The sequence below is a fragment of the Dipteris shenzhenensis genome, chromosome 31, assembly GCF_047967505.1.
Source record: "Dipteris shenzhenensis isolate YYH24624 ecotype China chromosome 31, Dip_SZ_1.0, whole genome shotgun sequence".
Classification (NCBI taxonomy): domain Eukaryota; kingdom Viridiplantae; phylum Streptophyta; class Polypodiopsida; order Gleicheniales; family Dipteridaceae; genus Dipteris; species Dipteris shenzhenensis.
Window position 1 is genome coordinate 33,823,059 of NC_141626.1, and position 72,089 is coordinate 33,895,147.

General features: G+C 42.2%; 3 protein-coding genes across 3 annotated transcripts in view; 2 read left to right on the forward strand and 1 right to left on the reverse strand.

Annotated features, from left to right (window-relative positions):
• LOC147881368 (plant cysteine oxidase 3-like) overlaps positions 1 to 1,073 on the forward strand; it is a 1,964-nt gene extending 891 nt beyond the window's left edge. Inside the window, exons 2-4 of the mRNA XM_087402379.1 lie at positions 296 to 489; positions 646 to 802; positions 889 to 1,073. Coding sequence (XP_087258505.1) covers positions 296 to 489; positions 646 to 802; positions 889 to 1,073 — 536 coding nt within the window. The remainder of the gene's footprint in view (positions 1 to 295; positions 490 to 645; positions 803 to 888) is intronic.
• Positions 1,074 to 28,243: 27,170 nt separating this feature from the next.
• LOC147881369 (pentatricopeptide repeat-containing protein At2g13600-like) lies at positions 28,244 to 30,220 on the reverse strand. Its single transcript, XM_087369983.1, has one exon. It carries the CDS (start codon positions 30,075 to 30,077, stop codon positions 28,257 to 28,259), a length of 1,821 nt encoding a protein of 606 aa, XP_087226109.1. The 5' UTR covers positions 30,078 to 30,220; the 3' UTR covers positions 28,244 to 28,256.
• A 24,164-nt stretch (positions 30,221 to 54,384) lies between these two features.
• Positions 54,385 to 56,035, forward strand: LOC147881370 (Calcium-dependent lipid-binding (CaLB domain) family protein). The gene has a single exon (XM_087369924.1). The coding sequence runs from the start codon at positions 54,781 to 54,783 to the stop codon at positions 55,714 to 55,716; it is 936 nt and encodes a 311-aa protein (XP_087226050.1). The 5' UTR covers positions 54,385 to 54,780; the 3' UTR covers positions 55,717 to 56,035.
• The last annotated feature ends 16,054 nt before the right edge of the window (positions 56,036 to 72,089 follow it).

Genomic DNA, 72,089 nt, shown 5'->3' on the forward strand with positions numbered 1-72,089 from the left:
CCTGTAGCTTGGGAAGGAGAGGCTACGTTACATTCGGTTAGGGGCAAAGATCTTCCAACAACCACAATACGAATAAAAGAGGGAAATGCAGGTGGGTCTTAATCAATCACCTATGCATGCATACAATTCACACCTAATTGTCCGCATACCTCAAAGCACCATGATGTTGCTGGTTTTGTTTTGTTTCTGAAAACGTTCCCTTCTTTTCTACTTGATAGGCCAGCACTCTTGTAGACTTCTCATACATTTTTTATGATGTTTTGCCTGTTTCATGGCATCAATTATGTGAATGCAGATGTCATCACACCTTCAGATCTTGGGCTGAATGAGGATGTTTTTGGGCTGAATGAGGATGTTTATAAACATCAAGATCGTGGCATGGGGTCTTTTGGGATGCAAAACCGTGAGAAGGGTCAGAAGTCAGCAATGGTGGCTCAATGGGCACCACCTATTTATTATCTGCACATTCATGAGTGCAAGAATTTTTCAGTAAGCATGCAATCCGAAAATCGCAGATTATTAACATTGAACACATGAAAAAAGTGCCTTATTGAAATTGCTTACAGTTTTATTGAATCTTGGTAACATTAAGCACATCTGTGTATTTGTTTATGGTATTTTTACTTGTTCCTTGAATTATTGCAGATGGGGATTTTTTGTCTACCAAAGTCAGCAGTTATACCTCTTCATGATCATCCAAGAATGACTGTTTTGAGCAAAGTCCTTTATGGTTCTATGCATGTGAAGGCGTATGATTGGGTTCAACCTTTAATGGAAAGGCTTGAGACTGGCATGCTACGATGTTAGCTTCACTTTTTTTAATGCCTTATTCACTTTTCTGCAGTTTAGAGGTGAGATATGTGCTTACTACATATATCTACTTTGCAGCTAGACTGGCAAATTTGGTCCTGGATCAAGTAATGTCAGCACCTTGTGAAGTATCTATTGTGTACCCTGCAAGTGGAGGAAACATTCATGCCTTCACAGGCGTGACTTCTTGTGCAGTGCTAGATGTTATTGCCCCTCCCTACTCCACAATAGATGGCAGGAATATTACATATTACCGTGAGTAAATACTAATGCAAATCATTCCTATATGACCTCCTGCAGAACCGTTTTTTTTTTCTAGCTTTCTCTAACCTTTATAATATCTAATGACTTTTTTAAAAAGATACTTTCCAAACGAAAATTGCCAACACAAAATTTAGTTTTGAAGCTATCTTGGAAGCCATGGCCTTGGGTCTTCATAAGAAGGAACATGAAGCATGGGTCAAAAAATGATTACACCAGATTTTCAAAATTTTCTTGAGTAGTTGGTTGGTATTGGAAGTAAGGGTGGGCTTGTTCTTTTGAGTAGGTGCTCTTCCAGAAAACATGATGATAGATGGCAGCAGCGAAAAGCATCTTGCTTGGCTGGGGGAATTTCAAACACCAGATGATTTTGTATTGGTACCGTATGAAGCTCCTAGAATCATCCTATGACTACAATTATGAGTCATGTACTTAATTGCAGGCTTTATTTTGGAAGACGTTGTGAGAGCAGCAAGCTTCAACTCAAGAGACATTCTACATTGCTATATTTTGAGGGTGGTTCACATGAAATTGTTTATTCTCGATGTAATATTTTCTAGAGTTGGCATTGGTAGTGGGTTTATGTTGGTAGTGGATGTACCTTTGATGAAGTAGAGGGTAAGCATTTGGAAGATTAGCGGGGTTTCTTTCTTTTTTGAAATGTTTTGAATTCCTCAATCTCCATGATGGATTTTGTGTTATGGCTAAGGAGATTGAGTGTAGGGTGTTAGCAAAGTAGGATTTTCAAGGATTAATCATCTTCTTGTCCTTTTAGTAGGTCGACGTTCTTGAGTGTATTCACATTGATGACTGTCTTTTTAAAGTGAGAGGATATTTAATAATGGCAAGGAGCAACCTAGTAGTCACATTTTTTTAATTAACTGATGGAGATCCTTCATCCTCTCCCTTGCATATGGTATTAATGCTAGCTTAATCTTAGAGATGGCGAAGATGCCTCTACTAGAGCTCTACTAGTTGTTCTTTACTTAGATACATGCATGTAAGTTGCAAAACATGAATGGTCGTGCCATCTTGAGTTATTATTTTATAGTGTAGTTTGATTCTTTCTAATTTCTTCTAGCTCATTTCATTTTGTCCAAATTCTGGCGAGTGAGATTTTGATTATACAGCTAGTGTGGTTTCCAAGTCCAAGAGATCATGTCAACATTTATGATTTATAAACCTACCTACCTACCTCTCTCTCTCTCTCTCTCTCTCTCTCTCTCTCTCTCTCTCTCTCTCTCTCTCTCTCTCTCTCTCTCGAGAATACTTATGAATAAATGCAATTTAGACTATTCCTAAGATCTAGAGCACATCTCAATCCAGTTGCAAAACATCAATTATAAAGGCTTTGAAAACATTATTGAGAGTTTAAAGCTTGAAGTGCTCATTAACGCTTTATACAAGGGTAAATATGGTGACCTTTGCCTTATTATCTATGCTCTTTATTTGTCCTCTATTATAACTACAATTGTACATAAACTTCACCATAGGTCTCAGTTTAGTAGATCTAATAAAAGAAATAGAAAATCAATCATTTTTAGGGATGCCTCTTATTCTTGAAATTGCCCTCCATAGATTGTAATTATTCCTTAAGGCTCTTTGTTGCTTGAAAATTATTTAAAGTCTCCTAAACATGGTTCATCTTGCTGGAAAAATACTTTAAGGAGAGCCACGCAACTAACAATGTATAAATTGTTTCATAATACATACAAACCTATTTGCACTAAGTAGTCCACAAATTGGGTGACTTTGCCTTTTCTAATGAAAGGTTATTTAGAAAGAACTTAAGGAGCCCTCTTTCCCATGAGTCTACCAACAGAAGTGCCCTCATTACTTGAAACATGACATAGAGAGGTCACATTATCTTGGTATTCTTAATAGCGGTTGGGAGGTTTGTGCTTGGGAAGTTCTTTGAGAAGAACACAGATGGGAGGATTTCATGTGGAATACAAGTTGAAGCAAAACGGGTCTCTAGTGTACTCCTTTCTTAACAACATATGCTCCTGATGTACTCTTATTAGTATTGTATGCTCCAGTGCTCTAACCTTCGCTTAGGCGATTGACTAAAAGAGTTGTTATCTCATAACATCTATTACTTTGGGATAGACTCTATGTGGAAGCAACTAGTGTAGGAAATATGATTAGAGTAGGCATTGCATCATGACTATAGCTTGTACATGTCAAGAGCTAATAAGACTTTCTTGATGTAGACAAATCCATGCAGTTAAATGATTGTACCTGTAGATCATGCTACCCTTAGTTGACAATGCAACACTATGCACATGAGTAGACTCCATGTGTGAACAATTAGTATAGGAAATATGATTACAATAGGCATTACATCACGATTGTAGCTTGTATATGTCAATAGATAATAGGGCTTGCTTGTTTGAACTTGGAGCCAAACCCATGCAGTTGAATGATTATACAAACATATCACGCTACCCTCAGACATTATACACATGATCTAATTAACACGCATAACTCTAGAGAAATATGCAACCAAGTAGATAATAGTAGCCAAAATTATGTCTATATCATGCTTCAAAAGTATATTAATCATAGTACCAAAGCGATGCACCAAGCACTATAGTAGCTAGCTTGTTGGCCATGTATGGAAATCTTTTCCTCTTCTCATGTGGTAGGTACTGTGCACCAACCCTAGGTAGTTTGCAATTTTACTTCCCCTTGTCCACTTATGGGGGCTCACATGTGGAGAGTTGAAGCTCATTCTTTGACATCCCTTGTAAATGACCAAATGCTATCCTCCTCTAACCCATTGCATGAGACAATGTATTTGCTCCCTTGGGAAGAGAGCTTAGAAACACATCAAAGGTGTCCTCTAAATCTCGTCCATACACCTAAAGATCTTGTACCTCCAAGTCCTCTTTAATGATACTTTCTATACCCCAACCAAGACCTCTGGAGACTTCTTCCTAGTGTAATACACTATTCAAAATTTTTGGACTTGTGTAAAGTCCAATTTGAGAAATGGACTAAAAAACAGTCCAAAATTTTTGAATATACTAGTAATGTTGTTTTTTGAACTAGATTTGACAACTCAAAACAAAAGATTTGGTGATTAAGTGCTAAGAACATCAATGCATGACCGAATCTCTTACAAAGGTGGTCTACATAAAAATCTTCATAACTTCTTATGAATTGAGCTACTATCACCTAAGAACATCAATAGATGACCAATTCTCTTAAAAAGGTGGTGTAAATAAACACCCTTATGTATAAGTGGTGTGCACACACCTTTATGACCATTTCTTTTAGAAAGGTGGTGTACATAAATCCCTTAGAAAGGTAGTGTACATAAATCCTTTTATGTGTAAGTGGTGTACATATACACCTCACTTGGTATTAAAAAACACCCTTTTGACATAAAGTTTAAAATGCACCATTAAGTATAAAATGGACCTCATAAATAATCTTTATACACAATAATGAGAGTAAAGAAATCAAAAAAGTAGTTAACTTTTTATTAAATATTCGTTTTACATAGAAGTTCAAAACTTGTGAAAGTAATGAAGCTCGAGAGTCAAAGGAATTTTGATTAGATTGCCACCATCTAACCCTGGACTCCTTCTAAACCCTGAAACCTCCTTCTGAACCCTGGAACTCCTTCTAACCCTGGAACCTCCTTCTGAACTCTGGAACCTCCTTCTAGCCTTGGAACCTCCTTCTAACCCTTAAACTCCTCCTAAACCCTACAACCCCCAATGAAGGTGAAAGCCTTCATTACCTCAATCATGATGATACACGTTCCTTTTACACATGCATGCACTTTGTTTGCTTACCATACTTAAGCCTACGTCTCTCATCGGAACATGACTCGAGGTCCTAAGCAAGGCCCGTGCAAAGGCTCATGGAATCAAGCCCAATTTGCATAATGAGCCTTTGCACAAGCCTCAAACTAGGTGAGTTTGAGGGCAGTGGACTGCAAGGCCTTTTTCTTGATGTCCATATATTCTGTCTCAACAACCTTTGGCATTTTAGCTCTTAGATCCTTTGTTGGTGTGGCTTCTGCATCCATTGAAGCCAACCACTTTCTAGCCCATGTCTTATCAAGGAGTTCACCTAGGCTAAGTGCTTTCTTCTTATCCACATCAATTGAAAGCTAACTCATCATCAGATTTCAATAAAAGCAATAGTGCCGAGAGAGCAACCTCACTTTGAATCATTCGAGTGACCACTTCATCGAAGTTGCTATGCTTGCTCTTCTTTCCAAAGAAGCAGTCACCGCTTAGGATCTTCTTGCATACTTCTTCTGTTATTGCATCTAGAACAAACCTTAATGCTCTCCACCAAACAATAGACATCGGTTTCATTATTTCTTTCCTTTGAGTTGCAGTGTGCTCTGGTGCCTCAAAGGATATCTTTCCTATTTCATATGCTTGGCAAACATCCACGATGCTCTGAAACACTGAGTCCTCGCGGAAGACAATGCAAGTAACATCCATGTATCTTGCAACGGCAGTGTTCAGATCCTTTGCCTCAACCTTATTACTTGGTATGCCTTGTGTATTGCTTACAACACCTTTCAAGCATCTATAGAACTGAGTCCTCTTTGCCATGTACTCAGATGTGGGTCTCCTGCCCTTCACTATTTGTGGCTTTCCACAGCTCACCCATAATTGCCTTGCCTTTATCAGGATCTCAGAAAGAGAAGAGCTTTTTTTCAACCTAAATGGAGTAGAATTCGAATGTACTTCGAGTCATCGTTAAATATGCATACAAGACAATTGACCTGTTGAAACTTTTCCATCCACGCAATCTGTGGCAAGTTTCCTTTTCTTCCCTCATCAAGGACAATCCTGTAAGCTTCACAAAAGTGTTGCCCATCAATGGGCTCAAACCTGCATCTTTCCAAGAATCTATTATTTGCCAGCATGTATCTCTTCTCGATGTCAGCCCCATATCGGCTTTGGTATAAATCCTCTTCATGAAATGTAGGTGGGTCTTAATCAACCACCTAAGCATGCATACAATTCACACCTAATTGTCCGCATACCTCAAAGCACCATGATGTTTATGGTTTTGTTTTGTTTCTAAAAACGTTCCCTTCTTTTCTACTTGATAGGCCATCACTCTTGTAGACTTCTCATAGGCCTGCTTGAGGCTTACTTTATTTTCCTGCAATATTTTAAATGTCCACATTTTTTGTGATGTTTTGCCTGTTTGATGGCATTAATTATCTGAATGCAGATGTCATCACACCTTCAGATCTTGGGCTGAATGAGGATGTTTATAAACATCAAGATTGTGGCCTGGGGTCTTTTGGGATGCAAAACCGTGAGAAGGGTCAGAGGTCATCAATGGTGGCTCAATGGGCACCACCTATTTACTATCTGCACATTCATGAGTGCAAGAATTTTTCAGTAAGCATGCAATCCGAAAATGGTAGATTATTAACATTGAACGCATGAAAAAAGTGCCTTATTGAAATTGCTTATAGTTTTATTTAAATTGGTAACATTGAGCACATCTATGTATTTGTTTATGGTATTTTTACTTATTCCTTGAATTATTGCATATGGGGATTTTTTGTCTACCAAAGTCAGCTATTCTTCCTGCTATTAACTAGATATTAAATTTTTCCTGCTATTAACTAGATATTGAATTTTATTTTTAATAAAAATATACATTATTAACTTAAAAACTAATATAACTATGATGTAATTATTGTATAAATTTAAATATATATATATTATTATTATTATTATACATTAATAACATTTAAAATTATGTATATTATATAGTAATAACCTTTAAATTTTAAAAAGTAGTCAATCAAAGAATTGAATTAATTTAAAAAATAAGGAAATATTAAATTTTACACACGTGCTTTTAGCATGTATGCTTTTCTTCCATGTGTATAATACTTGTTAGTCAAAGAATGAAGAATTAGATAATGCATTTGTAAGGTAGGTATTTAGAACCATAGAATTTGAAAGAGGTTTAGCATACTTGCTTATCTTTGTTATAGTAAGTAATACTTTGCAAAAGCCTTAAACTTTGTTTAAGGCTTTGCACAAAACTACAATATCATTGAATCCATATCATTTTTCTACTTTAGCAACCACCAGATATCCATGGTATGAATCCATGATATGGAATACATATTTCTTCTGAATATTTCTTATCACATACTTCTTCATTTCTTCTGATACACCATGTAGCATGAATGTAAGAAAATATGAATCGGTGTGCTTTTAGCCTATGTGCTTGTCCCTAATCAGTAGGATACTTTGACTAGGTAGACTTATAATTACTTAAAGTAAAGCCTTTACAAAGGATCATACCTAGTATTAAATATAAACAAAACACTTTGGAAAGCATATAATATATAGTCTATATATATCTAAACTAAACACTTTGGAATGCATATTTTATATAGTATATACCTTAAATCTTACACCCTAAATCTTAAATCCTAAAGTTTCCTAAATCTTAGGTTATACAATCTAAGCTCTTAAACTTATATAACAATTCTAATCCCTAAACCCTAAACCTTAGACCCTAACCCCTATAGCTTAAATTCTTAAACCTAATTTCCAGATCCTAAACCCTAGATTTGAGACTCTAAGCTTATGACCTTATATACTAAACTCTAAATCCTAAACCTTAAAACAATAATCATAAACCCTAAACCCTAAATGCGAAATCCTAAATCCTTAACCCTAAACCTTAGATCTTAAATCCTAAACCCTTAGCCCTAAAACCGTAATCATAAACCCAAAACCCTACACTAAATCTTAAATCCTAAGCCCTAAATCCTTAACCCTAGATACTAAACCCTAACCCTAAAAGACAACCAAAATTTAATGATTTATTTTAATTTGTGCAATAGGTTTGATATATCCCCCAACCTGTTGCAAGTGAAACAGGTTAATGGTGCACCCAACCTGTTGCAAAAATCAAGGAATGTTCTTGATTTGTGCAACAGGTTGGATATATCCCCCAACCTATTGCTTTAGCAATAGGTTGGGGGAAATTTCTTGATTTGTGGAACAGGTTGGATATATCCCCCAACCTGTTGCTTGATTTCTTGATTTGTGCAACAGGCTGGATATATCCCAATTTCTTGACTTGTAGAACAGGTTGGATATATTCCCCCAAATAGGTTGGATATATCCCCCAACCTGTTGCTTCCAATCTGTTGCACAAATCAAAAAAATTCATTAAATTTTGGTTGTTTTTATGGTTTAGGGTTTAGGGTTTCTGGTTTAGGATTTATTCTCAATCAAACAATGGCTTCTTAAGGGGAAAATCTTTTTACTATTGATATGTGAGACTTTAGAGTCTTTACTTATCACAGTTGAGGTAGAATAACAAGATACGGAGGCTTAGGAGTCATAAAAATTCATAGATACAAATGTATTCAAATGACGGTCATGAATCTTTTGTCATGGGTATAAATGGTTGGCTTATACTCGTAGGTCGCTCAACCTCCAAAATGACTAGATTATGAAATTGGGCCAAGTTCAATTGGAAAACAACCCGTGGCCTATGTTGGAACCAGCAAGGTGTAGATTTGGATGATGCTTACACTACTAGAGCATGACTTACATCTTGTAGTGAAGAGCTACTCATAGGTTTATTAGTATTTAAGGCAACACTCATATCAATTAACAAAGCTTTCAGCCCAACCACCACATATGTTTCCCTACTAGTCACATTAACTCCATTAATTGAACCCTACTACTCACATTAACTCCATTTTAAAAAATTAGTTTATTTCTAGTCCGCTAGATGGCCAAGGAAAGTGGGGCCCTATATAGGGGCACATGTAAAAGGGAAGACATGATGATTCTTCAATAAGATAGATCTCCATTTGAAGCTATAGGAAAGGGTCGCCATTAGACCCAATTTTGTCACAGCACACTCTAGGAATCTTGAGATCCCACACACCATTGGAGCTATAGGAAATGTGGACATTAAATGTAACTTTGTCACAACATGCTCTAGGCACCCTTCACAGCATTGGGCAACCCAAGAGAAGGTGTCTCAAGCTTTTAGCCCACAAAACCACACATAAGACACGAGCGATTAACCTCAAACCACTTGACAAGGTGCCCTCTAAAGTGCCTTCCAAAGCCTGTACCTCGCCTTCCCCACTTGGCAATACTTCTAGATCCACAAGATCCTATTATTCCATTAAGTGGGACCCCTTCCCAAATTCCATTTATTGTTAAGGAAAAATCTAGTCATGGCCTTTATCGATCCCACCCTTTCTCCAACCAACCACTGAGTTTCCTTCCAATTTTCAAAGATGACCTAATTTTTCAGCAACCAACCTAGAATGCTACACATTAGAACTTCCTCTAGTAAATCAAACTCCCTCGCAAAGAGGCAAAGTTACACGCATAGTGAGTCAACTAACTTCCAATTTGTTGCACTACCATTCTAGATCTTCCCCCAAGAGTTGATCCCCTTCCTCTAGAGATCTATAGTGCTAGACATGTCAACCTTCGCCAAGGTCCTCCAGTCTTTTATTGTTGCTCTTCTCCACCAAATGTCCCTACGGAGGATGGCATCCCCTCTAATCCTAGCACTTCTATTCCACATCAAGATACTGCATACCTCTTTCTATGCTCTAACCATCCCTTAGAGAATCCTCGAACCGAATAGGAAAATGAGGCTAGGTTGAAACCTATTGAGATTTGACTAGTACCACAAAAGATTCATAGGAGTTGACCTTTGAAATATCAAAGTTGACCTTCTTAGAGCATTGATCTGGATCAACCATTACAAGAAAGGGGACCACATTGTCAAAAGGAATGATATTGTTTTTGGCCATAAAATTTGCCACATGTAATGGGTGTGGATCTCTAACCTCCAAGAGTATCCTTCCAATATCAGGGTTGACAAGGGGTCTGCCAAAGCTTCTTCACTTACAACTCCAAAGTTCTCATGTCCACAATCTTTTCCTATTTATTATACTCTCTTGCAGTATTATCTTGTGTACTCACAATCCTAGAAGTCAATAAAATTCTAGGAGCCTCTACATCTTGTTCTTCATGGTTATACGAAGACCGTGAATAGGCAACCTCCAATTCCTGGGGCATTAGCTTTTGTCTCTTCTTTGAGGCCTTAGTGCTTGCCTCAATTGTTCCCTTGTTTGAGCCTTCATTGCTTCCTGGTTGTGGCTTCTTTTTCTCCCCCTTTGGCTAGCTTTTTTCTCTCTGATTCCCTCATGTAGTATCTTGTGCAGTTGCATCCACCATAGCTAGTACATTCATCATTGTTGCACTAGGATTATACTTTCCTATCGACATCCGTACCACTCTTTCACAAAAGTATATGCAAATCAACCACAAATAGAAAGTAGATGCCATGGGAATATGTAAGGAATTAGCTTGGGCAAGAGATCGGCATTTGTTTTGATAGACTCCTTTAGAGCAAGGGATTGATTCTCTCCAAGTCACAACTCATCTCAATAACAAAAACGTTCTTATATCTGATCAATTCTGGTGGACACTTTGAAAATTATGGAAAAACTTTCATCTTCATTATGGTTGATCAACCTCAATATGCCACAACGCTTGTAGTTCTTCTCGTTTTACCTATAGAATGGATCCCCTAGTTAAAAGAAGAGCAAGATCTTGTCTAAAGATTCAAGGAACCATTTGTGATGAGGATATTAGTAGGTTATCTATAGAGTGGGGCCCCTAGATAAAATAAAGAGCAAGATCTTGTTTGAAAATTCAAGGAGCCATTTGTGATGAGTATAGTAGCTTGTTGTTTGTGGTTTGGGGTCTTCTTCTGGGAATCGCTCTACTACTACCAAGTTCCTCTATGAAGATGATTTAGGGTTAGTAAACTCTCTTTGCACAAGAAGCTTGGAATACACAACTGGGAAGATCTACTTAATCATTCTTTTCTTCACAATCATGATAGGGGAAGACACTAGGGTGCCACTCTTTGAAGCACTTCTCTTCTTGATTAATAGAAAATATGGTTTCTAAAGGAAATTAAATTTATTTTTGATTCAAAACTTTGTGAATATGGAAAATAAATCTAAAGATATAACAATGAGAAAATGGAATTGAAAAATACCCTAAAACATAGATTAAAACAATCGCAAGAATCAAGTTGATAGAAAGTTTTTATTTTAATAATCCTTGGGATCAACTTAGCAGAAGATGGGCTTAGCACAAGATGGACAATAGTTTGATCCCTAGGAACGGCAAGGTGAGCATGTGAATTAGAACTCCACATTGAGCACCATATTTGCATGCCATTTTGATCCTCAAGATTGGGTCTAGGTGGAGCTTTAGACAACTCATTAGGATGCAATCTAATCTATTCCTATTCACACAATTTTTCATGAAGTGTGGATTATCTAATTGCTTCGATCATATTTGTTAATCTTACATCTTAAGTTGATGTTGAGGATTGGATATGCTAATCCTCAATGCTAATATGATCTCAAGGATTGGTTTAGCATAAAGCCTTTGATGCAACTTCACACTAATCCAATACCTGGGCTCAAATTGACTTGCAAACTTGTTTCTTGAGTTTGGATGATCCTGCAGACTCAATAAATCCCATCCTTTGGATCAAATTTGCATGAGCCTACATGATAATCTAATCCTTGACATCAAACTAGTGTGTAGGCACATGCAAAATTGATGATAATCTAATCCTTGACATCAAATTAGTGTGTAGACACATGCAAAATTTGATCTCAAGGATTTGATTAGCATGAATCCTCCTTATAGGTTTCATACCAATTAAATCCTCTTGATAAAGTTACATGGCTAATCTGATCCTAGGGATTAGATGTCAATATAGCCTACTAAGATTGGCATGAAAATTGACCAAATCTAATAAAACAAATAAGAAAAATGTTCATTTTTGTTAAAAAGTTTTAAACTAATAAATCAAGAACTTAAAAAAGAATTTGCACGAATTCTTAAAAGCATTCAAATGGAGGCTTCTTATTTTATTAACTTCTTTAGATTGGAGGCTATTTTTTTTATAGGCAAGGTTTTGGAAAGTTGGTAACGGTGAGACCAGGAGATGTTTGATATAGGAATAGTAAATAATGAGGGATTAAGGCGATGAATTGGCATTTTATAGACTAAGATAATCAAAATTGTAACTAAAAATCCCTTTTTTTTCCTAGTTTAATGCTTTTTGGGTTAGGTTGGGTTAAGATGTGCATTTGTAATCCTTAGAATGCCTTGACTTTATATATCCCAGTACTTCTTTATGGGCATTTCATGATTGTAGGTGTAGCTAGTTTCTCTCTGTGTTTGGTCTAATATATAGGATCTCGGTCTTAGCCTCAACTTATGATCTTGCAAGTGCATCTTCCTCCATGTCATTTCATAATGTAAGCTTCATCAGGCCCCAAGAGCCTTCAGTCTCATCTTACAAGCCATAAAATAATTTGGGGATGCGTCTATCTCTTCATATGAACCTATTAGCATGCCAGGGGATCTTTCATTGGTCTCATATAAACTTGAGCCTTTCACAAGGCTTGAGCTAGAAGAGGTAGTGCATAAGTTCCAAGCTGTTGGGGTAGGTCCAAGGCAGGTCTAAGGTACATTCTACTTCCACTCAGGCTACGAATGGACCACTATCACCTATGATCACTTCAATCACACATGCTTCCACCTCTTAGAGATGCACATAGTGCATCTACCTCGTTAAAGAGCCCAGGAAAGAAAAGGTGCACATTGATAAAAGATTCACAAGTATAGGAGGAGGAGGAGGCAATTCTTGAGATTCAAGGCTCAACTAAGGGAAACATGAAATACCATGTGTTGTGGTCAAGATTTGTTCAGGGAGAGTAGGGATGAAATATGAGAGCTATGAGGACACTATATTTTAGATTGAATCATGAGGTACAAGATTTTTGGTTTGAATGTAGCAATCACGACCAGGCAGGGTATCATTTGGGAAGTGTAGATCGACCTTTAGAAACATATATATCTTGGGGAACTCAAGATTGACACATGTGTAAAAGAGGACAAGGTGTTTTAGGAATCCGCATCTTATAGGGCCTATTCGACATATGGTTGTATTATGGGTGGAAGGCTACTTTGTTATGAATGTAGAAGTGATGCCCACAAACAAAAAAATGATGTTGATGGATAATTACTCAAGATTTGAGGTTTACACAGTCTAAAAGGAGGAGATGTTAGAAGGCGATGAAAACATTGCTAGATATAGTCATTTTAGTAGATTATGAAAGAACTTCAAGTTTAATGATGTGAAGGCACCTCGGAAAAGTAAGAATGGGGGTATGTCGTATATGTGCAAAGAGACAAACATGAAGGGAACTAACCTCAAGGAAAAAAGGTACCAATCTTTTGACACGTACAAGTTGATTCTCTAAAGGATTTTGAGTATGTCTACTAATTTCCATGTGTTTTTTACATGCACAACTCACATCAATAGTATTGTTAAGCACCACATAGAGCAACAAGCTCAATAAACTCAGAGCTAAAAAAGCATAGAAGGAAGTGCTTGACTAATCTTGATGAATATCTTGGAACCCTTATGGATGGGATGGGTTCAAAAGAAGACCTATTTGCCACAATTCATGAGAGTTTCAAAAGATGTGAAGGAAAAGACATTTGTGTAAAATGCATCTTGATTTTTTATTTTCCAAATGTGCAACATGATCCAAACATATAAGCCACAATAACTTATCACATTATCACATCAAGGGAAGGCCCTCTTCCAAGAAGATTTTATATCCAACTCGATACTACAACAAGAGAAAATAAAAACTAGACATTTTTCACGTAGATGGGCATGCTTGCAGAGAAGGGAGTTGTTGATATGATCAAATTTGGATTCCTCTTCATTGGTCATACTCATGATCAAATAGATCAAATATTTAGTACATTCTCCAAGGTTATTCAAAGAGGTGACGTATTCAAGTTGGTAGAGATGATGAATCTTGTGAAACAATCTTATACTCCATGGACTGAGGTTTACCCCTTAAAAGAGGCTCATGATTTTAGGAGATATTAACAAGGAGAAGGCTTGGAATTTTGTACCAAGAAATGAATGACTTGATATTTTAGATCAATTTCTGATAAAGAAAAAGGAATATCGAAGGGCATATCTATATGGTAAACGATACATCTCCTCTCTGGATTAGGTTCCCATGGATGGCTTACAATTTTCATCCTTCATTCTAGTTGGTGAAATTCATGCTTTGGTGCAAGAAGCTTGACTAATTGATAGTAAGGTGAACTCGCTCAAAGTAGGGATGTTGACTATGAAAGTTGCATGTTTGAGAAGAGAAGTTTGATTGAGAAGCCAAAAACATACTCTAGTGTTTAGGGCAGAGGGATGGGTGACCCATGGGTGATGACTCAAATGGGGCATCCAATCTTTTCAGAGAAGTATCAAAGAGCTAGGTCCCTCAACTCTTGCTCCCAAGAGAAAGGTGCCAAAGGAAGCCTCAAATAATTCGTCATTTCTAAGAAATGGAGGCTGATCATATCACTAATGTCTCCTCCATGCAATGGATAATCTAAAAGCCTATTCCCAAAGGGTTGATCATGCATTCCGAGTGTGGGGGGAGGGAGACATTGTGCCTGTCTAGCCTACTTCAAGATTCGGGGACGATACCACTGTCTCTACCAAGATGGGAGTGGCCTCGACCCACTCCATCATCAGGTCTGCATTGGGCTATATCTTCTTGAGATGCGCCAACATAGGGAGACCCTACTACGACAAATCAAAGAGCAGTAGGATGCGATCACACCACAGGATACAGAGCAACCCTACTATGATAAATCAAAGAGTAATAGGATGCGATCACACCACAGGATATAGAGCAACCAGAGCACACTCAATTGAGGTTCGCCCTAGCACAGCTTTCCTCATAGGGGACCCCCCAAGACGAGGGGTCACTCTAAATACAGCTCTCAGCCACTAACCACTGACATGACCCCATCACTCCTGAAAGCTCTGACCTACAAGCAAACACAAGAACACACCCAACGTGAGGAATCTAAGCAAGCTGCTCATCACCACCCAACGATGACACCTATGGGATACGATCCCAAATCAGGAGATGTCCCCTCCGAGCCACAAGTTGAGCTACTGGCATGAACTCCCAACCAGATCCTGACCAGCCTAGTGTCCCATACCACCAAGTGGTGCCTAGAGGCCTTGAATCTGTTGCTGGGCCGCCTTAGGCTACGCTAAGATGTAGACGCGCATCCGCGGCTCAATCCAAAAAATCAGACCTAGCACTAGGGAACTAGACTGGCTCCCATCGGCTCTCTAAGAACTGAACCTCTGGGCCCCTTTTAGACACTCGGTCCCAATGCACCAAAAATAGTAGAGACTTCTATCTAGTTTGTATATAGGCTACTCACACACACACTAGCACCTAGTGCATATGGGATAAGTCCCATGATGACATGTGGCACTCACACAAGACTCACTCACATAGACTAGTACTAGATCACCTAGTACTTCACACCAACACATCACATCACCACACTCTTTGGCTATGATATCTCCAACAGTTTTATTTGCGAGGAGCGGGGCCACACTCGGAATGATTGCCCTAAACGCAAGAACCAGATGCAAGTGCCAGGTCATGCGGGACAAGGAACCAAAGCTAAGGGAGCTAACCAAGCATCGATGACAAGTATTTCTGTAAATGTCAGTACCTGCCCACTTTCTTGCAATTGCACTTTTATTTGGCCCCCATGACCTTTTCCGATCTTATGGAGAAGTAAGGGACCAAAGATTTCATGTTCTCTTTGACTCGGGCAGCTCTCACAATTTTGTGAACTACAAGCTTGTGCAAAGGATGGGGTTGTCCACGACACCTAGTGATCGCACCTACGAGGTGCAGCTTCCAGCTGGAAAGCAGTTTTGGGATCGTAAAGTCAACGAACTTTCTATCTGGATTCAAGACTACAAAGATGCCCTTACGTGCTATGTCATGCACTTGGAACATGTGGACTTGTCAATCAAAATAGAGTGCTTTAAAACCCACGATATTCATTGGATGGAAAAGATCATACACTCTCTTTTTTGGACAAGGACACCCAATTTTGTATACAATGTGATAATATTCCCTCTTCTCAGGGACGTATTGTATCTACGATGTAGCTTCGGAATATAATAAACACTTCTCATTATGATGTGTATCAGTGTGTTTTGATTCCACTTTCTTCATTTGTTGTCTTTGTTAATAACAAAAATGATTTAAGCATGTTTAAACGCCATGAATTGAGAACGTTGTTAGATGATTTCATGGATGCCATACACAGCTGCTAGAAGGTTTACCTCTAGAACGGGCAGTAGATCATCACATAGATTTAGTACCCGAGGCTCAATGTATTAGTATTCCACCTTATAGGATGATCCAACTCGAGGAGGATGAGTTAGCTTCACAGGTCACGATGCTCCTAGTGCTGGACATCCATAGCTCACAAGTTTGTGGACTTGTCAATTGTTTAAGCTATATGGTTTGCCTTCTAACATAGTCAGTGACAGGGACTCTAAGTTTACAAGAAACTTTTGGACACTTGTTTTTGAGAAGTTGGAAACTACTCTAAGTATGAGTTCCTCAGATCATGCACAATCCGATGGCAATACAGAGAAGGTTAACCAATTGGTTGAACATATGCTTCGAGCATATGTTTCTAAGAGACAGCCTTCATGGGAAGATTATCTCCTTATGATCAAACTTCCTTATAACAGTGCAAAGCATTTTTGGAGTTCATGCCAGTAGCTCAACTCGTGGCTTGGAGGGGACACCTCCTGATTTGGGATCGTATCCTGTAGGTGTCATGGTTGGGTGGTGAGTAGCCTGCTCGGATTCCTCATCATGGGGGCCAAATAACGAATTATTAAAAGTGCAATTGCAAGAAAGTGGGCACGTAATGACATTTACAGAAATACCTGTCATCGATGCTCCCTTAACTTTGTTTCCTTGGCCTGCATGGAGCTTTGGTCTTGGCGCTTGTATCTGGTTCTTAAGCTTAGGACAATCATTCCAAGTGTGGCTCCGCTCCTCGCAAATAAAACTGTTGGAGATATCATAGCCAAAGAGTGTGGTGATGTGATGTGTTAGTGTGAAGTACTAGGTGATCTAGTACTAGTCTACGTGAGTGAGTCTTGTGTGAGTGCCACGTGTCATCATGGGACTTCTCCCATATGCACTAAGTGCTAGTGTGTGTGTGAGTAGCCTATATAAAGGCTTGTACTTCACTTCTCTTGTTACACACTTGATGAATGAATGTGAGCCTTTGTCATGTCTTCACTGGAGCATCATTTCCTCACACCCTGACCTTCTCTCTCTCTCTCTCTCTCTCTCTCTCCCTCCCTTCACCATGTTTCTAACATGGTATCAGAGCTAGGTTCCATATGTTAGAAATCGAGAGGGAATGAATCACTCAAACCTCCACCCAAGATCTCTCCAACTCTTACACACACTCAACTCAGATAGATGATCACAGATGCAACAAACACTCTCTCATAAATAAATATGGACGGAGAGAGAAAGAGAGTATATTCATCCACCAGATGGTGGGTAGAAAAATAGCTACAAGGGAGCAGTACAAAACACAGCAAAGTACTGGAGAATATTGATGGACTCTCTCTCTCACCAACTGCTCCAGATCTGAGTGCTGAACACAGCCTTGGAGAGGGGCTTTCAGTCTTGCACTGGATGCTGGAATGAATGGAGGAGTAGGCCTTTTATAGGCACTGCCCATGCCCCTTTAGTTGACCGACCAGCAGGGTCAGTACTCTGTCTGGTGGCCGACCACATGGGCCCTAGAAAACCGACCAGGGTTGGCCCTGGTCAGTGGCCCTAGTTGGGCCGACTTGGCCTGCCACATGCCCCTATATAAGGGTGCCCTATGCAGCCAGTCTCTGCGCTGCTGCAGGAGCCTCCATGTGAGGCCTAAAGCCCCGCTTTACCTGCTGTTGCAGGTTGCAACCAGCCCGTGTGCTGGTTGCCTATGATGCCGACCTGAGTCTCTCTCTCTCCCCAGCCCTCCTACGTCTCACTACCCCTTGTCCCCTCAAATCGAGGGCTCACAGGTGGGCATAGTGAGTTTCTAACACCCCCCCTCAATGTCACAACTGTGGGCCAATCCCCATTCGTTTGATGAGGTGCTCCATCTGTTCTCGAGGGAGTGCCTTCGTGAAGAGGTCGGACAAGTTGTCGACGGTCGAGCAGTACATGAGCTCGATCACATCGTCGATGATGAGTTCTCGAATAAAGTGGTAATGAACTTCAATGTGCTTGGTTCGCGCATGGTACACTGGATTCTTGGCAATGGCTATGCAACTCTGATTGTTGCACATCAGCACTGTTGCGCTCTCCTGACACGTCCATGTCCTCCAGCATCCACCTCAACCACAGTGTCTCACAAGCTGCTGTACACGCGGCTCTGTACTCTGCCTCTGTAGATGAAAGGGCCACTGTGGGTTGCTTCTTACTCAGCCAAGAGATGGCACCAGATGCAAGTAAAAAACAATACCCTGTTGTTGATCTCCTGGTGTCAGCATCACCCACCCAATCACTGTCACAGAACCCACCTAGTTCGATGCCTTTGGTATAGGTGATCCCGTAGGTGCAAGTACCCTTTGGATACCTCAGCACCCGTAAACCTGCATCCCAATGACTCTTCCTGGGAGAAGCAGAGAACTAGCGTAATAGCCCAACTGCATAACAAATATCAGGTCGAGTATTGGTAAGGTAAAGCAAGCTTCCTACCAATCGTCGGTACAAAGGAGTATCGACCGGCTAAGATGTGTCGTGAACACTTAGCTTGAGCCCGACCTCCATGGGAGTTACTGCTGTCCTGCAATCCTCCATCTAAAATCTCTTCAGAAGTTCTCTGCAATATTTCTCCTGTGAAATGAAGATCCTATCTTTGGCCTGCTTTACTTCTATCCCAAGGAAGTAGTGTAATAACCCAAGGTCAATCATCTCAAACTCAAACATGAGTAGCTCCTTGACCTAAGAAATCTTCTTGACATGGTCACCTGTCAAGATAAGATCATCAACATAGAGGATGAGTACCAATCGCAACCCCTTCTCAATGAATAAGTAGAGGTTTGCCTCAGAAGAGCTCCGACTTAGCCCTATCTTCTGAAAGAATACATCAATCCTTTGGTACCAAGCTCTGGGGGCCTGTCTCAACCCGCGTACAGTGCCTTCTTCAACCCGCAGACCTTTAATGGGGACCCTGGATCTTGAAAGACCGGTGGCTGCTCTACGTATACCTCCTCCTCCAGGGTTCCATTAAGAAATGCGGACTTCATGTCCATTTGAAAAATAGGCCACTGGAATTGGGCAGCAAGGGCAATCACTGTCCGGATAGTAACCATGCGAGCTGTGGGAGCAAAAGTTTCATCAAAATCCATGCCTTCAGTTTGAGCAAAACCTTTGACCACTAACCTTGCTTTATACTTATCTAAGTTGCCGTCTGATTTGTATTTAAGTTTGTATACCCACTTAGTGTCGATGACTTTCCGTCGCGGGGGCATGGCCGCTAAGTCCCAGGTATTGTTCTTCAGGATAGCATCCATCTTTGCCTGCATGGCAGCCTGCCATTCTGGATTGTCCTTCGCCTCCTCGAAGGTCCTTGGCTCTTCAAACTGAGCCACCAATGCAAAATTCACGGATGGGGTCTTCTGAAGATGCTGGGACCTTCGCAATCTGGAACTGCTGCTCTCAGGTATTTCGGTGACCCGAGAGTCTTCCAATGTCCGTAGGTACCATTGGGGCAACCTCTTCTGCTTCTCAATGGGAGGAGGAACTGGAACTGCTTCTGCTCTTCCTCAGTACCTTGTGGAACATCAGCTTCCGATTTCGCCACCTCTTGGATGGTCAACCTGGGGCGGGGTGGGTTAGGGGGTTGAACAATCTCCTCCTCCTCAATCTGAGGCTCCTCCTAGGGTTCAGGTTCCTTTTCCTCGAAGACAACATCCCGACTGATAAGGATCTGCTTCTTTACTGGGTCGAAGAGTCGATAGGCCTTGGATTCTTCGCTATACCCAACAAAGATACATTTTCTGCTCCGGGAATCAAGCTTGGTCCTGTCTTCCTTGTGCACGTGCACCCATGCATTAGAACCAAAAATGCGAAGATGAGTGATAGAGGGCTTCTTACCATAAAATGCCTCATATGGAGTCTTGTCCTTGACGGCCTTTGTCTTGGTCCTGTTGAGAATGTGTACGGCTGTATTGATAGCTTCACTCCACTAGGCTTTAGAAAGGTTCCTACCTCGGAGCATAGCAAGCCCTGTCTCCATGGTGGTTCTATGCTTCCTCTCGGCTGCCCCGTTTTGCTGAGAAGTATGTGCTGTGGTGAGTTGTCGCTTGATCCCATGCTTGCGACAAAATGTGTTGAACTCATTTGAGGTGAATTCTTCCCCCCTGTCTGTACAGAGCGTCTTGACATCCTCCCCTGTCTCCTTTTCAACTCTGGCCTTCCACTCCTTGAACTTCTCAAAAGCCTGTGACTTTTTTGGCCAAGGAATACACCCAGGTTATTCTACTGAAATCACCACAAAGAGAAGTGAGTACCTGGATCCTGCCCATGATGCTGTAGACATTAGGCCACAAATGTCGGCATGAACTAACTCAAGAGGTTTGCTGGCCCGAAACGAGGCCTTTTGTGGGAACTTGACCCTGTGCTGCTTGCCTTCTAGACAAGCCCTACAGACACCATCCTTGCCTGTAATTAGTGGAAGTCCATCCACCATCTTCGACTTTGACATTTCAGCCAAGTTTCCATAGCTAACGTGACCGAAGCGCTCATGCCAAAGTTTGGACTTTCCGTTGTCTTCATGAACCAACATTGCACTGAGGCGGTACAGTCCATTCTCTTCAACTCCTTGAGCCACCATCTGTCCATTTGCTTTGGATGTCACGGTGACCTTGCCATCTTGAAAGAGAACTACCATGTTGTTTTTGTCCATCTGACTTCCAAATAGTAAGTTCTTGCAAAGGTTGCGTACATAAAGTACTCCAGAGATATCCTTCTCCTCACCCGCAGTTGTAATAATACGAATGCTACCGATGCCCTTCACAGGACACATCCAGCTATCCTCGACAGAAACTTTGGAATCCGGGTGTGTACTTTCCATGGTTTTGAACAAAGTCTTTCTATTAGACATGTGCTTTGAAGCACCGCTGCCAACATACCAACCCTCTTTTCCTTCACTGACTGCATACGCTGAACAATGTTCATTGATTAAAAACAAATGTCCAGTCGTCACATTGGCAGAATCATTCTTAGGCTCTTCTTTAATCCTGGCTTCTCTCTTCCGCTTCTGATACACCTTCTTCTTTCGGCATTCTTTGGCGGAGTGGCCAAGCTTTTCACAGTAATAGCACTTCGTTTTCTTCTTTCGGTCAGCGTCCTCTGACTTCTTGAACTCCTTTGGCTTGCCTTTTCCAGGCTTGTCTTTGGCCACTAATGCCTTCTCGTCGGTTTGCGTAAAGATTTTCTCTCGAGCCTCCTCCTGAAGCAGGAGTGGGCCAAGCTCCTCAAAGGTGATTATCTTAGTCCATTGACCCGCAGTGACCGTAGTCACAAAACTTTTAAAACTCCGTGGCAACTTGTGGAGTGTGAGCAACGCCAATTGACTCGAGTCCACCTTCTGACCAACCGCTGCGAGCTGGTCCCGCACGACTTTCACCTTTATCAGATGGTCATGCACACTATCACCCTCATTCATATCAAGATTATAAAGCTGATGCTAAAGAGTAATGATACGGGCTGTATTATCGGTTTCATATAGCTCCTTCAATATGGTCCACGCCTCTGAAGACATCTCTACCAACTCGATATGAGGAATCACAGCATCTGCTGTCGTGCCAATTAGCATTGCTAATGCTTGAGCATCCCTCTCCTCCCATGCACTGAGTTCATCTGCATCTGCTTCAAATAAAACTTCACCTCTTTTGTCCACAATGTCCTCCGGCTTCTCCTCGATCCCAATCACTATCTTCCACAGCTTCCGTGCCAACAGATGGCTTCAGATCTTGACTTTCTAGATTGGATAGTTCGTCCCATCGAGCTTTCCAGCTTCACCAAAATTGGGAATAAATGAAGAAGGAAGATGACTGGAGAAGGAGGAAGGACGAGCAGTGGGTGTAGAGGCTTCTGAACGCTAATCCATCTCAGTGAATAGCAAACTGAAAAACTGAAGCAAAAAAAAAAAAAAGTACTGACCTCCCGTGCTATCCTGAGCTGAAAACAGAATCGCCTTTCTGCCAAGGGACTCCTTCCTTCAGAGAGTGCTTTGATGAAGAAGAGTTGAGAGCCTATGGCTTTGATACCATGTTAGAAATCAAGAGGGAATGAATCACTCAAACCTCCACCCAAGATCTCTCCAACTCTTACACACACTCAACTCAGATAGATGATCACAGATGCAACAAACACTCTCTCATAAATAAATATGGACGGAGAGAGAGAGAGTATATTCATCCACCAGATGGTGGGCAGAAAAATAGCTGCAAGGGAGCAGTACAAAACACAGCAAAGTGCTGGAGAATATTGATGGACTCTCTCTCTCACCAACTGCTCCAGATCTGAGTGCTGAACACAGCCTTGGAGCGTGGCTTTCAGTCTTGCACTGGATGCTGGAATGAATGGAGGAGTAGCCCTTTTATAGGCACTGCCCAGGCCCCTTTAGTTGACCGACCAGCAGGGTCGGTACCCTGTCTAGTGGCCGACCACATGGGCCCTAGAAAACCGACCAGGCCCTGGTCGGTGGCCCTGGTTGGGCCGACTTGGCCTCCCATAGGCCCCTATATAAGGGTGCCCTGTGCAGCCAGTCTGCGCTGCTGCAGGAGCCTCCATGTGAGGCCTAAAGCCCCGTTTTACCTGCTGTTGCAGGCTGCAACCAGCCCGTGTGCTGGTTGCCTATGATGCCGACCTGAGTCTCTCTCTCTCCCCAGCCCTCCTACCTCTCACTGCCCCTTGTCCCCTCAAATCGGGGGCTCACAGGTGGGCACAGTGAGTTTCTAACACCATAGCTGCCATGTCACCCCCGCCCTAACCCTAATTAGTCACTCTAGCTCAATCTCCATTTTTCTCTTGCAGCCGCCCTAGTTTCTCCTCAGTTCCACCTCTCTCAGCCCACCTAGAACCTCCACAGCCAGCCGTACAGTCCGTACTGGCTGTACGGACTCTTCCGTACTGTTTCCCCCTGCTGCGCCATCTCAGTTCGACAGCTCCTGCAAGGTGCGCCTGTGCGTGAGGGTTTCCACGGTTATTTTGAGGCCATTTCAAAGCTTTTCGACGCTCAAAACAGCCTCAACTTGCTGCTATTGTGTATTCAATCACCTGTGACAGCTTTGTGCAGCACTTCGAGGCCTTCGGAGGCATTTCCAACGTGTTTTGAGCTTGTTGCTGCATTTTCGGGACTGATCCTAGCCTCCAACTCATCTACAACAGTTGGTTTGCATATTGGAGGCCTGGTACTTCATTTTGGCATACACGAGAGAGCCGCCTGATCAGATTCGGACCTGCTACAGCATTCAGAGCTGTTCCAGAGAGCCGCTTTTCACCTTGGAGCTGTCCTGTTTCATTTCAAAGTGTAACCTTGCTGCTTTTTCATTAGGGTTTACCTTTCGGAACACCCTCTTGCTGCGTTTTGATCAGGGTTTACATTTTGGAGCCTCCGAGGTCATTCACAAGTTGCTGGTCACGTTTATTTAAGCATTTCTCAAGCTGTTGCTCCATTTCAGAGCCCTAGACCACAGCCTGTTCATTTGCTGGTTATCAATTTCAGCTTGTTGGCTTTGATACTTGAGATTGATACTATGGAGCTTCATCCTCGTGGTGAAGATACATCAGCACCACTCTCAGCTTGGGATGAGAGGAATGACAAGGCACTAGCGCTTATTGGTGTTAGGTTGGCTAACAAACTACTTCATCATCTTGACCTCACCACTTCAGCCAAGGAGCATTGGACAAGCTCAAGAATATATACGCCACATCTACTAGACCTGAGGAGCAAGTTCTATCAGCTATATTACATGATCTATCCATCTCTGCGGTGATAGATGATGACTAGTGATGCTATGTGTGTTTGTGTTGAGTCACATAAAGGTTCTCAGCCTTGTCCCTCTAAATTGAATGTATTTGGAGTCAATAAGAGGTCCTCTGCCATGGGTTGTCCCCCAAAAATGATTGTATTGTGTTTTACTTTGGTTGATGGTATGGACCACCCAGTTCAGAGTAAGGGGGGATGACCAGTAATGGTTTTCCCTTGCCGGTCGCAAGCTGACTGACAAGTCACTATCACACGGGAGGTGTTGGATAATTGGACTCTATCAGTCCATCGTTGACTTTTCTAGCCGCGGAGAAGTCCTTCTAGTGGGGGACTTCAACGTGAGGACAAGGGCCCGTCAGGTACCACTTCTTGATTTCAGAGATGATTCCACTCTACTGGCAGATGTTGACCTTGAGGAGGCAGGTATGATACGGGTTTCGACTGACAGGCGAGGTCTCATTTTGTAAATCTCTGCCCTTTGAGGCCAATGAATAAAAGATATTTTTATGTTCTATTACGGAATAGGGATCTGGTGTTATATTCGGACCCAACACTGAAGCCAAAGCGTCTACATGCGTGAGCGCTTGAACAGTGCTGGTCCAAAGCATGATAGAAGCCTAAATCCCTTGGAGTTGCTGCGCCAACCCCGTTTGATTCGCATTAACCAGCTCAAACTTCGCGTCGAGAGCAATGTGGTGAATTCACTGAAGGCAGTTTTCGTAATCAAATCATCGTAGAGACCCTGATCGTCCCCTCCGTGGTAATCCATGTCGTGATCACCATCAGTGAGCCTGGGTTCTACTGAATCAGGCATGAAGAAATCGGGGCAAAGGAAGCGCTGAAGGCAAATTTGGAGGAAAGAGCAACTGTAGGAAAGAGGAGACAGCAATGGAGACGGAATCTAGGAGCAGGCAGCGAACGAGAAAACTGCCACCAGGTTGCGCCAAGAGGAAAAAACGGCAAGGCAAGGAGGTGACGAGCTAACGAACTGGAAGAAGAGGGGGGGGGGGGGGGGACTGTTCCGAACTAACGGATGCAGTAAACCAGCCTCTAGCTGACCGGATCCGACACAGATGGCGACTGAGGAGGTGGCTTCACGCACGCGGTACTTCGAGCGGGAGCATGAGAGGTGGCCACCAAGATAAAGGTGTCACGAGCCCTGGCTTTTAGAAAGCCCTCTAACTTTTGTAGGATTGATGCTTTTTTTAGCTTTCCAAGCCCCGAATACTGCCCAGCCCAGTCCCGAGCAGACTGGCATCAATTGCGCACATTTTCCTGTCTTCGCCCTTAGCGCCAACTCCCTTGCGCTCATGTAGAAGGATGCATGTGGCCTTCCATCCCGTCCTAGCCCATCGCTTCCCTCTGTCATCTCTTTCCTACTCCAATCCTTGTGCCATCCCCTCAACCTGCGATCCTCTCCAATCCACTTTCCTAGCAAGAGACCCTTCTCTCCCTAAACTTTCAGCCACCCTTCCAATCTACTCTGCTTCCCTCAAATTCACCAAGCTCTCTCTCGCCTCTCTTCTATCCCAATCCAGGCAACCAACAACCCTAACTGACGAACCAACAAGCACTTGCAGGGTATCACCAAGAATTTCAAATTTGAGACATACCTGGAGGAAATCACGTCCAATCTCTCTCACAACAGAGATTCATACCTGAGAAGCTGGCTTTGATACCAACTGACACAACCCCAACACTCCTGAAACCTCTGGCCTGGAAGCAAACACAAGAACACAAACAAACGTGAGGAATCTGAGCAAGCTGCTCACCACCCAACCATGACACCTACGGGATACGATCCCGAATCAAGAGGCGTCTCCTCCAAGCCACGAGTTGAGCTACTAGCGCGAACTCCCAACCAGATCCTGACCAGCCTGGTGTCCCATACCACCAGGTGGCACCTAGAGGCCTTGGATCTGCTGGATCTATTGGGCCTTGGGCTACGCTAAGATGCAGGCGCATGTCCGTGAGTCAATCCAAGATCAAACCTAGCACTAGGGAACTAGACTTGCTCTCATCAGCTCTCTGAGAACTGAACCTGTGGGCCTCTTATATAGACTCAAGCCCAATGCACCAAAAATAGCGGAGACCTCTATCTGGTTCGTACCCTTGCCACTCAACCCAAGAATCAAGCTTGCCTAGCCGTAAGCTTCCCCAGGGTACCTGAGCTAGTCTTGTGTACCCCGGTACACGTCAGATACCAATTGTGCACATGACAACCACAGTACCGGGTTTCGGTTTCTGAGTTTCCAGTTTCAGTTCTCAGCTTACTCCAGATAGCAGATAGCACATGATATGATATGATATGTTTTGTACTTGACTTTGCTTGAGCCACTGAGCTCTCTTTATTTCAGCACAGTACTCAGCAAGGGCCTTAGCGCGCCCTTTGCCTCAGCCTTTTGTGGCTTGTATGAGTTTTTCCCTTTGGTGTCACTTTGTCCCATAGGCCCGTGAGGCCTCCCATGGACGTTAATATATCTTTCTTTCTTTCTTTCTTTCTCGGATTAGGAATAGGCATGCAAGTTGCCATGGGAACTTCTGTAGATTCCCTGAAGCTTCTGTCTATCTTGTAATCATAGCAAACCTCCATTGATCAACACACACCTCCTGAACTAAAGTCACCTTTCTTTCCTAGAGCAAAGGACTCCACCTTCAGTTGTCTTTCGAAGCAGACCTTTGGAGTAAGCTACCTGGCTTTGCAACCAAGATGTTCACCACCTTGGCTCTGTGATACCATGTTGGAAAACACACCTACACTTGTCTGGAACATAGCATAGCTAAACACAACGTGTATATAGAATAATGTCCTTGCAATAACTAACTTTGAGAAATCAAGATATCTAATATGCAAGATTTGCCACGGTACAACACTCAGTTGATATCACTTCACAGACTTGTATAGATAGAAGACGAGATAGAAATCTGAGAGAGAGTACGCAGATGTACAGCCAAAATAGATCTCATCTATAGGAATATACAGGAAGCTCCCAATGTGTACCAACACCTGCAGAAAACACCAGCTGAGGTCTGCCACCGACACAAGCTCTGTTTGCTGAACCCTCTGCTTGCTCTATGGTGAGCACTGCCTGTTGCTCCCTCCTGCACTCCCATGCACTCTCCTACAGCCAGTAGATGTGCAGGATAGAGCCCACAATGAGCTAACAACTGCCCCCACAATGGGCGCTTTTATAGGGCTTGGTAGCCCTCTGACTGGATGACCCAGTAAGCCAAACAACTGATCCAGGTCAGGTCCACAGACTGCCAACTCAGTCCGTCCCACCTCTTGACTGCGGACTGGCAGTCTACAGAGGCAGTCTACAGAACTGCCAACCACAGACAGTCCTTGCCTATAACAGCCCTCTGCTGGCGCAACCTTCTGCCCCATCCTGGCCCTGCTCCAGCCCACAAACATGCCCTCTGCATGGGCCTGTACCAAGGGCTGCACAGCAGCCCACATGGCTGCAGCTCTGCACCAGATCCTAGAGGGCTGCCAATGTGGCAGCCTGTTTTCCTGTCCACCTAACAGCCTTCTTCAGTCCCTCTACCTGCACATATGTGGCACAGACTACACCCTCTAACCTGTAAGTGTCAAGTCCCATTGCTCTTCTCATTCGGGGGCTCACAGGTCAAGCATTGACCTTATGCTTCCAACATTTTCTGGTGGCCACCTGTCGCCCACAGGTACCACCCTCAGCAAGGAGTCAAAGACACCAGCAACAGATCTTGAATATGTTCCAGAGACACCAAGACTCCCTGTGTGTCCCCAATCATGCCCATGAGAGCTCAAGCTAGACAGTGGATACATAACACATGATATGGCAGGAACAACGCCTCACACTTGAAGATTTTTCCTGTTTTCCCAGGTTCATAAGTAGCTTATTAGGTGTGTGAGCTCTAGCTCCCCCCAATGCAAGCTGTATCTCATGATGTTTTCAGATTTTGGTCCGATACATATTTTTGGCCTTCCCCAAACATTCCTAAACCATTCTTTCTTTCTTCCTCTTTCTGTGCAGCCCTGACAAGAAACATACTCTGGATTTGTTTCCTTCATAACCTAAATAAAGTCATCACCATATGACCTTCCCCAACGATACCCTATTGACCTTCATGAAAGTTTACCTTCGTTCAACGCTTACCTTGTCAAGATCGTCACAGAAAACAGTTGGCATGTCCTCCTCCGACAGGCCTGTATCCTTCCTCCTCCATTTGCAAAATTAGTCTCTTAATTTTTGCATAAATATCATTACTTTGTGGATGTCGGGTCCATAAAACTAGAAAATCATGCACCTTCTGATCAATTTCAATAAAAGCCATTCCTGGCTTCTTCCATGCATTTGCAGATTTCCTCAGGTCTTCCACTCTATCTGCATCCCATTGTTTGCCAGCATATGAATAGACCTGTGACATGAGAACATAACCAGCAGCATCTTTGCAATCCATTGAAATAAGATGATCAAAACATCGTCTTCCTAACTCTACACATCCATGTATTCTGCAGTGACTTAGCAAAGATATCCAGCCCACAACATCAGAACCAGAAGGTGCAGTTTGAAGGAAATCTTCTGCCTCATTCAAGTGTCCAGCATGGCCCAGAAGGTCAACCATGCAATTATGATGATCAAGAGTTGGCGACATACCATAATCTAGCCACATGGAGTTAAACTGGTGACAGCCTTCATCCACTACCCCCAGTTTCTTGCATGCGCGCAGGATCGAGATAAATGTCACGTCATCAGGCTTCAAGCCTTCTCTTTGCAAGTTCTCAAAATACTGTAGGGCCAAATTATAGTTGCTATGGTGGGCACATCCTCCAATGATTGCATTCCAGGTCACCAAATCTTGTTTTGGCAACTTGGCAAACACTATGCATGCATCCTCAAGATTCCCACATTTTGCATACATATCAATGAGAGTGTTCCCAACAGCTACATCAGACTCAAAGCGGACTTCAAATAGATGGGCATGGATCTGCTTGCCTTGATGCAAGGCTACAAGGCTGGAACATGCTTTCAGGATACATACAAATATGGCACTGTCTGCAGCCATGCCCTCCTGTTGCATTTGCTGAAAAAGTTGAAGAGCTGTGTGACCTTGTCCATGCTGCACACATCCCACCATCATTGCACCCCATGTTATTACATCTCGATATGGCAATCTTTTGAACGCACTGAAAGCATCATCAAGGCTCCCACATTTGGCATACATGTCAATGATAGAGTTGCCAACAGATAAGTTGAGCTCACAACTACTATCAATTATGCGGGCATGAATCAGCCTCCCTTTATCTAAGCTTCTTATGGTTGAGCATGCCTGCAGCACAATCACAAACGTGACATTATCTGGCTCCAAGCTCCCCTGTAACATGTGCTGGAAGAGTTGAAGAGCTTCTTGAGCGAGGCCATGCTGCGCACATCCTAAAATCATCGCATTCCACGTAACCCCATCTTGCTGTGGTAATCTACTAAAAACTCTGCGTGCATCATCAAGGCTCCCACATTTGGCATACATGTCAAGAAGGGAGCTCCCAATATGTACATTCAGCTCATAGCCATTTTCTACTATATCGCTATGAATCAACTTCCCCTGTGCCAGGGCTGCTATCCTAGCAGATGCTTTGAGAACAGCAACAAATGCATGACCATCAGCTTTCACACTAGTCCCTTGCATTTGGTGAAACAATTTAATAGCGTGTGTGCCTTGTCCAAACTTGGCATGTGCCGATATAATTGTGCTCCATGTAAACACGCTTGGTTCAGGGAGCCTGATAAATACTTGGTTTGCCTCCAACAAGCTTCCACATGAAGCGAACATGCGGATCAGGTGGCTCCCCCAGAATGTCTTTGACTCCAATCCATTTGTCACAATTAGGCGATACACTTCCCTGCCTGTTTCTAAATCTTGCTTCTTCATACACTCCACCAGGATGCGATAAATGATCTTAGTGGAGAACGGCAGCCTATGCTGAGCCATGAGAAGCACAGTTCAAATTGTTCACCGAGCTGTCCCCCATTACAGAGCTTTTTAATTACTTTGAAGGAGGCCAAAAAACCATAGTACTGGAGACCGCGACACCCGTGATTGAGTTTTAACAGTGATTTTTGCACAATGAAACAATTATGGACGTATGGAAAACTACGAGATGGTAAAGCAATCAAGAAGCAGCTACAGCCTTTTACATTTTTCAACAAAATGTTCCCTAGTCGAGAAAATTGCTAGCATACATTTGTACATCTCCATGCCATTAGCCCTAATATCCAAGCTTGTGAGGCCAAACACCACCTTCACTCATTGCATTGGGCACTCGGCTAGATGTGGGCAGGCAATCTTGACCGTCCATGATCCTTGGGCGTTGCCCACAATCGACTAAGTCTGTAAACACCCATGACACATTCCTAGTTGTACGAGCTGCCACCTCCTCGCAAATTCCATTGTTGGGTGGGAATCATGGCCACTCCATGAATTTCCAAATATTTGATAAGCAATTGTTGGATGATAATCATGGCCACTATGGTAACTTAATGGGTGAATTTTGCTCCTCGTATTAGTAATGTGATGTGTCAACATTGTGTGCTTTTGGATCATTATTAGTCAAATAAGCAACATTCTATTGTATTGTAATTTTAGGGTGTTTTTTATTTTTGATTACAATAGATTGGTTTGCAAGTTTCTTACATTATTTGGCTTCGATTATATCCTCATGAGACCTTTGCCTTTAACATCATGGTAAAACAAAATGTCCAAACCACTCTAAACCTTGCTAAGTGAAAGAACAAAGGCACAAGAAAGCATATATGTGCATGATAAGATATACGATGTCATTGATTTTGCCTCCCTATGCCTTCCATGAAGTAATATTAAGAGACCAAATGGCCCATTCGATGTAGGGGAGTTAACGGGTTTCTAATTTTGAATCTATTTGCATGTGCAAGTGCATGGATCCATATGAATCTATGTGCATGTGCGAGTGCATGGATCCATACATACATATGTGTATGTACATTGTACATATTTATGTAGTGTGTGTGCATGCATGCATACGTACGTACACATGTGTACGTACGTGCGCATGCATGCATATATGTATGTATGTATGTATGCATACAAATATGTATGTATGAACATACGTATATGGACTTATCAGTGTACATCCTAAGTGCCTCGGTGCATAATCCCACATCCATCTACTAAGTGTGTTGGTCCAATTCAGGCGAAGTGCCTGAGATGGTCTGATCATTCTAGTTAAGGTTGTGTCACTAGGGGCACGTGCACACGTGCGCGCACACACACACACACACATACACATGATGGGAGAAAAGACTTCAGAGACAGGAGTTTCTTTTGAGTTTGCATTGGAGAACGTGACCTCTTGCGACAATGCCCTCCTAGCAAAGAAAAGAGAGAAACAAATAGAATCAAAGGCTCCTTCGTATGCAGACATTCTTGTTAAGCGAGTAGGGGGTGGGTTCTCAAGCTTAGATGATAAAACAGCCACTACGAAACTTTTACATGCAAAGCCGAGAGAAGAGAGAGAGAAGTCTCCAAGAAAACCTTGGTTCGAGTTAAGCAAAAAGCATTCTATCACTTGCAAAATCAAGCTCGAGGACATCAAGCCTAGGCTTACGAGATTGCTAAGGGTAGGCTTTATCTTTTCTTCATTGGGAGGGTATTTTCTCTAGCTGAACTCGAAGATTTTCTCTTCTTTGAGTGTGATATTCTTGCGATCGGCTTTTCTGCAAGATTCCTGGGGAAAGGTTTCTTTCTTTAGTGCATGGCATTGGGTAGCTCAAAGATGAACTCGTCGTTCATATTTTATGGTGCCACTATGTTGGCCATTCCCTGGAGTCCCTCTTTCAATATTAACAAGTTCCTCTTCTGTGAATGCCTAGTCTGAATCGGCTTGTCGAATCTCCCTACCATTTTGTCAAAGTTTGTTGATTGTATTGCTTCTTCCTTAGACTGGGTCTTGCTGATTCCTCCTCATGCAAAGTCTTTGTCCAACCTCAGGAGGGCGTGGATCCTTTGGGATAGATCACAAGAGGTTCCTGATTTCATAGAGGTCATCACATTAGATGGTGTCTCCATTGCTCAACAGGCCAGATTTGGCACGTTCCCAAATTCTTGTTTTATGTGCCGGGAGACTACTCACTTTGCTCAAAACTGCCCCAAGAAGCCATTGTTTGGCTATGGGAGGCAACAAGTCTCAGCCATCTCCGAATGCTGAGAATAATATGTCAAGGCACACTTCTTCGCATGCAGGTGACATGCATAAAGGTGTACCTCCTCATGATCCTCCTCATCTGGCACTCTTGGCCAAGGAGCCTCCTACTATGGTTGTGGCTAAAGCTGAGGAAAATGATTGAAAAGTGGTGAGTTGAAAGGGAAAGACTAACGAAGAGGCAGAGCAGCCATTTCAAAACCTACTCGATGGTCCTGCAATTTCTAGCCTTGATAAAACCGAATGCCCAAATCGGTGCATGCAAGGAAAAAGTGAGGGGAAACCATGCAAACAAAGCCTCTGATGTATTATAGGAAGAGCTCCTTGAAGTTAATCGCAACAAAAGGGTCTTTTAAGATAAGCAAATCGAGGGCCAAATCCTTGGTGAAATGAAACAAAGTGCTGGTTCTCCTCCTGGGTCATTTTCCAAGCGTCTCAGGGATACACGATCTATGGGTCAAGGCAAAGAGAACAGATCTCACTTCCTTAGAGATGCCTATCGAGTGTTGGCCAACCAATAACGGCATCAAGTTTGGTACAAGTGGAGGTCTGTGTTTTGTGGTCATGGTTTCTTAGAACGTACACTGCTGCTGCTGTAATCTAGTGAAACAATCTAGTTGTATTTCAATTCTTATCAAGATTAGGGCCAATATTTTCTTGTTGCCAAAGCATAAGTGTGGAGTTGATGACCCTTTTGGTTAGTAGCTAGGAGACTAGGGTTTGAGGTTGTATGCAATCGCCTAGCTAGAGGATGAGGTGGTTGCTCAATTTTCTTTAATCTTGTGATCTAAAAGAACTCTTTAGACATCCCGAAGACTACTTTCTGGCTGTAGTGGTATCAGTTGAAGGCTTTCAGTTTAATATTCTCAACTTATGCTCCTAATTTGTCTATGGATCACATTAGGTGTTAGGAGGACCCTAGGTCACTGCTCTCTAGGGGTCGCTAGCTATTAGACAGGGACTAGAATTTTACTAAGGGTCTGTCTGATTGTTCAGACCATTCAAGAGATCCGCTTGTCAGTGAGAGGGATTTATGGGAGGATCTCTGTTTGGATTATGGTTTTATTAATTGTTTGCACCCCAATCCATAGGGGCTTGATGATATTCATGGTCCAATAGGAGGAGGGGAGTCGAGTTTTGTGCTAGTAGGTTAGATAGGTTCTACACTTCTGATGAAGGGGAGGCCCTTTTGAGGGGTAGTTTTCCTGATTATTCCACTTTATCATATCATCTTTCTTTAAGGCGGAGGTATTCCTATCTCTCCAAGAAGATCCTTGGATATTCCCTACAAGTTCAAAAAAACAATTTGGATTCTATGTTCTTTTGCAAGAGTATCAGAAAGACTTGGATCTCTACAAGGTCTCTTTATGATGATCCTTGCTCTTAGTGGGAGGCTTCTATCAGAGCTGTGTTGCTAGTAGCTAAAGATTGGGATGGCCCAAGACTGAGTCAGTAAATGGAGGAGGGAAGATGTCATCGCTATTTAGGGCTCTTAAATAGTTGGAATCAATTGATAGGATCCTGAATTGTACAGGTAAATTTGAAATTGAATATTGTCACATCGTAGATGTCTATAAATCTCACCTTTCAAGTTTGGTTAGAGATCCACCGGTGCGAGATTCTGAATGGTGTGAAGCTATTTCCAATATGATGGATGACTTACAACCTCGAGTCTCAGAGTCCGAAAGAGGCAATTGGCATGCCCCTTTTCACTTAAAGAGTTAGAGTTTTCTCTAAAATCAATGAATAAGGATAAAGCCCCTGGTTATGATGGATTAATTGCAGAATTCTATGTGGAGTTTTGGGATGTGATGGTTGGGTAGTGATCCGATGCAGATGGCTACTGCCTCAGTTTGGAATGGCTCTTTGCTCCTGGATGTTAACACAGGCCTTATAAAAATTATCCCCAAAGGACAAAGTAGGATTCAATTTGGAGATTGGCACCCTATCACGATGTTGAATACATCATATAAGATTATTCCCAAAGCATGGCACTAAGAATTTAGGTGGTTGATTAAAAGCAAAGCGGGTTTGTGAAGGGGAGGGATATATTTGATAGTAAAATGGCCAAGTAACATGTGTCTTGCTATGGGGATGTGAATGAAGCATTGATTCTTAGGCAAAATGCCACTATCGAAGGCTTTGGCAAGATGCATTTATAGAAATTTGCATGTGTGCGGGACGAGCTCCCTAAAGTTGAATAAAAGATAGGGACTCGCCAATTTTCTATCTAGTGGAGATCCAGGTTCAAGGAAATATGGCATGAGTGCAAGGTGAGGAAAATTAGTTTGATTCTCTAGAAGATTGCACAGTAATGGATGCCCCTTAGGGTAAAGTTGGCAAAGCATCACCAAATAAATCCTAGTTGTGTGTTCTGTGGGAAATCCACAGAAGATATGCTGCATTTATTTTGGTTTTGTCCTGACTACTAGAGGGACTTGGTTCCAAATAGAGAAAACTATGAGCAAGTTAGGATTTATGGCGCGATTTGCAATTCGTGGGAATTCGACTTTACTGCTACTAGGGGACACATTTGGTCTCCCTTCTACGCTAAAGGCATGATGGCCTTACATCAAAGGGGAAGTATGTTTATCAATTTGGAATGTCAAGGACCAAATAGAGTTTAGAGATAGAAGTCTAGTTCCATACAATGAATCATTAATTTTGAGTTCAAGAAAGGGATCCCTAATAGATCTAACCAGAGTGGTTAGCAAAATTTGACCCTTTGGTGTGTGGACGTCTTTGAGAGTTGCCTCGTTTTTATATGAGTACTTATGTCTAGGTGTTTCTATTCTATCACATGTGCATAGGCCTTGAGGATTTTTTTCACCTGTTGGCCAATTTTTATACTAGGTTTCCATTGGGGATCTGAACCTCCCCAATTCTTAATAAAATTTGGTGCTTTATTTTTAAAAAAACTAAAGAAATAAGATACGTATACATATATATGAAGGAATTCATAATGGCTCAAGTTTACTCATATTTATTTTGGCCCATGGAGGCTAATCAACCTATATTTCTAAATAGGTTAATTTATTCTAAGTTATGTTTCTAACTAACCTATGTTTCTAAGCTTTTGTTTTGCAATTCACATTACATGTGGTGGTGGGGGAGGCTAGAAGGACACTCATCCTTTGCCCAATAGTTCAAGAAAAGAATCAAACCCCTGATCTATTTCTCATGCATGATCCCTACCACTAAGCTATAAAGTACTATAATATACTTATTGAGGACTATGATATTATAAATGGTCCTTCCCCCCTTCCCCAATCTCACTCCCTTGCCTCTTTAATGCCCCCTTTATTATGGACAAAATCCATGAGGATATGGATATTTAAAGGAATCCGAGGATGTTCTCCCACATCCAATTCTTCAATCCTTGTTGTTTCAGTGTCTCCATGCATGTCTCCTATTGTTCCTTGCCACGTCTTTCATTTACATTCAATGCTATAGCCAACACAATTATGCCCTAAGGAGTACACCTTGCTAGGAAGGAGGGAGAGGGCCTTCATGATCACAGATCAATGGAAAACCAAATATTCAAATTTTGAATTAGCATGGAAATAGTAACAAATCAAATGTAATACTCAAAAGACAGTGGAGGGGGATGATGTAGGTCAAATCCAAAAGGGTTGTCGATCCAAAACATCATGACACGTAGCTTTTTGGTTTGGTTCTACTTGTGATATTAGCTATTGGCAAAATTTTAAAGGAATATGTGATGTCTTCTAGCCCTACAACTCTGCAAGTGGAGTAAAAAACTAAGGGAAAAGTGAGGTTACAAGATCTACTAGTGTCTATGAAAGATGATCATGTAATGGATTTTGGGTGGAGATATATTTGGAGATCATGCAATGAATTTTGGCTAGAGATCGGCTACCAGCATTATATGATGTAATGGATTTTTCCAAAGATCCAGATATTTGGAGATCTCAAAGTACTAGTTGTAAGATGCTAGGAGATTGATCCATTCTAGTCCATCAGTGCTTGTAATCTTCACGGATGGTTAAAAACTATGAGCACACTTCCCTCTTGCATGTCCTCATCGTATATTCTATTTCCATCATTTTAACTTGGATATGAAGAGGATCTGATGTGCATTGTGGACAAAGGATGGGGACCATGCATTTTGTAGCATAGATCACAAGCAAAGTAGACCAAATGGGGACTCATGAGAAGATGGAGGGCATTGCCTTTACCATTGAAACATCGTGATTTTGAAGGTCTAGGTTCTAAGGATGTTTATCATTGCTCTGAATCCAATGTTCTCAAGAACAATTAATTTCTTGTTGACAATCTTCAATCTCAAATAGACAAATCATGATTCTGATGGGGATTTCTCTTTTGCATGATGTACATGAGATCTGCATTGTTGGGATTGTGATACCTAAACCAGTCTTTAGAATTACTTGAATCATGGCTCACGAGATGCTGGAATCTCAATCCTATATGCTGAGATGTTTTGACGTTCTAGAAGGGATTGAACGGTGCCTCATCAATTCCCACATGCCATTACAAGCATGTCATAATTAGATTGTGCAATACTATTAGACTCTAGAAAGACCAAATTATCGCTAAAGAATTGACCAAAAATCAAGTAAAATACTTGGATTGGCATTGTAGCACCCATCCAACCCCATCTTGCCTTTTCTAGAGCTAGAGTAGTGCAAAACCCACACATAAAATTGATGAGAGAAAAGTAGAGACTAGTAGATGGAGATAAATATTGATGAGAGAAAAAGAGAGACTAGCAGATAGAGAGAAACTCTCAGATGAGAAGAGATGGAGATTAGAGCGAGAGAGAGAGAGAGAGAGAGAGAGAGAGAGAGAGAGAGAGAGAGAGAGAGAGAGAGAGAGAGAGAGAGAGTTGAGGGGTGTTGTAATTGATTTTGACTAGAGGGTGCACAATGAATACATTGAATCCCATGTTCTTCCGAGTCATAACTAGCTAGCATCACTAATTTATAGATGCCCCTCCTCCCCCTTTTATTCCACCTCCACTTAGTTTTATCATACACTTCCCCTAATCCTAATCACCCCTCTTCCTTTCTCCAAACTAATAGTCTACCAACTAGTTGAATTTTGTTTTTAGTTTAAAGGTCAGACACATTGGTAACATTGAGTATTTCTCAATGTCATGGCATAGAAGGCTTATTTTCTTATTGGTTTTCTAAAATTGGGGAGGCTTTTTGTGGGGAGGAAACCAAGGGAAAAATGAATATTAGCAAATTGCCTCCAAATCTCAATAGTAAATGGAAACCACAACACACTCCTACATGTCAAATGCCTAGCTTGGGTGCTAACACATGGCATACAACATATGAGCACAAAATTATTGATTGCTTAAAGGTAGAAAGTGGCATGCAAGGACGAGGGGCAAGCATGAGAGGTAGCCTGCAACCTATAAGGCACAGAACAACATATAAGCACAAAATGTCAATTTATGGGTTGTTTAAAGGTACCACATGGCATGCAAGCATGAGCGCAAGCATGAGCAAGAGCTTGCAACCTACAAGGTAAGGAACAACATACAAGAAAAAAATGTCAAGTAGTTAAAGGTTGCTTAAAGGTACCATGTTGCATGCAAGGACAAGGGACAAGCATTGAGCATTAGCTTTTGCAACCTACAAAGCAAGGAAGGGGAATGGCTAGCTAGAATCCCTAAAATCCATATATTATAGGCAATGACTAATTGGATTTTTCTTTTAGAAATAATAATGAGTGTGGTTTTTCAAATCTTGTGTGGCAATTATTATTTATTGGTTCTTTTGATAGTGTGATGCGACAACATTGTGTGATTTTTGAATAATTATTAGTTGAATAAGTTTTAATTTTATGAAGTTTTCTATTTTGATTAGTATGCATTGGTTTGCATGTTACTTACATTATGCTATATATAGAAGTTACAGTATTTGTCGACTCCATTCATCTGACCCCAAGCATTTCGCTACTACTATTCCAATTACCTCTCTAGTTCCAGATGTTCCTTTGTTGGTTCCAATTGCTTCTTTGTCAAATTTGGGCCACATTTTGTGCTATGTCCAAATTGATCACCACTTGGTTTGCTTCTATTCCTAGAGTACAAGGTGCCTACTGTGCCAGATTCATTTGTGCATTCTGATTGTACCAATAGACTTCTATTGGGTGGTTCTTGTGACATATTTTTTTTCTTTGCAAAAAGAAATGAATATATATTATTAAAAAAATATATACATGATGTTCTTGTTACAAAGCATACTCACTCGGATTCCAAAGTAGATTCAAGCATTCCTTGGAAAGGGATTTCTTTGTTTATGGACCTCCAGTACTAGTCTTATTCATGTTCCTGAATATCAGTGCAAAGCATATCTTGGTCCCTATTGTCCATGTTTTGGGGTTCATGTAGAACCCACAAAAGTATTCTAGACTAATAGTTCTACTGCCCTCATCTCTAATAGAAAACTCAGAAACATTATATAGCATTACACTATATTTTGGATGTAGAACTAACATTGTGGATTGCATAGAGAATCACGATTACAACATAATTCAAAAACTCAGAACACTACTTGAATTGCAAAGAACAAATCAACAGATACAAAAAAGGAATAGTCATTCGGAACATGTAAAAGTGCTTATAGTGAGAGAAAAATCTTTCATTCCAACTCATAATCCCAAAACATATCATTCTCTCTCTCATACCTTTCCGAGCGTGGGATTGAAGAGGTGCACTCGACAAGTGGTGACCATTCATATCTATAAGTGCTAACTATGCATACATATTACTAAATTACTATTTGCCTATCACTAACACACCCATGGGATAGGAATTTAGTACAAATTCCTGGACCTGAACCCACCAAAATGTTTATATCAGAAAATCTTAATGCTTTCTAAATAAGCTTCCTTCATGAGGAAACATCTCCTCAATCCAAGACCATGACGGACATAGAGTGAAGAGCTTGGTGCAATACCAAGATTCAAACTACTCCCACACATAGCTGCTTACTTGGATTACAAAAAAAGTATCCTGAATATAGTATTATTCTATCTTATGGAAAAATTGAAACTATGTACAAAGTTTAATCATATCCTAGTTGTGTGCTTCTATGTTTCAAAACACAGTCAGTTGGTGTTTGGTGATAATAAGTTGTGTTTTTTGATGATTTATTTAAAGAAGAAAGATTTATTGATCTAAAAGGTCAGTTGGGTGAAATGTGGGTGCTCAACAAATATCTGCAGCCTTAGCTATGACATCTTAAATTCTATCTTCTGTGTCATCATCCATAACACTTATCAAAATTTGACTTAGTGTCTGAGTCATCATCCTTGGATCAACTTTTAAATAATCTGCACCATTGTTCTAGTCTTTTAGCTGCATCTACCAAGTTGTTGAAGCCATGCGTGCCTCGAATCTCCAATTCGCTACTATGTTGTGTTTTTTTTCTTAATCCCATATAGAAGTACTCCATTAATGTCTCGGTTGTGGGTCTCTCTGCAACATCTAGCCAGTCATTTAGGTTTCAAAATTCTTGTGCATAATCTTCCACCTTCAGTTTCTTCTAGCGAAGCTCTCACAACTTCCTACAGATGTCATTCCTTGTTTTTTGCTTGCATAGGTATGCCATATGGGCTCATAGCCCTACCATTCAAGGTACTTGCAAACTATTGTAACTTTTTTGGATCCCCAAACATGGTGTTGAAGACACTCGCTTGCCATCGGGTCTCCGAGTACACTACGTGGCTCTTTGGATCATCCTTTTTTGGATCCCTAAACTCCACAAACTTGCACTTTAAGCTTGTTGTGTGCAGATTCATTGGGTTGGCTGGTGGTGGAATTGGTGGTCCTGACACTCTCCTGACGGTACTGGCAATACTAGCACTCGTGGTGCTACTGGTACTTGTGGTCTAGGTAGCACTTATGGTGCTACTAGCTTCACTGCCCCTTTTGAGGTTGATTGCATTCCCAAATGTGACATTGGATTCATTTGTGTTTTGGGATTCAAATAAGCTTCTGTATTCCATGGGTTCTCTTGACTTACTGAGATTACTAGATCTATCAGATTTAGAAATTTGATGGATTGAGCTAGCTTACCGAATCTTTTTGCTTGTCTGAATAGAATAAGTTTGCAATGTTGATGCTCCAAAACTAAACTCTTGAAATGAATTTAGTTTATTACTTGGTCCTACTAAATCCTTAGGTACCGCATATGTTTGAATTTGTGTTAGCCTCTCCTTTTGCCTATGTTCGACCCGATCCAACACTTATCGAAGTGTAATGGTTTTGGCCTCTCAATACCATGGGCTATTGTGGGTACTGCTAACTGTTGATCATTGTCAGATTCTTTAGTTGCTTGTTTGGCTATGAGGAATTTTCCCTTGCATCATGCATGCATGTTTAAAAACATGGATTGGTGTGTTCCTACCCTATGTTCTTGTCTCTGGTGGGTATGATACTTTGCATAGGCCTTCATTTTACTTAGTTTAAGGTGCATGCAATGTATTGCACCCATTGGCACATCATTTTATTGCTGGGAATGCATATCGCCTTTTGTTTACCACACATCATGCATGCATGCTAAAAAATATGCATTAATATGCTACTACCCTATGTGCTATCTCTAATGGGTATCATACTTTTCTCATGCCATTATCTTACTTAGTTTAAGTCCTGTGAAAATATATTTTGCATGATCAAGAATGTATATTTCCTTGTTTTTAACCATAGATCATGCATGCATGTTAAAAAATATGCATCGGTGTGCTTCTATCCTATTTTCTTATCTTTGATGGATATGATACTTTGCACATGTCTTCATCTTACCTAGGTTAAGGCTTGTGCAAAATATTATATCCATTGGATATCATTCTCCTTGTTTTCTACGAAACATCATGCATGCATGTAAAAAAATATGCATTGATGTCCTAGTATGCTATGTGCTTGTCTCTGATGGGAATCATACTTTATGCAAAGCCTTCATCTTACTAGATTAGTGTAAAGTATCACACCCAACATATATCATTTGCGATCAGAAATGCATATCTCCATGTTTTTTCCTATGCATCATGCATGTGTATGAAAATATATGCCTCATTGTGGTTCTACCCTATGTGCTTGTCTCAGATGGGTATGATCATTTGGCTTACCCATTTTGAGGACTTTGCAAAGTATCACACCCATCGAATATCATTTTCATGGTTGGGAATGCATATCTCCTTGTTCTTATCCACATGTGGCCCAATGCACACCAATAGGATTCTTGGAAAAAATTGCATGTATAGACCTATTTATCAAACAAGATTTGTTACGATGCTTGGGCTTATATTGAGCTAAAGGCATAACAATTTTGGTTTGATTATGAGACAATGGATTTAACCTTACCATATCAAAAATTTATCAGCTCAAGCTACGATACAAAAAGACTCAAGAGTTACACACCCTAAAACAAGGCTAATACTCCTATAAATGCAATAACACCTATCATGAATCTTTATACCATAATTATTTAGAGACCTACCAATTTTAGTCTTATTCCAAACATGGGTATGAAAAACCAACATTGTAGAATGAGATGTGTTGTAGTGCATGCAACAAGGGCTTTTCAATAAAAGTGCATGCATAGACCTATTTATAGTACAATATTTGGTACATTTCTTGGGTCCATGTTTTTCTAGAGGCATACCAAGAGTTGTTCCATTACAAGAAAAAGATCCATGGATTTGACCTTACCCTAGCAAAACTTTATTAGCTCACGGTGTGGCATAAAAGAGTTATGCACTCTTAAACAACGCCGAATGCTCCTTCAAATGCAATAACACTTAGCATAAATCTTTATACCATCATTATGTAGAGTCTTATCAATTATGTTATTTTTTTACCTAATGATGCTCAACATGGGTATGAAAAACCAATGTCACAGTCCCATACATGTCCTAGTGAATGCACCTAGGGTTTTTTAAGTAAAAGTACATATATAAACCTACATATGGATCACAATTTTGTACAATTCTTGGGAACAAAGTGACCTAAAGACATATTGAGTCTTGTCCCATTATGGGACATAGAGCCTTGGATTGGACCTTACCCTATCAAAAATTTATTAGCTCAAGTGTTGTAAAAACAGGGTTATGCACCCTAAAACAAGGCCTCGTGCTCCTCCAAATGCAATAACACCTAGCATGAATCTGTATACCTTCATTATTTAGATTCCTATTGATTTTGGTCTTGTTATGACCATTTATGGCCAACATGGGTATGAAAAACTAACATTGCAAACCCACATGTGTCCTAGTGCATGCACCTAGAGTTTTTCATTATGAAGTGTATGTGTAGACCTATAAATTGGAAAAGATTTTTATGGTGCTTGGTACCATAGTGGTTTAGATACATAACATGAATTGTATTATTACAAGACATAGAGCCATGGATTTAACCTACCCTATCAAAAATTTATCAGCTCAAGGTGCAGTGAAAAAGGATTACCAATGGTAAAAGATGGTCACATGCTCCTCCAAATGAAATTAAAACTAGAATGAATATTTATATCATAATTATTTATATTACCAACAATTTGGGTTTTTTTGGGAACCATCTCAAGCACGAACGAAGCACATCGAGGTCCACTACCACTTTGTTTGTGAACTCATCAAGACGAAGATGTCATAGAGTTGATGTATTGCCCGATAGACGACAACATCTTGGGTGTCTTCACAAAGGCGCTTCCCAAGGAGAAGATGGAACATGCAGATGGCCCGCCATTGAGAGGGGGTGATAGAAAGTCACTGCCCCACCTGTGAGCCCCTGATTTGAGGGGACAAGGGGGCAAGAGACTATAGGGGGCAGGGGAAGGAAAAAGGTAGTGCAGCTACCTGGCCTGGAACCTGCGCCATAGTAGAAGATCATGGCATGTCATCCTAGGCACCTCCTAGAGTAGCGTGTGGGCGACATTGGAGATTACAATAGTAGCCCATGTGCTAGGTACATGGACCCTTGTATGGGTCTGTGGCCAGATCAACCAAGAATGGCCGACTTAGCTTGGTCGGTTGGGGGCCCTACAGATTGGTGCCTAGATCAGGGAGCCATCTCCTTGGTCAGCCACTTTGAGGGGGCCTGGCCCCTCCTATAAAATTCCCCCACTCCCCCCCTCATTCCTCATCATCTGCACATACCAGCCTTGCATAAGCAAGCACACAGGGAGAGGAGTAGACTCAAGATTTATTCCTACATCTCTTGGCTAGTTGTATGCTCACCTTTGAGGTTTTGTTTGCCCACATTTGACTTTTGCTATCTTTGACTCCCCTTCTCTTTGAGTGTTGTTTGAGTTGCGATCGAGAGTGTGAGGAGTGAATGATTCTATTCTCTACTTTTCAACAAAGGGATGGAGGAGGGAGGATCAATAGATGAAGAGGAGGGATGGAGGGGGAGGAGCAATAGGTGTGGAGGAGGAGGGATGGAGGGGGAGGAGCAGTAGGTGTGGAGGGGGAGGAGAAGGAGGCATGGAGGAGGAGGGAGGGGGGAGGGAGGATCACGAGGGAGGGGGGAGGGAGGACGAGGAGGAGGAGGGAACGGGGAGGAGGGGGTGAGGAGGGGAGGGGGGGGAGGAGGGGGAGGGGGAGGAAGGGAGGGAGGGAGGAGAGAGGAGGAGGGAGGGAATTATTGAACTTCAAATTTTGATTTTTCTGGCTCCCACCTAGGAGTAATTGTTGTGTAAGAGGTGGGGTCACTTGTGGGCTTAACCCACCTAGGTGAGGGAGTAGGACTTTTTGGGACCTACCATGGCCCTTTCATTAGGACTAATCCATTCCTTATAGGCCCTTTTGAGACCCCATTTCTCCCCTAATGAACAAGAATCCCATCAACTATCTGAGGATAAGAGGAAGAAAAAGCATTTACAATGGATTGGCCATGGAACATTTCATGTTGAATGGCATCTTGTTGAAAACCCTTAAGTGCTTGCATTGTTGTGATATAGGAGAAAATGCAATGCTCAAGTGCCTTTCTTTCATGTGTTTTCAATGGAAGAAAAGGTAGGATTACAATGCGAGAATGGCATTCTCTCTTCTAGCCAAATGCTAGTCCCCCAATTGCGACAAGAAGGATCCAAAGTTGGATCCCATATTGCCGATTCTTGTAGAGAGAGTACACACATACTTTACAATGCAGAACTACACATACTTGATAAGTTGTTATACTTGCATCTTGTTTATGATTGGAATCTTATTTTTCAAGAAGTATCTGCACGTTGCTTTGTAGAAGCTGAGAATCTACTTTCAGAGATGGGTTTCCATAGAGGATATGTCAAACTAAGGAGGACAACAAAATGTTTGGGGCAACAAAAAATCTTCTTGCCAAAGTGTCCATGGGTGGAGTGTAGGCAAGGAGATTCTTATCCAATCATTATCTTGATAAATAAAAACATACAATGTGTCAAAATACCTTGGGTTGGGAATGTAAAAAGTATTGTGTGAATGCACCACCAATAAGGCTTCACATCCTCAAGTAGTGACTTTAAGAGCAAAAGTATGGACAAATCTAGATGCATTGATAAATTTTTTTTGCCAACATCGAATTGACGAGATGTATTATGAAAGGCTTAGGATGGCTGTGAACGAGTTTATGCAACTAATGGTGAAAGCATGGGGGGGCTCACACATTATGTATCACATGGTAATCCTATCACTAGGGATGTTTTTATCAAAGCTATACTTATAAAATCCTAGTGAAAGTTTATCAAGCTAGCTTTTTGTTTCATAATATCAATAGAACATATTATAATTATATATATATTCTTTTGAAATTTGAAGGAAAAGTTGTAAATCCTAGCGAAACTTTAAATTTTTTCTTATAAAAGTTTCAAATCTTGGTGAATATTTCAGTCTTTTATTCTTATTAGGGCATACAAACTTTCAACTCCAATATAAAAGTTTCACTTCTTAACGAAACTACGAGGAAAAAATCATCCATGCCTATCACTGTCATAATCTTTAGAACTTGCTTTATAATATTTTTTTGTTGTTGAAATGGTGTTCGTCATGTTTGCAACATACTCTCTAGTATGCTCAAAGACCATGGTTTGTACAAAATTCGGGCCCTTTGTCCATTTGGAATAAACAAGGCATGGAGAAGTCACACTATAGAGCCAAGGAATCCTACATCAACAAGAACTCAAGGCATGGTGGTCGTGTCACTCATTGCACGAGATGTTCAATTGGTTTTCTAGATGTTTACTAGGTAGGACTTTGAAGTCTAAAAAGGAAAAGGCATCAAAACTTGCAAAAGAAAGTTCAAGTTGTATCAAAGAATACAAGGCATTGTGCTTGGAATTGGAGCTATGGTGTAATTGTATACTACTATGAAATGAATAAAGTGCATGTTTTGATGACAATTTGTGTACTTACACTTGGAGTCCAGGGTTGGGGTCGAGGTGGGACACAAGCTTGGGAACGGGGTGGGGTGATGGGTTGGGGAGGTTGGGAGGGGGTGGGCATGTTGAAATATGTCTCTATGATTGGATGAGAGAGGCAAGACGAGTGTAGAAGATAAGACATGAGGTGGAGAGATAAGGATGAGTGGAAAGACGAGTGTAGAAGATAAGACATGAGGTGGAGAGATAAGGATGAGTGGACACATGTCATGATGATGTGTAAACGTTAGAGGCCTCTCATTGTATGGTTGATATGACATCAGAATAGGGTTGGTTGAGTGTTGCCTATTTTGTCTCATACCCTCATGGAGTTTCTCGTGTGGTTTCTAGATCATACACTCATCTTGTGTGCCCTAGGCTTAGTGTAGGCATTTCTAGTCTTTTAACATGGTGGTATCCGAGCTTGGGTTGTCCTCGAAGCCTAGGTAGATTAGTGTATGCTTAGTTTTATCATGTTGTTTGTATACATAATAAGATTATGGTGCACTCTTATCATTTAGGAGAGTATGAGATTGCTGATTGTTGAATAATTATGGATCAACTTGCCCATGGATGAGGCAAGTGAAGATTGATGCTTTGGAAAGATCAAAACTTGCTCTGCAAAGGAAGGAGATTCTATTCGAAATAGAAGGAATATGCTACAAGAAAGAGTCAAAGAAAGGAGTTGCTCCTACAAGTAGATTGCTATAGCACAAAGTTGGGTACATTCATGCAAAGAAGAGAATAGTTTGGTACACACAGTTGATGTGAATGTTGCAAAAAAATATTGATGGATCAAGAAGAAGGCTCTGGAAGCAAATGAATGGCATGGCCAATCAAAGCTAGAGACTGAACATCACCCGACGTGAAGGATGGCAATAGGCAAGCATCATTGACATATAACAAAAAGACAACAAGCCGATGGTCAAATAGCAAACAGATGCACATGCCCTACAAAGACTCAAAGCTACAAGACAGAAGCTACACAGTGCCAATTACTGAGACAAGGCAACAAAGTGACTCTACAGGCAAACAGCTATGGATGAACTCCAATGAACTCAACAAGAAAAGGAGATAGCTGGCATGTGCATAGAGATGCCGAGAGAAGTAGACACAGCAAAGAAAAAAAACTCGGAGAAGAAGCACCAAAGGCAGTGCAACATAAAACCGAGATGAATCACAGTTGCGAGTAGTGAGGAAGACGATGATGGTAGGTAGCCAACCGGTAGCCCAAGGAGGAGATGCAAATATTGGCTTGCTTAGGACTGGTAGCTTGAAGCACCTGTAGCAACACAATAAGCAGCAAGACGTTGGTAAAGGAGATAGACCTCACAAACTGTGAGACAAAGAACGAGTCAATGGCCAAGCAGAAGGACACGATGATGAAGCCAGAGAAAAATATGCATTGCAAAGGAAGAGAAATGGCCAACATGAGGACTCAGCCAACTGAACAGGCAATATGGCGAGATGCTACAAATGGTAGCCAATGGAGTTATTCATGGAAAGGATAAGGTCAGTTTAGGTTTAACCCGCATAGGCAAAGTTTAATTCAATTGAGTCAGTACTACCATATCATCAACCACATGTCAGATTCCATGTCATTGACACATGGCACACAACACTATGTGCTTGGTAAGCACAGTGATCACCTTCCTTGATGAGAAACTTTAACAAGGCATAACTTTTGGCCCTGAAAAAATTTTGTAGAAGTTCAAAAAGCAAAAATGATAAAAAAATTATGCTATACATAGTAAGCAAATTAGGCTTGTATTGCAATTTTTGTTAAGGTTGAATTCGTCCAAACCGCTCTTCAATTGAATCCTAATTACTGTAATAAGCTTGCCTTAGGTACCAATGATGAAGCCAAGGAAGCTAAGAAGCAATATAATTGAGGAAATGACATCCAACTTATGAGGAGGATCCCACAAGAGTATTGAAATTACCACATCTGAGTTACACCATTGGCTAATGAGCCTGATAGGGGACTTGGGGGGAAGGGGGGGGGGGATTATCATTGTAATCTCACACTACACCTCTGATAATATAGGTATTTGGTTATGACAAGCCTAGCATCAAGGTGGGTGTTGAAATATGTGATGTCATAAGAGTGGTATTAAGGAGAATCTATGATTGGATAAGAGAGGCAAGAGGAGTGTAGAAGATAAGACATGAGATGGAGAGATAAGGATGAGTGGATGGATCACATGATGATGAGTAAAGGTGAGCTTGAAGATCCATATAAGAGGCCTCTCATTGTATGGTTGATATGACATTGGAATAGAGTTGATTGAGTGTTGCCTATTTTATCTCTCTCCCCTCATGGGGTTTGTCATGTGCTTTGAGACCCCATATAGATGATACACTCTTCTTGTGTGCCCTAGGCTTAGTGGTGGTCATGTCTAGTCTTTTAGCAAGGGGCAAGTGGAGGGGAGGGGAGGGGAGGGGCAGGGCGGGGGGGGGGAGGTATGGAACCCTAAACCTAATTGAAAGGGGCCTAACAAAGATGATGGTCCTATACAAAACGTTTTTTAAAGCCCTAACTCTCATTATTCAATGGCAAGAGTGAAGAACACTACTAAGCCAATAGGACATCACCTTAGGCTTCCCCCCCCCCAGAATTTTCCCTCTATCTACATGGTCTCCATGCACAGGAATCCCTCCTGGGGTGTGATTCCCTCTAGCTCCACGAATCCCTCCGGTGGCACCTCCCATGAGCTCTCCCATGAGCCCTCCCCTAACTCCCGTGAGCTCTCCCGTGAGCCCTCCCCTAACTCCCTTGAGCCCTCCCCCAACTCCTCTGATCCCTCCCTGAACTCACATGAGGATCAACCTAACTTGTGTTAGCTCTTGGCCAACTCATATGAGCAGCAACACTCCCTGAGCCTTCCCGTGATCATCATGATAAATCTACTCATCTATCTGCTCCTCATGAGAAACAGAACTCCCCTAACTATGAGAAATAGGCCTCCCCCCCCAAGAGAAACATACCACCCCTCCCCTGGCTCTCCCCCAGTTGATCAGGAGCAAAATGTCTTTGAGTATCTCGTCCAGATCGCGAACCTTGTAGAAAGGCCTCTTCCTGAAAAGCAGGCAGCAAGGAAGCCCACCATTATCCCCCTTCCTCTTCTACAACCAATCATGGGTATAGTACAATACCACTTAAAGGGGTCCCTTTGCCACCACCTGTGCCCCCTCCATCTCCAAAGGAAAGAAAAAGAAGACACCACGAAAACCCCATCAGGTTCGAGTCAGGGGCACACCAGGAGGATTCAGATGAAGAACAAGTAAGAGAAGAGTGCCGAGGCAGTTGAAAGCTAACAAGAGGGCATGGAGCAAAAAAGTCAGGTTACTTGTACAGCCTCCACCAAGAGTGAGGAAGCCATATAGAGCAATACTAGGAGTAAGAGCCATCAGATAAATTAGGCACCTACGGAAGATCACTGAGAGCCTAATTTCGCATGCTCCTTTCCAACGCATTGTACAAAAGATCACACAGGGATACAAGGACGATGTGCATTTAAGTACAGGTGCTATGGTAGAGAAAGTCACAAGAGGGCTCTTTGAGGATGCAAACATGTGTGCCATCCACACAAAGCGTGTCACCGTGATGGACAAGGATACGGCTCTAGCAAAGCGACTATAGATGGATCCCAGCCTTAGGCCTTAGAATATCCCATTGCCAAAAGTGGCTATGCATGGATACCAGCCTTAGGACTTAGAATATCCCCTTGCCCTTTCGAGGCACATCTTTGTATCTAATGCCCACAGGGCAAACTCTTTTACTGAAAAGTACTTTAATTTTCTTCAATATCGCATTGTTGATGCTTATGATGCGTTTGTCTTTTCCTTTTCAATGTCAATATGTTTTAAAAGGGTGAATAATGTAATTTTAAATGGGACTTTCATTTCTATCAAATCCAGGAGGAATTTCACTTGCTGTAGAAGGCAAATTTGTCAACCCACCATGATGCAAATTTGGGCATTTGGAGGCTTCCCAAGTGACCAAATTTGTGCCGTGGTGGATTTTGGTATTTTTGTGTTCCTTGCAACGTCCCATACAACTTTGCCTTTTGCGGCATGGTGAAATTTCTCCTAGATTTGATAAAAATGATGACTAGAGTGCCCAGAACTATCCAAGAGCATAAAATTCGCTTTCATATTACTTAATAAAGTGATGAACAAAGATATGGCCATAGGGGAAAATGTTAAAACACAAATTACTTTTTTTTTCTCGAACATTTTTTTAAATGTCTTCTACAACTTTCTTTTATGAATAATACATTATGAAAGGGTGATTGATGTCATTTCATGATGGTAGTGTTATTTTTGTCAAATCTTAGAGGAATTAAAGTATGCCAAAGAAGGCAAAGTTATTCAGGCCAAATTTTTACTCTGGAAGGTTTCATGGTTTCTTGGCTCCTTGCGACGTCCCAGACAACTTTGCCTTTTGTAGCATGGTGAAATTCCTCCTGGATTTGAAAAAAATGATCATCACAATTCCTAGAACTAGCCAAGAGTATAATACTGACCACAATGTATAAAGGGCTAAAAAATGATCTTGCCTAAATGTGCTACGAACATGGCCTTGTCAAGATGAGAACTCATCGGCCTCAGATGCCTCCTGCAACAATTCAACAAACATTAGAACACTAACAAAATGAGTTATACCAGAAGAGACCATCAAAACATAGAACATTGTTCCAACCTACCACTATAGCGTTGTCGGCTTCTATAATTCCTTCCTCTCTTGCAAGGTTGATGGATCTTTGTGATGTATCCTGATCCATCTGAGAGGTGGAGGCTTTCTCCTATTTTGTCTTGGAAGTGGAAGCTTCTGCATCAAAGGGATGTGCATCATATATTGACATGTCTGCATCTCTCAATATAACCACCGCTATCAGTAGAAGTTCTTCCATTGTTTGGTCTTCTGAACCCAAAAATCCACGATCTTGGACACTTGTGTCAACATCAAACCCAGATACAACTCGCATTGCCTCATCATCTTGTAGGCCAAAAAGCACCTCGATGTCATGGATGAACACATACTCTTCTCCATCAACAAGGAGGGGGACAATACCATATGTCTGATACTGGGTCGATGGTCTCCAATGTAGGTTCTTGCTCTATGCTTGCAAGGGGTTCTTGGAGTAGGTCCAATGCTTCAACTGCTTCCATATCCTCCCTCGCATGGTCAAGATTCTCTTTCACATATATGGTCTAGGGACGAGGATATCAACAGCTTTGATAAAGGGGGTGCTTGACGATGAGGCTTCTTCCTCTGAATTTCCCAACCTGGAGAAGAAAGATGAATGTCATCTCCCATGAAGGGAACCTAGTGCATGCATTTCCTATGATCCCTGCTTCCAAGAGGTCATTCAGTTCTAGCTCCCTAAACCCATCTTCTGTAACAAAAATGGGCCAAGTGCTTCACAAACTTGGGTTCAGATACTTGATGTAATCTACCAGAACCCATCTTTTCAAAGACACATCAAGTCAATATGCAAAATTAGTGAAATTCTCTTGCATGTACTTGACAAGATCTTTGAAGTTATCCTTGGCTTGCATATATGTGCCTAGCACATCTAAGTCTTGTCAGACATTGAAAAAAAGCTCTTCTCGCGATCTGTAAATGCAGTTCACAAGATGAAATCATGGAGCGCAGGTCTTGCTGAATCCATGGAAGATGTGCTCAAATAGTAGCGAGACTAAGTGAGTGAGATAGTTTTGAGGGTTGGAGTTTCTATGGCTCTCTAAAAGTGAAAATGAGAATTGAGTGTAAAAACAACTCCTACCTTTAAATATATATATCAAAACCCTAAATCATAAAATCCCCAAAAATTTTGGATTTTTTTTGACATGAAAGCATGGGGAAAAAACATTAAAATAAATTGCACCTCATTTTGAATGCCCTCCATTTCTTGAAATAAGAACTACGAAATGGCAAAAAATTTAATGGTGCACTAGTCAAACACATTGTTAACTATCTTCAAAGCTGCAAGAGAAATGAAATTGGTGCTATGCATGAACTTCTCTGCACGTTTGCCGATCTTTTCACCATTTGAAATAAAGTTGAAGAACTCTGACATGCCATCCTCCATGACCAATAAGTGTCCTTGCACATCCCTTAGAGTCCATTGCGATGCGATAGTCACATTCTTGACATCTCCCTAATCAACATCAATAGAAAAACTTACCCCTGTGGTGTCTTCATTGTTGGAGCGGAAGCCACCAGCCATTTGTTTTCTTCCAGTGCTCGTATTAAAAAGCTAAATTCAATATTTGGCGTGATATATGGGATCTAATAACCACATTGTCCTTACATGCGTGACATTGAAACACGTCACCCTTTTGTCCACCTGACCTAGTGTAAATCTTCAAGAGCATTTTCATCTATATGCTTGCAAGACCACATAGTTTTTGTTCTATGCATATGTATATTCTGAAAAAAATGAAATAAAATGTGCAAAGACATAATCCAAGATAACCTTGCCATGGATCCAAATGTGAACTTCATAGCCATGCCTACATCCTTTGCAATCTTGTCATTGTATGATTGCAATGTCCTCGACTCCACCATGCTGCAATCCATGTCTTGAAGTTGTTGTGATGCAATGCTTGTAGATATCCATAGCTTGTTTGATGCTATCCTTGAGTGATGTATGTTGCATTATACCAATACACCTTCTTCTTTCGTAAGGAGGTCGACTTCTCCCCAACATGCATCTGCTTAACTAAATCCTCATGAATCGTAGTGAACTTGCCTATAAATTACTTGGTTACTTCTCAAAGTCTGAAGGGAAAACATCTGCCATGAATAAGAGCTCTTATAAACCAAACACAAAATTTCCATAGTGACTCATTACACTTACTGGTGAAAAACGTACATAGAAAAACTTACAGTGTGATGTGCATCCTAGATTGATTGATTGATGGAGGCAGCCGCATGTCTTTTCCCATATAAACGTGTTTCCATCTTTGCAAGCCATCCTTCCTTCCCAAACTTGAACTTCAAGATGCGGCCCTTCCACTCATGCAAGATATCACCTCTCTTACTCTTGGGAAGCTTATGTGGACCTTAGGCCAATCCTTTCATGACTATCTAGTCATTCAAGCTGTATGCAAGCGATCCATTCATCCAATGCAAGCGATCTCGTGTTCTGAAAAACACAAGAGGTCACAACGTTGCATGGTCTTGTAGCCCTCTTCCTCACCATGCTTGTAGAGGTCACAACAGTAGGAATGGGGCTTCTACACAGGGCAATGTAGCTCAGAGGAAGAGAGCAACTCCAATCTATCTATATATATATATAGATAGATAGATAGATAGATAGATAGATAGAGAGAGAGAGAGAGAGAGAGAGAGAGAGAGGGGGGGGGGGAGGGGTTGAAAAGAGGAGCTGTTGCAGCCAAAATGGAAGAGAGAGAGATAGAGGAGCTGCAATAGTCAAAATGAATAGAGGAGGGGCCAGATTAAAAGGGGTGGAGAAATAGGGAACAAAGGGCATTGGAGGGGCGTTGCAAGAGAGGGAAACCCCATATTCAAATTAAATGGAGGAAGAAACAGGTTGGACAAGAAAAGTGGGCCAAAGAAAGAGAGACAAACCACCTAGAGAGAGGGGGAGGAATGAAAACTCACCCAAAAGCGCCCACAAATGTCCTCTTGCAAGCCATTTGGGGTTGATTTGGGGAAGGTGCACATGGGAGGAATGTAAGGGTAACAACCAATAGGGGCTCTTTGTAGGCCTACCCACCCTCTAGGCTCCACCGCAAGATACCATTATCCCACACCTTGGAGCACTCTCATTAGTACATGCCCACTTGAGATAGCCATCCAATAAGAAACCTGCCTATCAAAGACTATCTGAAATAGGGGCACATGTTTATCCGAATTGGGTGAATTCAACCAGAGTGCAAACGGAATTCAGGGCACATAATCCGATAGGAGGCGAGGAGAGGTGCCTCATTGGGTGTCAGTCCTTTTCTAGCCGTGCCTATCGGTGCACCTGCCTTGCATTCGTCAGGCTTCGTTTCGAGGTTCCGACTTCCATCCATTACAAGATTCTATGCTAGGTGCCAGGCAATTAGAGTCGGAACCCCTTGAGAGGAGTGTCATGGGCCCAGGGTGAGAAGAAGATGATGAGGATCCCATGGAGGAAATAGCAAGAGAGCCAAATACGGAGGACGAGTCCGCAAGGCATGAGGATCACGTGCATAGCAAGGACTCAGGAGTCAAGGTTGCGAGAGGACGCGGAAAAACTGCCAAGCAAACAGATTTGGATTTGGATGGGTTGAAATTGAACGATTGAATTCAGAATTGAAGGTGGTTTGGAAATTGGGTCGGAAGAAAACGACGATGGATGATGATTCACGATGTTTCTCGGAGGAAAATCTATGTTGTCGGTTTGCTGTTTGTGCCGGCCAGATATCTGTTCATTGTTCCTGCGAGAAGCTTCATTAATGAAGCTTCACAACAGAAGAATCATTCTTGAAGCTCCACAACAGAACAATCATCAGCTCAATCGCAGCAAAATTGGATCTTCCGATGCTTGCAACAAACATGTGACAGGAGCTTCAATCAATGAAGCTCACTGCAGAAAAATCATCAGCTCAATTGCAGCAAAATTGGATCTTCCGAGTTCTGATGCTCGCTCTGCAGTTTGTTTGATCTTTGAATTTGCACAAAATTGGATCAGTTTGGTCTTTGAAGTTTGAATTTGCCGTCGCAACAGAACTGTGAATCGATGCACCATTGCACACAACAGCATCATTTTGCCATATAAAATTCCATCTTGCAGCCGTCCTCTCGGTGGATTTCCTGCTCACACTCATCGGAAAGCGTGGTTTTTTTAATTTATACGCTTTCGAATCGATCCACAAAAAAAACTGTTTCTCGACGCGATCCCAGTTTAGTTGCCGGCTTTATTACGCGCTTTCCGCGTTAGCATATATTTCCCAAAAGCAATTGCGCGTTCCTCACTTCATGCATTCCCCCCTCATCTAGAGCTTGTCCTCAGATCTACCACGCCCAATTTGCCTCGCCTGCGTTTCAGAGCTCTCATCTTCCTTCCGCAGCACCATGGCTCGCCCTCACGCCCCCCCCGAGCTTGAGGTCGTCATCGACTCCGCTAAAGATCTCAAGAATGTCAACTGGAAGCACGGTGACCTCCGCCCTTACGCAGTCGTTTACATCGACCCTGCCGTCAAGATGAGCACCAAGGTGGATGGCAGTGGCGATACCGATCCCCGCTGGGGAGAGAAACTCGTCCTTCCGGTAACGAGGGATCTTGAGGACGCTGTTCTCACGGTCGAGATCTACCACGACAAAGCTTCGGATCCGGACAAGGCGATTGTGGGCAAAGCCACGCTCCCCCTGATGGAGGTCGTGGATGCGGGGGGGTTTGAGGAGATGCAAGAGTACAAGCTGAAGCTGAAGCGTCCATCGGGGCGTCCTCAAGGCAAGGTACAGATCACCGCGCGATTGAGGGAGCAGAGAGTGCCACCACCGAGCTCATATCCGACTCCATACGGGCAAGGCTACTATCGCCCTCCTGCGGAGAGTCGCGATTGGCAAGGTTATCCTGCTGCTTACTCCCCATATCCAGCTCCCTACGGCCAAGCCGCGCCTCAGGGCTATCCTCAGCCATACGGTGCTCCAGCATCAAACTATTCTCCTTATGGGGCTCCGCAACCGTCCTATGGCGCCCCTGTGAATCCTTCTTACGGCCAGCCTCCCCCATACTATCAGGGAACTGGATCGTCAGGCTATGGTGTGCAGCCAACGGGGCAAGATCTTCCGAAGAAAGGGAGTAAGTTTGGAGGGATGGGAGCAGGACTCGCAGTGGGTGCGCTTGCAGGAGCAGTGGGGGGGTTGGCCCTTGGCGAATATGTTCAGCATGAGGAGAACGAAGCAGCCGAGAGGCAAGAAGAGGAGGATGAAGACCGTTTTGCAGCAGAGGAGGGTGGTCGAGATGACTATGGAGGCGATGATTACTACGGCGGGGATGATTTCTGAACGCTACAGGGATTTTGCCGTTTGCTACATAGGTTTTGCTCCATATATAATCTCCTAGCTTTTTGCATCGTCTCATCGCCCGACAAACGAATGCTTGTTCTAGTAAAATCATACTAATATCCAGCGTTCATTTTGGACACGATCTGCAATCGAGCTGAAAACTTAGAATGATACCTGTTCATTCTGGACATCATCTACAATCAAGAAAATAAGAATGTCGATTTTCCCTTACGTTCTGAGCTTTTGACATAAATGTTGATTCTACCAGTTGACAGTGTACTTGATCTGCTTTTAGAATGAAATATTCTGTCTGCTGTCCCTTTCTCAGATGAAATGAAATGGTAGAATATCTGCTGCTATATGTCACGAGCATCTGGTAGCATACGGGAAGTTCAATGTTTGTCCTTCAGGTTAAATGCGTAAAAGCCGTAGCTAGGGGACTTATGATAGATCTCTGTGTTGACATTGAAAATCTAGAGGAATGCATTTGATGCACAGAGGAAAAACAAAGCACTCGCCCTTAAATGAAAGGGGGCTCATGGGCAAGCAGCTTGGGCAGTTGTAGAGCTGATAAGATTGGACTTGTTGGAGGGTTGTGCATCGATCTGCAACTTTTGTTCAAATGAGTTCATGGCAGGATTTGAGAGCTTTGGGTTCATGCAGTCAGTGCCTATCAACTGCTAAACATTGACTCCGCTAATTCTTCCTACTGTCGTTTGCATTTGTTCCTAATAAGCTCCTTTTCTAAGCTTTTTTCTTTTTCTTTTCTCAAACACAATTGATGAGAATCTGTGGGATGGGGAGAGGACCTTGCAGGAATATTACTCATTGTGGTAGAATGAAAAGAGTGATAGATAGGAATTGAGAGGCCTTGTAAGGCATTTGTTGTTACGTATTTGGTCCAGCACCATAGTGTTCAGAACTACGACGTACCATCTTTTTACAAAGAGCACAAATCAAATTTTAGAGCTTTGCTCTGTGGCTGACGCTCTCCTGGAAGGTGACAAAAATTTAGCATGTTTGTTTGTGAATATGAAAGTGGCCCTTTGTTTTGAGCACTTCTGATGTGAGTCAAGATGTTAGCTTCTTCCCGAATTTTTGTATGTTAATGATACTGATTTTGGAAATGAAGTTGGGTCTTCCAAACGTTGTTAATGATGTGTCAGCCATGAGACTGGGATTTTTTATTGAGATTGTTATGTAGCAGCCAAGGGATGTATTGCCTGTGATTGAGCGTTAAGAGCTCAGATGGTTTGCTTCCTAAGTTAGGAGACCGTTTTAGGCGTTGAAACCGGTTGCACCTCGTGCAACCTTTTCTTCTACTTTGTTTCAGTAGGCGTAGAGGGTTGAGGATCTCCCTTATGTGGGCATATACCATGATATCTCCCTCTCCTCCACCCCTTCTGGATTGTGTTGTTCTGCTGATCTGCACTGGGCTTTGGTACTTCAATGGCTATATATAGTTAGCAGCAACCTGCCTTCAAGGGAAAAGAGTTGGCATTGTCTGCCTTGTCCATGTGCTGCTTCAGCCTTGTCCTACACACGGTCCTTTCTGAATGGGTGTCCATTTCTATATGTGAGATGTTTATTTTGTATTTGATAAATATTGAAGATAACAAATATCAGCTGAAATTCACATTCTGATCTGTTTGGATCGAGTCAAAATATTCAAAGTTTTGTGAGTCATATAACTTCATAAACAATATAACAGTGCATTTTCATGTTATGCTTGGCATCTTTGGCTGCGGATCCTCAGCCTAAGTTTCCTAACCAAATCGTGATCCCCGCTACATTGCTATGGTCCTCACGCGAGCGCTGGCAGCTCAAGCGAGGTTTTGTTTTAGGAAAAGATTCTATGGCGTGGGATTGCAGCCAATTAGAGAGTTCCTGGTTAGCCTCGCTGTTAACTTAGACCAGAAATACATTGGGATGTTCTTTGAATTGCAATGGGAGACAAGCCTTGGGAGCTGCGCGGTGCAGAATATACCGGGGCTGCGAACTTTTAGGAGACGTTTCACCATCTCTTCAACTTGCAGACATTACACAAAGTACACATGAAGACATCATGGGGGAAATGCCCATTGGAGCCACCTTGACTTTTGGGAATGCCTTCACCTTGATTTTTGGGAAATGCCCGAACTTGGAGGGAGGTTCGGGGCATTTTCTTTTTGACAGAGAGATCGGGCACGTGTGCACCGGAGATTGCAATCTGGTATTCTTGTTGCCTATCCATTGCAAACGGAATTAGGGGCAGATGGTTGCCTGGAGTTGGCCGGATCCTATTGGAAATGCGCTTCTGATTGCTTACTGGTTGACTGCCTGCCCCTGCCTGCCTGTGCAGTCCAATATGCAGTCAGGCAGCATACAGTCTTTCGATTGAATTCCATTGAGCAAGTGGGTGGCACCTCAGCTCCAACCTATTGGATGGAAGAAGAAAGTCGATCATGTGCCCAGGGTGAGAGAGAGGGGGCTGATCTTCAGCTTGCCATCTCATTAGTTTGTCTTTCCTAGCCATTTTTTGAGGCTGATGGTGACGTCTCAAGCCTAGTGATGCTTACCGATGGAGCATACGGATGCATCCTCTACAAAAAAAATGCCTTTAATCATACGGCGGTGTTGTCTTCCTGCCAGCCCCAAACCTTGACGAGCATGTTCAAGATAGTGGATACAATTTTCGATCGTCGGAGAAATCCAACAACTACTTTGGGGGTCGAACAAATTTCATCTCCTCCTCTCTCAGTGTTCTTTTCTTGAATTGCCCCCAATAGAGTCTAAATGATGTGCTCTGTGTTCTTTTCTTGAATTGCCCCCAATAGAGTCTAAATGATGTGCTCTGAATGTTTTAACATGGAGCCCTCCTATTTTCACTCATTTTGCATTTTTTGGACTTTTTCTTGATTTTATTGATAGGTGCTAAGAAACTAGATGGATTCGTTTGCACTTTTCAAGCAAGGCTGATGGGACGTGAAGCTTATGTCATGGAGGGGAAAAAAGGGGGAAATAAGCATGGTTCACATTAGAAGAGCATATTTTAGACGGTTTTTCCTTGGTACATGACATAGTAATTCAAAGGAAATTGAGATAGGGATATAAAGAAATGTCACATCAATAGTAGAGAAGTATGGGAGTAATTGGTTACTAGGGGAGATTGGAATATGATCGAGGTATGTGTGGATAGTCGCATGTGTGTGAAGAGGTTTGTCATGGGTAGACAAGGATAGATGGGAGGAACTCTATTTGGAATTGGGGCTTATTGATTGCGTGGAGTTAAATCCCAAGGGTTTGGGTGGCTTCTCGTAAAATAATAGGAGGAAAGGAGAGGAGTCTATCACGAGGAGAATTGATTAGTTTTACACATCTGGTAAAGGTTGGTGGATGGCAGTTTCGTTAGGCGAGTATGTGGTAAGCATTGGGATTTCTAATCACGTCTTGGTTGTCTAGCGTTTTTGATGGTGGTCAATCTAAGGATGTACCTTTTAAGTTTAATAGCAAGTTTCTAGAGCGGATGCCTTTTGTGAGGTGGTTAGAACTATTTGTAAAGAGGGGATAATGTATCCTTGTGATTCGTGGGATGGTGCCATTAGAGGGGTTTATAAGGTGGCTATAAAATGGGATTGGCAATGGAAGAGTGCCTAGAGGGAATCTTACCTAGCATTAGAGCCTCATTGAAGTTGGCTTTAGACGAGTGTACACTATTAGTCAAGGAGGAGGAAGCTTTAGCAAGTTTGAAGCTAGAGCAGGCAAAATGGCTCAGGGTTAATAGTCGCCAGTTGTGGCTTCAGGTAGGTGACTGTCCATCTAAATATTTCTTCAACTTAGTAAAGAGAAAATATGCCTGAGAATTGGAATGGGGAGCTAATAGCGGAATATTGGCACATTGCTTGTGTGTTTTGAAATGAATTGGGGGAAATTGTGGGGTAGGAAGGGGTGCAGGATGCAGTGGGGGAGAATAAAGTTCAGAGTGCTTTAATAGATGTGGAATGTCAAGTGTCAATTGTTCGTGTCGGTTTAGCTAAAAGTTTTTAGAGGAAGAACTGTGTGAAAAGGAGAAATCTCCAGGCCATGATTGTTGAGGTTGGTGTAAATTGCACCATACCTTAAAGGAATTAGGGGCAAACCCTAACTTAACCTTAACCCTAAGGGGTTCTCATGTATATATTTCAATACAACAGAGTGTATAGGTAGCTATATCGTGTGCACTCCCCTCTCTCTCTCTCTCTCTCTCTCTCTCTCTCTCTCTCTCTCCACTTTATCATGGTATCAGAGCCTATGGTGCAAGCCATTGCACCTTGTCAAGGCACTAATCCCTCAGTGTGCGAGGCATCCTCCTTCTCTAATAGCGAGATTCGTGTGGTTCATCCTTCATGAGAGAGTTTCCTGTGAGAAAGTCAAAGACCTTGTTCCGTCAAGGTGACAAGCCATCCTTCGTGAGGCATCTTCAACTCTTAGCCTCTTCTCCTCTTCGATCTGCTTCAGAAAGCTCGCCATTCTGAGCTATGAAGAGAGAGTTATGTTCTTTATAGTGTTGCTACCTTCATCCTGTTGAGTATGGGATTCATTTCATGAGTTTTGGCTTCTTTTGAGAGAATTCTGTCACTCTGGTTCTCTCATTCTAGATTGCAACTTCTACAAGCACAAACGACTCTTTTGAGCAACTCCTATGAGTTCGTGGAGCACTACACAACTCCATAGTCAAGTAAGACAAATAGACTCTACTACCTAGCAACACCATAAACGAGCAACATGCTCCAAATTAAGCATCTACTATAGCCATGCTAGGACAACAAGCAAAGATGCTAACAGTGCAGTTCAACAAGTGACGACTTGGACCTTGTAGCTTCTACAGTCACATGCGGTGATTCCCTCTATAAGCTACAACGAGTCGCCAAGCAATAGACTCCCCACAACGACTCTCACAAGCAGGCATCCACATAACACACGCTTCAACAAGCTAGCCTCGACTGAGCAGAGGCTACACTCGTCCACACAACTCAACGAGTCTCCTACGACCTCCGGCACGAAGGACCAAAGCATCTAACATCTCCTACAAGTACCTCAGCAGCTGCAACAGAAGGTGACCTCAGCCCACGATGCTACAAGGTGACAAGCATCGACTCCACAACACACCAAAATGGCACAGCAGACCATCACAACTAGAAGCAAAGAAACACGGGACCCAAATGGCAACATGAGCTTCAACAACGTCTATGCTAGCGACCATCCATGTCCATCTCCAACGATTATAAAAACGACTGAGCCTACGAGCTCCTGCACACAACGCTCATGGAAGGAAGCGCCAGCCTTGACCAACCCATACTATAGAAGCATATCAACAGATCCCCAACATGACTTGCAACTGGCAGCTATAGCCTTTGACACTGTGTAGAAAGCCTCCACCAACGAGCACACCTTCAATGCTCACAATGACTACCGCCAACCATGAACGCTTCACGACTCAAGGATTAGGCTTTGATGTAGGAGAGGTGCCATTGATTTAGGCCACCCTCTCCCCATTTCTATAAAAGAGGGATTTCCCTCTCAAATCAATAGAACAGCCATTGCAATATCTTTTGTGTTCTCACTCCTCTTGCCACAATGGATCTATTCTTCCCCACATTCCAACATTTGGTATCAAAGCCACTCTAACCTCCATGAGCATCTAGATCTTCCAAAACTGCCATGTCATCATCTTCCCCATCTCTCTCGTTCTTCATGCTTTCTACCACCTCTTTCCCTAAATTTTCCAAGTGCTTGTTCTCCCTCTGTAGGCGATCATTTCTCGAGCCCTCTGAGCTATAGATTCCTTAGGTTAGGAAAAATCTTCAAGTCCAAGCAACTAAGGAAATACTGCTCTAGTCGTGCATGCTGACAGCTTCTCTATGCAATAAACTTTTGCATAATTCGGCTTGTAGGAATAGCCATTTCTCAAATGCTCTTAGTACAAGTTGGGAGACATTACAAGAAAGGTGCTGATGAAGTTTGAGCACCAACTCCTGCTAGAGTAAGGAGAAAACGTGAAAAAACCAATTGGAATAGGAGCATCTCTCCACGACAACACAACATGAAATTTTGCCATTCCTCTCTACTGGAAGTAGTCCTCAGGAAGAGCTTCCATTTTCCTTTGAAACCCATCTCAAAGATTTTGTTTTCTGCTTCAATTGCACCCTCCAACTTCAGACTATTCAATTTGGGGGTAATAGTGATATCTGCTTCTAATATGAACCATTGAATATGGTTAAGTGCTAGAAAGTTTCATTATATCTCAGTTATCTTTGGTCTTTTGGATGTTTGACCATTGGAAGTGATATGAAATATTTTTCAGTCTTATCTTTGGAGCACTGTCTTGCGCTTTGACAGTTTTGGTAAATGATCATGATGCATTTATGATATATTTTGAATTGAATATGTTTGAATGCTATTTTGTGAAGGAATAAACACTCCCTTGTAAGAGGTAAGACCTTCCTAATGGCTAACATGAGTAAGATAGATGGTCATTCTTTCCATACTTGGTAGACCAAGGTCGAGTTCATTCTCATGAAGAAAGGTCTATGGAATAGTGCTTGTGGAAAGAAGAAGAAACCTTCAACAAGAAAAGGTGAAATAGCATGGACAGTGAAAGATGAAAAGGCTTTAGCAATTATTGCTTTGGGTCTTATTGATGAATATACTCATCACATTTATGGGAAGGACACTTCACATGATACATGGAAGACACTTGATAAGATATTTGGTGCCAAAGGTAAGCACTCAAAGATGATACTTATTCACAAAATATTAGAATGCTTTTGTGGAAAGACCAGCCACATTGAGGAAGAGCTTGAAGACAAGAAGAAGATCACGGAGAACAAGGAAAAGAGCTACATCAAGAACAAAGAAAATCTTGCTAAAGAGAGAACTCCATCAAAAAATCAAGTCGCAAACTGTGTGGTAGAAGATAAAGACTATGCCTTTTGAGCACTTTGTCTTTTGAACATTCTTTATCATCACTTGGTCAAATTTTTGAGGTTCTCTGCCTGAAACAGTACTCCAAAAAGAATATTACGTGTTTTTGTCTTTTGTAAATCACCTCTGGTCACCATATGATGTAGGCCATGCGATATGTGTTTACCCCCATGGTACCTCTTGTAGACACGAGAAACTAGGTCCACACAAAGGGAGCACAAAGGCCTAAGATTCACGCTTGTACATGCAAGGGAGATAACCATTTTTGGGGGGCTATCCCTTTTTGGTAAACCTTGACCCTTGGGTACCCTTGCTAGCATGAGATCCTAGCCATAGATTTATCCTTGACCACCATGAGATGGCATGAAAAACTATGTGACTAGATGTATCCTTGACATAGCAAGAGGCAAACCCTTGAGGGGGGCTATGTTGGGATATGTGTGATCAAGGGCTTGCTAGGTGCATGTGTGCATCCACTAGCAGTCACATGGTTGTGTGTGTGTGTAGGAGAGGCACACTTAGTGCCATAGTCCATGACACAGGTGATGATGTAATGCAAAGGACCCCACATGGGGTGGTGCCTATGATTGTGGAGTTCCTATGATTTAGGAGTTACCTCCTTTGATGTAGGAGAGGTGCCATTTATTTAGGCCACCCTCTCTCTATTTCTATAAAAGAGGGATTTCCCTCTTAAATCAATAGAACACCCATTGCAATATCTTTTGTGTTCTCACTCCTCTTGCCACAATGGATCTATTCTTCCCCACATTCCAATAGGTTTGACATATTTGGCGTAAGTCCCCTGCGGTAGCCTGAGCATAAGAACCTAGTGGTAGCTCTATATAGTGTTCTCATGGGTAAACACTCTCGCTGGTACGTGGGTAAGCCTCTAGCACAGAGCACCAGACTGCCTCTAGCATGGAGTTGTTTACATCACAAGTTTGATGATACACCAGTCATGACTTTGGATGATATGCATGAGTGGAAAGAGAACCTACTTCGACCATTTATTGCCACAGGCTACGTACCAGTTTATGATGTAGACTCGAGCATCACTGGTCTTGAAAGATTGGACATAGCTGTTCCACATGATAGCATGGATCAACCTAGACCTTCTGATCATGCACACTTGTTAGTAAGCCCTTAGCCTGAGGCAATCCCATTAACATCAACACAGTCTGATTCTGGTGACGTACAACCATTACATTCATGCATGGATGCAACTCTAGCTATTGCCACCACAGATGATGCAGATACACAACAAGAGTTACAGCAGCAGTGAGTGATCATACAGATTTTTAGCAGGGAAGTCCTCGGTATGAGGCACTTACATCTTCTGCAGCATGTAGAGATACATGCAATAGTGAATTTAGCTCTTTAGGTGATTCCTTTCCATTATCCATCATTGATACAGAGCATATTACATCCTTAGACACAGTTTTCATCAACAATATAGATCAGTGTTCATGATACTCTAGCATTGGCATAGTCATGCCGCATTGCATCATACTCATCCAGTGATCACCACCTCTTTCGATCATTAGATCATCCCTCAGCATGAGGACATTTATGCATCAGTGCATTCCTTCCCTAGTGCAGTGGACATCATCAGGTTTAGCCATAGCGCAACATGGGGAACCTTAGCGTTTTAGCATGCACTTATGGCTATTGTATACAGTCCATACTTGATGCAGATTAGTGGTTGGATCTAGGATTACAGATCTATCTTGACATTAGCATTCGGCAGCACATATGAAACATGGATATCTTATGTTTTCTCAGTTGTATTTCAAGCTTCTAGGCCTTTATTCTATTACCTCCACCTTGAGTCTTTCACAGATGCTACATCCTATGCCAACGGATGTTTAGCCATGCACATATCATACGACTTTGAGCTCATGATAGTTCAATATAGAGGTTTGAAAAGTTCCCATACCTTGTCAGTGACTTGGGCCCTTCTTTAGCCGAGTAGTGTATCACACTTGCATCTTCAGCCCTAGCCTTTTTACAGCCCTTGGACCACTCTGTCCACATCGATTATGTGGTGTTCTTCAACCCCACACCATTTTGACAAAATCATTTGCCAATAAATAATATCAAAATTTCTTAACACTATACACCATTGCCAAGGCTTCTCCTTATGTGGTGGTATATTTGATCTTTGCATCATTGACTTGTCGACAATTGGCAAAGTAGAATGGGTAGTCTTTATTATGTTCACTAGGTTGGCAAAGCACACTCCCAATTGCATACTTAGAGCCATCATTATGAACATGAAATTCAATATCCTAATTGGAATATATAAGGATGGGTGCTGTGATTAGGTGCCACTTTAAAAGCTCAAAGGCTTGGTTGCACTCTTCTGTCCATAAGAATTCCACCAACAATTTGTAAACTGGTCTAGCTATCATGGCATACCATAAGATAAATCTATAGTAGCCAACATGTCCCATAAAGACCTGTACATCTTCAGAATTTGTAGGAGGAGGCAATTCCATGATGATTTTGATTTTGTCCATGTCAGTTGCAATCCCATGTTGAGAAATGATGTGTCCCAAAACACCTCCATGGGTGATCATGAATTGGCATTTTGTTGGATTTAGGGAGATGCCATACTCCCTGCGTTTGATTAGAACTACTTCAAGAAATTTTAAATGGTTTTTCTTGTTCGAGTGGATGCACAAATCATCCAAGAACACCTATAGGAGCTTATTCAAAAATGACTTGAAAGCGGTGAACATGACACTTTGGAATGTGGCGAGGCATTACATAGGCTGAAGGGCATGACTCTATAGGAAAATATGCCCCATTTTGTAGCAAATGCTGTTTTGTATTGGTCGGCCAGAGCAATTTGCGCTTGGTTATAGTTAGTAAAACCATCTAGGAAGCTATATATCTCTGATCCAACCACCTTTTCTAACACTGTTTCTATTAGCCTGTAGGGGATAGTGATCCATGATTATGTTGGCATTCACATTATTTAAGTTAACACATATCCTTAGCTTCTTTTTGCATTTAGGCATGATGATGAGGGGTGAAACAAAATGGTGTGCTCACTCATAGATGAATCTTGCATCTAAGAGTTTTTCTAGTTCATCACATAGACCATGGGGCCACATTTTGTATTTGTTCTATATCATCCACATACCTTAGGGTGGGCGCCTTCCCTAATAGGTATCGTGTGTACCGCACTTCTAGTGAAATTCCCTTCATTTCTTTGTATGAACATGCTAGGTAGTCTCGGTATTCCATTAGGAGTGCTTTTAGTTTTGTTTCATCTTCTTGTGTGGGATGTTTCCCAATGAATACCAATTTCTCTTCCTCCCCTTCAAGGGTGAGGTTTATTGTGCAAGTTTTGGCTGGTCCCTCATAGATTGGAGTCTCTACAATATTATTCTTGCACTTCAAATTCTCTTACTACCCTTGGCATTGCTATGGCGACACTACCACTGGTGTAGTTCTTGAAGTACTCTAATACTTCATGAAGATCAGCCTCTGATGGTGTTGAACTAGCCTTACATGGGCTATGGGCACTGGATGGTGAGTATCATTAACCAATTTTTGAGGATTTTGTGGACTTTCTTTTAAATGTCATTATCAAGCTCCGTCCTCACATGTGGCTTAAACTTTTGAAACTTTTTACATTGATAATTGTGGGGTAACTTTTCCATTGGAAAAGTATTCCCAAGTAATGGTTCATTTGTTGTGCATACTCCTTCAAGTCCATCAGGGGACCATTCAAGAGGAGGTAGTTAAGATTTTGGGGGAGCTGGCTTGGTAAGATATAACTTGACAATCCTAGTTTGGACTTGTTCAAACTCATTGAGGTGGTCAGTCTTGTCTTTGCAGGGCAATGTCCTCCTTTGGTTTTCTTGCAAGACCTTCTACTATTGTTCTACTTTGGAGTTTCAACTTTGGGAAGTTCGACAACCATTAGGGCATGGAGAATGGCTAAATCATTGTCCAAGACATGGTCTTCTGACTTAGCATTTTTCAGCCTCCGTTTCAAGGTCCTAAAGAAAATTTGAGTCCTTATTGTCATTGATAGCTTCATCAGGATCACTATTCCATTCAAGGTCAACCATAAAGAATGGCATTTCTGGATCTATTGGTTCTTCATGTGTGAGTGGAGGTTTCACCTGCATGACCTTACTAATAATTTGTGAGAAGATTGGATCTAGTGTATGGCAGTTGTCAATGGTCGCCAATGCTTGAATACAATTGTTCACATTGCTTTTTGTATCTCCCACTAAGGCATGTTTTGTGGGAGGGCTGATTTACTTGATCGTCGTTGAAGAGGTTTCATCCAACGGTCTAGGCACAATGGGTTTTATTGCTCGTGTCTAGCTTGGACTTCATCATATGCTCTATGGATCAAAGGCACGGTGATGTTGCATATGTCATCTTGTTCACCCATTTGCACAAGGATATCCTCTATCTCTTCCATAGATGGAGGAGGATTTGCAAATTCAATCCATCCTTTGAACCTCTCCCAAATATTGGGACAATTTTGCAAGAGGATTCCAATTGGAATGGACATAGGGAAACTTAAGATGCTAGAGAGTGTGGCACCTTCAAGTAGGAGTGGTGGTACATTATGTTGTGGATGTTATTGCTAGAACACAGGATCCAGTACAGTGTCAATATTTGGTGGGCCAAGTTATGGATTGGATCTTGTGCTTGCTTCTCAGCCTCGAATTGAGCTTGTTCTTTTTACACCCATTGTTGAAGTGCCTAAAATTGAGCCTTCTCCACTTTTGCATTAGGCTATGGAACTTCTTTTCTGTTAGGATCCAAAGCTGATGTTGATGTGCTTGGATGCTCATTGCTTGGCAGAGGTATAGGCACTTGTGCTTTCGTTTGGAGAGGTCTTCTTGATTGAATTGGAATATTGGGTCCCTTGGTTCCCTTGTTTTGTTGCTATGTAATTAGATTCATAGGTTGTGACAATATGCTTGCAGACCCTAGACTTTGATGGTCCACCCCAATAATGTCGATTGGGACACCAATATTAGCCTCATTTTGTTGTGGGACCTTATTTTTCATGGGACAATCCATACAAGCATGGCCAATGCCACCATCTCTGCAAAGTGGTTAGAAAGTAGCGAGGCTACCATGATGAGGTCATTCTGTGATCTGATGATTGTCTCCACAAATATAATTTCTTTTTGGAAAATGTGTTTAGGGTTGTCCCCCTTGAGCGCAGGAATGTGCTAGTGTAGATGGACCGTTAATCGAATGCCACGATAAAAAGTTATGAGCGAATTAGTAGAAAAAGAGTCCCACATGGGGCGTGCAAATTAATGAGTAATAGGGATGCCAAAATGGTGTAAAATGGGTTGAAAAATTTCCCTATAGTGTGGTGTTTCTGTGTGTGAAACCGTGGTGCGAATTGGGATCAATTCAAGCCCCAAATGATCGCATTATAGACTTTTAAAATTGAGTCAAAATTAGTTCCTTTGGGGGTGTCTTGGGTCTAAAACTAGGTGTGAATAGACTTTAGATAAGGTAACTGGACTAGGGTTAGTTATTCAAACTTCTAATTAGTTTAATTGGCTAGTTACTCTAATTATCAGTCACTCTGACTAGTAGTTACTCTACCTCGCAGTTACTTTGATTGGCAGTTACTCTAACTATTAGCTACACTAACCTAACTTAGTCTAACCTAAGCTAACTATCAATTACACTAACCTAAGTTAGTCTAACCTAACCTAACTATGATTAACACTAACTAAGGTTAACTGAAACATAGCTTAATATTAACCTAACTATGATCAACTAACCTTTCCACTAACTGTCAGTTAACTAACCTAACCTAGCCTCATTAGTCTAACCTAACCTAGTTTCGGTAGCTAGGGTTAAGAGTTCTGTTAGAATTAGGATTCTTTTCATTTTTTTTCTTTGGTGAAAATTAGGGGGAGCGGCAGCTGGGAGGAGGGGGAGCAGACAGGGTTGTGGGGGTGGAGTTAAGGGAGGAAGGAGGGTTGTGGATGGGGGGCTGCCTGTAAGGGGGAGGAGGAGGTGGAGGATGGTGATGGGTGGGCGGGAGCCGATAGCAATAGGAGGGTGCCAGGTGTGGAGGACGTGGCTTAGGCGTAAGTTGCATCACCGTCGATGAGGCTTTGCCAATGGGTAGCCATTGCCATGTGGCGGGCATCGGGTAGGAAGGCCTCAGGTGAGGGGGCTATACAAAGGTGGCGGGAGGAACGCGGCCGAAAATTGTTGCTACAGGAAAAACCCACCACCACTGCCAGGCAAAGCTATCGACACTTCCATCATCAGCATCGCCAACAAGGGAAGAGATGCCGCCAACCATCGCTGCCAAGGGTGGCTCTGTGCATCACGACGTGGGACCTTGGAGGCCCGTGAGGTCTTGAAGGGGGATGTGAGGGGGTTGAGAGGGGGGTGGGGGTGGGGAGGTCATGGTGGAGGGGGGAGGGGGGGGTGGGGTGGGTTGGAGGGGGTGGAGAAGGAAGGGGGGTGTGTGTGGAGGGGGGATGATGGTGGGGTTGGGGGTGGATGGGGGAGGGGGGCATTTGGACGGGGGGGAGGGGGAGGGGGGGGGCTTGTAGGGGGTGGAGAGGGGGGAGGGTGGGGAGTGGGGGAGGGAGGCGGGCGGGGGTGGAGAGGGTTTGGGAGGGTGAGGGAGTGGAGAGAGGGTGGACTGAGGGGGGGGGCGGAGAGGGTTTTGGGGGGGGGGGTGGAGAGGGATGGAAAGAATAGTAATATGCCTAGGCACCCTAAGGGCCCAAGAGCCTTTGGTTGTAAAGAGAGGGAGAGTGCTAAAGAAGAAAAGGGTTGGATTTCCCTTCAAAAGGTGACTTTATACTTTGGTCTTCATTATTGTTTGCACAAGTTTGAATACAAGCTCCCTCTTCTCTTCCAAGAGAGTGTTTTGGGTGTTCTCTTGTTTCCATTGTAGTGCCCTTGTGTCTGGCACTCCATCCCCCTTCACTCTCCTCTTCCCTTCTCCTTCCCCTTCTTTTCTCCCTCTCCTTCCCTTCTCCCCTCTCCTCTTTCCTCTTCCCCTTCCCTCTTTCTTGCATGGAGACACATTGCAACAATCCAGAGGCCGTCGCTCGAGTGAGACTTGTGGATGACTCTTGCTATGCATTGCTCCCACAAGGAGTAGCTAGTAGTGGACACTCCGTCAGCATATCTTCAACATCCCCATGACACATGAGTCACCGCCAAGACCCACAACATTTTGCTTCTGCCTCTAGTCATTCAAGGACACATACGACTCAGTGCAGATCCTGATGTCATCGCACAGCAATACATTTCAACTGCCTCCTCCTCCTACTCCTCCGTGATCTTCCCGCCCATAGTCGCCCCATCGATGACTGCCTCCACAATTTGAACAACCAGATTGTCTTCAATCCTGACATTGGTCTAATACAATTCTAGGACATCCGCCTCTACCTCCGCGTTCGTAATATCCATAGACATAACCTCCGCATGTACGAGGATATTCATGCCACCCATTTTTGGAAGTTCTGCTCATACCTCACTTGCCTCACTTCATGATAGCTAGACCACTACGCCATCCTACAGACAATCCTCACCACCAACCTCCTCTAGCACGGCTGACCCGAGGATGGATCATCAACAGGAAAGGGGGCATGTTAACATCCATCGAGTACAATCACCGAATGCAGGGTAATCAGTGTGATTAAATGTGACGAGGCTGCATGATCTACTTCAAGGGACAAGCTCAGGGAGTTTGACCCCCAAATACCCCAAAGCTAGTGATTACAAGCAATGTGCACATGGAAGGTGTATAGCTCAAACTCAGGGAGTTTGATCCCCAAATACCCAAATTCCACCCCAAAGTCTAAGGATTCAAGGATTCCAGGCACAAGTTGTATGTTCCAGCTAACACCAAGCCAAAGAGTGCAAGCAACGTGCACATTTCAGGTCTACGTCCATAGAAATAGCCACACTAATGAAAATAGACATGAAAGGAGTATAGCTCAAACTCAGGGAGTTTGATCCCCAAATATTCCAAAGCAAAGGATTCCAGGCAACGTGCAGGGTTGCCGTGAAGTGTCTCGTGGAAGTTAAGCCTCGCCACTCCAGGTTTTGAGCCACGTTCACGGGGTTCAAGCCCCAAATGGTTTAAGGCATGAGGGCACTCAGGGAGTTTAAGCCCCAAATCACCTAAGGCTAGGAGGCATGAGGCTAACACAAGCGCTATTTGGGAGCTGGTATGGAAAGAGTTTGTTGAATTAAATCTAGAGGGGGTGTATAGATACACCATTTGATTGTATGGAAAAGAGTTTGTTGAATTCAATATATAGGGGGTGTATAGATACACCATATGATTGAATAATATACTTAAAGGTGGTGTAAAGATACATCATTTTTCAAGAACAAGGCATACAATATATTATCCTATGCTTTTGAATCTCATTCAGAGTCATCAAATTCTAATATTGCATTTTCACTTGATCAGTTAAGCCTAGCCATATGATGTTTAATATGTGCAAGGCTAGGATCAGGACTGTGATGCATTTTTCAACATCTTCTTTCTGTAACTTCGAGTCCTTGATTTCCAGCAATGAATAATGCTACTCACTTTCACCTCAAATATTAGTTATAAAAGATTACATTAAGTTTTGGGAGAGATGTGCAAGTGGAAAGAATGCATCGTATGAGTCCTACATTAGGCCAGTGATAGACTATTGGAAAACCATGATCAATGAGCTTGAATAGGAAAACCTCTCAGAGATAGGAGTGTACAGAGAGTTTTGGCCAAGAACACAATTGCCTGATGAGGAGGATGATATAGATTCTTGCATTAATGAGTTCCAAGGCTATGAGAAATGGAATGATCACTATTGCAAGCCTCTAAAATGTAAGCCAAGGGAAGAGTTTAGACCAATGGTGGATGTTAAGCAAGGTGACTTCATCTTGGTGAGGTCATCAAACCCTATATACCCCATATGGCTTGGGGTTGTTGTATCAAGTGCTGAGATGGATGCTACATCTCCTAACTTCAAGAAATTATTAATTCAGTATTGAGAACCATCATTCAAGAGAAAGGGGCTCAGTGATGCAGATGCCTATGTTGACTGTTGGAACAAGTATTGGATAGAGAATAGGTTGGATCCACAGGTATGGGAGTGTATTGATGTGGTCATCTGGTCATGGACACAAAAGCCATAAATAGACCCAAGAAGATTAAGATTTCACAGAGTATATGTATCAAAGCACAAGAGAGCTTGCTTGGTATCAGAGAGGTGTTGATTATCTCCCTCTTGATCTCTCAAACTTTCATTGTAATGTGTGTTCTCATGTGATGTTTCTCAATTGTTGTTATCTTGTCAATGGATATTTGCAAATTATTAATATGACAATTTTCAGAAGCTATCTTTCACAAACAGCTAATTTGTTTCTAGTGGTTCACTATGCATGGTGTTTGTTAACAC

What these genes read in the sequence shown, in the direction of transcription:
- LOC147881370 (XM_087369924.1), top strand. Translation starts at nt 54,781, where the DNA reads ATGGCTCGCCCTCACGCCCCCCCCGAGCTTGAGGTCGTCATCGACTCC.
- LOC147881369 (XM_087369983.1), bottom strand. Translation starts at nt 30,077, where the DNA reads ATGGCTCAGCATAGGCTGCCGTTCTCCACTAAGATCATTTATCGCATC.